This window comes from Nannobrachium achirus (genome assembly GCF_963921795.1).
Source record: "Nannobrachium achirus genome assembly, chromosome: 8".
Taxonomy (NCBI): Eukaryota; Metazoa; Chordata; class Actinopteri; order Myctophiformes; family Myctophidae; genus Nannobrachium; species Nannobrachium achirus.
Genome location: NC_137817.1, coordinates 28,323,997 through 28,384,944, shown reverse-complemented (window position 1 = coordinate 28,384,944; position 60,948 = coordinate 28,323,997). Strand labels below are relative to the sequence as shown.

The window sequence follows — 60,948 nt, the reverse complement described above, 5'->3', positions numbered from 1 at the left end:
AGGAGATATGAGTTGGGAAAAAGTTTGACGTGACGTGACTGAGACAGCCAGCCAGCCGGTGGAGGTTTTGATGGTAACTGTGACCTGACGGTCGCAACCAGTTAAACCCTCAATACTTTACGATTGACGCACAGAGACAAATCTCAGCGCATTGCAACACTGATGGTGTATCAATTAAGCATATAGGTGTAGGCGATATTTGAGCGCTAATCTGGTAAAGATGTTTATCTTCTGCATACAGTAGTCTGTGGAACAGATGATGGTACACTTTGTCTCATAGCTGCCTTCCATTTCTGCTTATGGTAAAAAAAAATGTTAAATTAAGCAAATAAAGTGTTACAGTAGCAAGCCATTTTGTTCTTTAATGCTCAGACCATCCTGTATACATTGCTGGGAACTAAAGCACATACAGCATATATTCTTTTTACAAATGAGTCAATATTATGAAGACAACTACCACTGGGTTTCCTACCGCTTGGAAAGAACAAAGAACAACAAGAAAAGTGAAGGCATCCGACATTCAACAGACCTTGTGTGGTGGACATGTACGAGCAGGTGAAACTTAAAGGTCATATTTATGTAAATTAATACATATTTCTTAATGTAAGTGAAAAAGAAAAGAAAAAAAACATCTGCAGGGTTTTTTAAAAAGGATTGGAACAAAACTATTGCTTCCCTTGTGAAATTGTCAGGTCCAGAATAATTTTGTTTACCTGCACAAGCTGACAGCCGCCATCATCCACGGCGTGCATCCAGTTTTTGTTGGTACGGTAAATTTCTTCTCTAAAAAGATGCTTTGAGGCAGCCACTGCATTAGAATGTTGCCAACTACATGATAACCAGTGAAATAGACAACCTTATGCAACAGAGGTGTTTTAAGTTCAACAACTAATAATAACGAATGTTGTCCATTTCACCTTTAAGCGATGCCAAACTGGCAATGAAAAATATCAATCATAACTGACTGATGATACATTTCTACATGTCTCTAAAGGAGCAGACAACATTCTAATTATCTTCATCGTCCTCATCATTATCGTCGTCAAAGTACGTATGACGTCCTCTAGGGCCACTGTTGCCTTTCCTGTCGTGCCCCGAGGTGTTGGCACCCGTACACTTGTCCTGGGTGGTGATGAGGTCAATGATCGCTGTGATGACGGCACAGTCCTTGGACTGACGGTTGTTCCAGTCCACAGGAGCAGGGTCACGGATCTTCACTTCAAGCAGGGAATCCAGCTCTCTCCGCAGACTCTGTAGAAAGGAAGAGATCCAATTAGCTCATTTCAGGCAGCTGAAGAAAAGTGTCAGGACTTAATATCACGACTGAACCATTTTATGGAACCCTCATATGTGCAAAACTTTTCAGGATTCAAATTCAAAAATAGACGATCTACAATCTCACAACGTGTCGTGTGACTGTGAGCTTGTAGTTAGGCTATTTTTTGGCAAAGAGATTTGGTAGAGAGTGACAAAAAGACGTATCAAGTACGTTATTTACAGGTCCGTTTTACCAATTATAGAGGGTTTAAGTGGTACCGGATATGCAGCTCAGCAAATAATAGGTGAATTGATCCCAATGCATGAGGGAGGATGATTTCACGATAAATTAAATCTTCGCGATATGATTATCGTGAGTGTTTTTTTCTAACCCTAACCCTAGCATGGAGGGGACCTACCTTGACGAGGTGGGCGATGCGCTCAGGAGACCTGAAGACGATCCACTGGTCCACGGAGATGGTGTCGTCCTGTCCGTCTCTCTGGATGCTGATGTCTCCTCCGAAGAACAGCAGCGAGAACGGGGACACCTCCGTGCAGTCATAAAGGAAGATCTGAGCACGCACAGACACATGGTAGTAACACACACATACACATCTGGGCATTAATATCCGGATTCAGGCACGCAAGCGCAAGGGCGTGGTTTACTGGTGCAACAACAAAAAAACTAAAATGTTTATTTCAATTATTTTAATCAAGCCATCCAGGATCCTGGTGAATCATGAGCATGAAACATTTGATTCTGTGAAAGAAAAATAATAATATTTAATTATATGTGTTACATTTAATAAATACCAATGTTGAATCAACGTTTTTATGGTCATGATTCACCAGGATGGCTTGATTCTAGGCTTAAAATAATTGATATAAATATTGTTTTGTAAATCTCTATGGGAAAAATGAATGGCAGATTTTTTTAGTGGCACCAGTAAATCACGCCCACTGCTATGACCCCTTTTTTTAACCATAAGACAACCAATGAGGACCAGGAAAACAGTCCTCACAATGTCCATTTCTCAAATTCTACTATACACACACACAAACACACCCACCCACCCACACCCCCACACCCACACACACACACAGTATGACAGGGAGAACTATAAACACAGTTCCCGTATCTGAGAGTAATTGTCTAGTGCAGAATGAATAGCGGCCCATTAGAGAGAGTGCTGTGTGAAAAGTGTTTCAATAACCGCTGTGTTCAGACAAAATGTCACGGTGACATATTTGTCTGTGATGCTATCTCACTCTCATTCAACACTCCCTCTTGATATTGCAGTGTGACAGGTGTTTATTTTCTGCCGATCCTTCCCACCTGCTAATGTGTCAACTAGCAGGTGCACGATCACTAAAATATGTTTTTCTTCAAAAACAATGGATAAAATACAAAATCTCTTCAGAAATCAATATCAAAACATGACAGAATATAAAAGAGATGTCAGGACGGACGGTGTAAATGTTAGATTGTCGGTCCAGTCATTGTACGTGAGAGATTATCATTCATGCTCTCTCCATCTCTCTCACAAGCCCACCTTTTTAGCTTCAGATCCAAAAGAGAAACGTATTGCCTCCCAAGAGACCCAAGCTTACAAAAACACATTGTGAATTTTCGTGGGCACTCACATGACGAAAACTTTTTGTCGACTGGGTTTTTTCACTGACAAAAACTAAATAAAAACAAAATAAAAACTAAGCTAAGCTGTGATAAATATATTGACAATTTCGTCAACAAAATAAAAACTAGACTAAAACTTTAGGGAGGGACTAGTGGAGAAAGAGAGTCATTTTATGTTTGGTTGCTCTCAGGTGTTGCATGCTGAAAATAGCAGATCTACAAGCTCACAATGCGTATTTTCAGCACGCAACCAAGTGTAAATGCAGTCATTACGATGCCATCAAGGCCTGCCAAAATACATTTCAGTTGACTACATAAACTGTAGATTTAGTCGCCTAAAAACGTATGATATTTAGTCAACTAAAATTAGACAAAAACTAAAACTTTTCAGGTGGCTAAATTATGACTAAAACTAAATTACATTTTATTCAAAAGACTATGACTAAGACTAAATCAAAATGTGCTGTCAAAAACAACATTGTTGTGAACAATACTTTGCAGTGCTACTGCATTATCTTTCGTAAATAAAATTCACTTTTACATTTACATTTTACTTGCAAACCATAAAACGGGTCGGTGACTGAAAAAATGGGTCAAAAACCTATGTCTGGGCAACAGCTATAACAGACAATCATCCAGCAGGACGTTAAGTAACTCCCACTCGAGACTCGGGGATGGCGCGAGACGAGGGGGAAGAGAAAGGAAGAAGGGATGATAACCTGCCACAGAGAGGCAGAAGGAGTGGGCAGGAGATGAGAGGAAAACAAAGGGAGGCAAGGAGAGAGCATCTGTTCCATCAGTGTGTTAGACACAAGGACCCAGGGGCAAATGTGTCATGAGAGATCAGCTCCAGCGTCATCCTTCGCTTTCTTTCCCATTCTCCCTGTAACACCACTGGCGTTGAATCTCTGAAGCTCAGTTTCTTTTGACAGATATTCTCTCATTCTCTCTCTCTTTCTCTCTTTCTCCCTCTCTCTCTCACTCTCACACATACACGGCAACGTACACATGATCATAAATACTGTGAGGAATATACCGTAACGGCGGTACAAATGAAGGTTATACCTATAGCAGAGCTTTCTTCATAGAGGCATAGGTCATAAATCGAAAGACAAAGACAGGCACATTAAGCGGCAATTAAATGTTCTGAGAGGACATGAAAGGTAACCTTCATCGAGACAGACAACAAAGCAGAGAACAAAGACGCATGGAAAGGAGGGGGATAGAGAGAAAGGACAAAAGGGAGGGGGTGTAGATAAAAAGTCAAAAGAAAAAGAAAGAAATATGCTCCATCGCATGATGGTGTCGCATGTTGGAAATAAAAGACTTAAGTGGCATGTTGAGCTCGCAGGTCTGCTATTTTCAGCGTGCAACTCCTCCATGAACTCAATGAAATATGAATTGGACTTCAGTGGACAGAGGTGAAATTGACGGGGATTACGGTATGTGTTGTAGACGGTTTTTCTTTTTGTGTCTGGGAGCTTTGAAGTACAAGAGCCTTTGAGAGGCAGTTTGAAAGGCAGCATCTTAATCAAATATTCATCCAGTCAAAGGCTGGTGCAGAATCACCGCCAACCTTTACTCACTGATGCTTGCTTCCACTCACAGCCACACACACACACGCACGCACGCACGCACACACACAGATGTACAGATATATTTGGCCATTAATGTGCCTCCTGTGTACCATTTCCCTGTGACAACTTACACTACTGGTCCTCATCTTGAGGTGGTAGACGAGCCAGGAATGGTTGAACTGAGTCTCCTCCACGTTGACAGACTTGGGGTGGATACACACCTTCCCATCGGACTGAGTGTACACCTTAACCCTAAGAAAGAAATTAAGATGTTACACTTCTTGTGCAGTCCGTGTACAGATTATGTAATGTTGACATTTCCCAAAAACAGAGTGCAGAAAGAGAAATGTTTGGAAGAAGTGTTGGAGTTTATTTTAAACAACCAGACACAGAGCTCCAGACTGTGGTGCCTTTGGTGAGAATTGCTATTGCTGATAAGATTCTGTCTGTGTTGCAAGGACTATCCCACATCGAATATTAATGCATCTCGCAAATGACTGGTTTCATCAAAGTGCTGCTGTGCAAAGTGTGCATGCAGCCTGATGGAAGCAAACAAGCCGCATTCCACTCTCAATTAACAGCGCAGACCATATGTAAACATATAACTACTAATTATGTGGCAGACTGCTTGAGAATGAAATGACAAATCCACATAAGGCATCTGCAATGCAGGTGAAGTTAGGGTCTAATTTATATTCGATCCCTGCGTCTCAAGTTTTTACGTTGAAAAATCATTTATTTTCCTTCGATAAAGTTTAGATTAGCCTTCAGGCTCAAAGAGGACAGACAACAAAAAAAAAACATGACAGCCCTGTTGTTGGAGTGTAGGCAGACTAACTGTGTTGATGACAACTGCCTGCGGGAGAGTTCTGTGATGATTGCATTGATCTGTGCGTGCAAAGGGGTCTCTCTATTCTTACACAAAATAATCTCTAACACGGCCCTGTGCACAGCCTCAGGCAACCGTCACAGGGCTGTCACACACACCACTACCTGGACACCACGTGATGAGCCCTCTCCCCCCTTCAAGAGATCAATAAATAGAATTACTTAATCTTCTCATATCCTGTCTGTCTGTCATCATACTTACCCTGGCCTTGTCTTGCTGTAGCGTGGCCTTATCATCGCCACCTTAGGATACAGACCAGCCACAATCACTGCCTTGATCAACTTCTCATTTTCTGAAAAAAGGAGAGAGGCAAGAAGATCAATTGGTACGTGCACAGGTCAAACATGTGACTTTTGAGTGCTCTGATTGGTCAATCAAGACATTCTTCACAATCAGTCTGTTATTTCTGAATAGAAGACCGCTGCTCTGTCTCCATTTATGTTGCTATGGAAGCAGAAGCTGGTAAGCCACATTTTATTTTGGGTGAGTTGCTGTGAAATAAGGGTGATAAAGTACAACGAGGCGCCGCGGCCATTACTCCATTACTGGCGCAAAAATGATCACCTCACTGTATTATCCTTCATTTGATTCACTGGACGATTCTCTAGTCAGTTTCATGTTGGATATGGTCATAGTTTTAATTAACCATTTGAAACAATATGATGCCTATTCTGGGGCCAAATAATAAAAGTGTATAGCCACATACTCGTAGCTGCCGATGCAAATTTTGGTGCCAACTTTTGGCGAAGACACACGATCTTCTATCTCAAAACGCCTCGCAATGTGAGCTTGTAGATCGGCTTTATTCTGCAAAGATATTTAAGTGTAGAGCGGAAAACAGGAGGGGGCCTAGAATAGAGCCCCTGGGAATCTGAAGTATAAGAGCCTTTACACCAGCTAGTTCAAACAACATGACCGTCTACCTGAGTTGACGTTGGACTTGTGGTCTTTTGGGTCTTTGCTGCTGATGAAGCCCACCGACATGAGGTGTTCAGCAAACTGACCCTTCATATTGTGTAGCATCTAGAGGAGAAACAAGGTCAAAACCATCAATGCCTGAGGATCAATGTATGCATCTCCTCAACACGTGACATTTGGCTGGGTCCCTATCACACTATTATTAAGTTATGTGGTTACATTTCCACAGTTTCACAAAGTAGGGCCCGGCAATGTTCACCCTTAAGGCTGCAGCATACTACAAATGATGCCAAACGTTTTTTACATGCTTGGGCAGTACATTCGAACCAAATACATGTTGGTATGGATGAAACGGTTTTGTACGTGATGAAGCTCTGCTCTGGGTTCTGAACGTTAGACCGATCCAATGTATATGCACTGCTGGAATCATGAGCTTATCCCGGATCTCCGCAGTGTGATTACACCAACCTCCAACGTGCTTTGATATAATTGGTAGGGCTGTCACGATATGACATTTTACATGACGATTAATTGTCATTCAAATAATTGGCGATTAACGATTTAATTGTGTTTTTGTCGTTGATAATTACATTTCTATTTGGCTTTTAGGCTTTGAAGTTATGATATGACAAGATATGACACATAACCTAAACACACAAATACATTACTGACATATTTGACGACTTACTACTTAAAAAATAACATTGATAGTGGAAATAGCCAATCTACAAGCTCACAACGCGTCGCGATGCGACGCGTTGTGAGCTTGTAGATCTGCTATTTCCACTATTTCTGAAATTTTTCAACATTCACGATTATGACAAAATAATTGCGATAATGTCAAATAATCACGATTAGACGATTATGTAATAATTGTGACAGCCCTAATAATTGGTCTCTGAGATTCTGCCATTTCTGGTGACAAAGTGGACAAAGTATGTGCGATCTCTCTGCATTTATTCATTGCCATCAGGTTGTGCTTGGCATCTATTAGAGATTTTTAACCATTAACCCAAGCAAGACAACCTTTCATCTATTATAAACCAATGGTTCTGAAAGTGGGGTCCGGGGACCCCCAGGGGTCCTTTGGGGGGTTCCAGGGGGTCCCTAGCCAAAGCAGTTAACAGCATCACAATCAACTAGTTTATCCATTTATATGTTCTTCTCATAAATCTTCTCTTCTGGGGGTCCCTGGCACAAAACCTTTTCAGATGGGGGTTTTCAGCCAAATACATATCAATTTGGGGGTCCTTGAGATGAAAAGGTTTAAGAACCACTGATCTAAAAACTGTCCATGGTGTTCCTGACAGATTGGGGAATTAAAACAATATAAATCACAAGCGCAATGAGTGTCTGACCAATAAAACACAATGTCCGGCTAGCAAAGGTGTTCAACTTCTTGGAGGTGCAAGAACTACCAAAGACAACGTCGCCAAGGTTCTGCTGACGTTTTTGAGACATTTCGTTCTTATTCGTTCTTAGTCAGACTGTTGCATAAGGTTGGACTCATGGTGTCACCTGGAGTGTATTGGCTGACAGGAAGTTTTCCCAACAGAAGTCCCTCTCATACCTGCCTCCACGCCGCTTAGCCTCCTCCCAGCCCTGAGAAATAAGGTATGATCAGTTCACACAGAATTATTCCTGGCTCATATCATAACACAAACGTATTAACTTTAAGAAATGTGGACTCTGCTTTACCTTTAAGGCATTGACAATAGTTAGATGGTCACTCTTAGAATCTCTGGACAGGATTTTTCTCTTCATGTCTGCCACCTTCTCCTTGCCCTGAGTAGAAGGGCAGAGAGTCATTATGAGAGGTCTGTCAGCAGTAGCCTATAGGTCTGCAAAGATCATTACATAGATTGGGCTGCGTTTCTACACAGAATACCATTTGAGAACATTTATCATGATATTTTCCAATGGAAAGGCTTCACTTTTGGCAAATTAGCGTGATGCACTCAAGAGTTTCAAGCTGAAGTTAAGTACACTTCAACTTTGAGTAAAACATTGCTCCCGTCCTCCGAGTAGTGCTTTTCAGTAATCACATAGCAACAGCAAGAGCCCCTGGTGACTAGCACATCCCACATGCTTCTGTTGCAGGCAAGAAAATAGGCGTGTGAGCAGCATATTGTTATTCTTCTCTATCTACTATATTGTACTTCTATCTATCTATCTATACATCTATCTATGGTATATATCTATGGTATATATACATACATACATGTATTAAGTAGTTATTCAGAGTAAGGTTGCATGGTTAGCAAACATTATTTAACCATTTCACTATATGTTGATCATGATTATTGTAAATTATGATTTCTTGTAGAAAAATGTTTCCTTAATGCCTTTCCTGCTCCTCTGTGCCACTGCCATATCCACAGCCTAGTGGTATTGGTTTAAACTATGTTCTTCCGTAATGGTGAGGAGAGGGCAAAGTGCAACAGCTGACATAAATTCCCATCCTTTATGATTACATAACTGTGAAACATAGTACGAAAATAGTATGAAAAGTGAATACGCCTCTCTCTCTGTGACCTACCAGAGGTATGAAGAAAGGGTCTTTGAAGCTCAGCGAGGCAGCGATGGTGAGGACAGGGTCAAGGCAGCCCAGAAGAGCTCCAAACAGTATCAGTTTGCCGATGTGAGGCTCCACAGGCAGACGTGCCAGGTGGTAGCCCAACGCTGTCAGATTCTCTGAGCGATCCAAGGCATTCTACCACAGTAGTGTCAGACAAAAAACACATGCTAAATCCTCGTAAAGTCAGCTTATTACACATTGAACACACTGAAGTTACAAATGGATAAATGAACTGAGTACTGTGTAGCCTGAAAATCAGTCACTCTCTCACTCACCAGGTCCATGAGGTGTTTGATGGCCAGGTTGACGGCTTTTTCAATGGGAGGATCAAGCGCTTTGGTCAGGAACTCGGCTATTGGCCCCAGCTTCAGGATCTGCAAAATACAGCCACAACAGTCAAAATCTACCACCTTACTGTCTGCGGTAGAGCTGCAGCAGGTAGAGGAGATAGCATCTTGCCTCCATTAGTGTAAGACATGCAATGTACTACATTTCTGGAGTAACATAACTGTAACCCAAAAAGCATGCAGACTTCATCCCTGGCAATACTATTTTGAAAGTGGTGGCTGCACAAACATGGATATGGCTGTCAAAGCCACCAGCAGAAAGTGACCACGGCAGAGTTAAAGAGGGAGCATGTTTTACTCAACTGAAGTGTCTGCTAAAGTGTTGGCCTTTCTACAGCTCTTAAGGGCTGATTCATGCATTAATCCGCCTCTCACCCTCACTATGTTCATGATTTATAGGCTACTGCACACACATGCATCATGCAAATACACGCACACACATGCATCATGCAAATACATGCACGCACGCACGCACACGCACGCACACGCACACACACACACACACACACACACACACACACACACACACACACACACACACACACAGCAGTTAAGCTCTATTTTATACTTTGTTTCATATTATGTTTGTCAAATTGACGATCTACAAGCTTACAATGCGAACTTCTGCTATATTTTATTTTATGTTGCCTTTCTTGTATTAACACTTTGCCGTCCGAAATAGAATGGTTGTTGGTAGATTAGCCGTGAAAGTTCTATTATTATATTATGATCTGAACCACATTCATTTTACCAGACATCCAGCGCTATATCACGTGGTCTTCATCCCCCATTACCATTCCGCGATCCCCCGTTGTTTTACTCACCCCAGTTCCCAGTGAAATTCTCAATCTGCTTTGGCTTAGAGTGGGAGATTCGGCTGACGCATCATGTCCCCGTGCGTTTCGCGTGCGCGATCCGTTCACGTAAATGTCCCCTCAAATAATCCACGTGTGACTCAAGAGTAGAACTGAAAAGTATCGCTAGCATAGCCACCAGCACGGCTGCAGTAGAAGCACTCGTGTACAGACAGTAACCGAATGGGGGAAGGTGCCTTGGAGAAGGAAAGGGCCATGACATCACTTCTGCTTCATGTCAGACCAGCCATGAGCTATCAATGCACGAGTGGTGACTAGGGAAGGTTAGACGATCGCCGATTTTCGGATGAAAATCATTTATTTCGGTAAATACGGGAAAGTACGGGAAAAGACGATTGGCTGCCCCTCCCCCCCTAGGAAGTCTGATATAGTACGGTTTTAATATTAAGGGGCTCCCCGTGGCTTGGAAAGGGTTAATATGCCAAAAATGGAGAATAGTGACCCTCAGTGTAAATACTAGTAGTCATTTGAGAGATTTTTGGCTTAATATTCCCTTAGAACAAATAATGAAACAGATCTCAGAATGAGTCAGAAGTGGGGAAACAAAAGACAGAAACTGTCTATAATTCAAGTACAGCACCGTCCTTAACTCATTCTGAGCCCAGGACATTAACGGATTAGGGGGTCCAGAGTGCCCCCTCCCGGCCCCATTAACGGCCGCTGTCTTATTTTGAAGGCCAGAAGTCTAGACCGGAAGTACTTCCGGTCTGACGTCATCGGATCGTGCGCCGGAACCGATGCGTGTCCACGTGGAGTTGTGTAATGGCCGACCGGGAGCTTTTATAACTGTGTAAAATAAGCGAGCATCTGCCTCCCTCTCGCTGCGAGGCGTTGTGAAACTATATGGAGTCTATGATAAGGTTGTGGGGGTCCCTGCTTCATCTCTCTCTCAACTAAGGGGTCCTTGGCCTGAAAACGTTGAAGACCCCTGTACTAGAGCATATCCATATCCATATGCACGCACGCGTGTCTACACACACAACCTTGATCTGCAAGCAGAGCTCCTCCAGTGGCGTTCGCATGATCTCTGGGAGTTGATAGGAATCCAGTAGGCTGGCCCTCAGATTGTTGTAGAGGTGATAGCACTTTCCTGGACACACCCTGGGTTCACAGGCAGAGAAGCAAAAACAAGGGGAGAGAACGAGAGTGAGTGAGAGATTATGCGAGGTCTTGTGACATTGGAGTAATTTAAAATCAATAGGATGAAACCGTGCGCAGTTAGCTGTGCCTGCTAATTAGGCTGTGCTGTGTATTGATGTATAGAGAAGGGGGGGGGGGGGGGGGGGGAGACTGTGGGACTGGCAGGGGTGTCACAGTGGGACTGCGTTACTAGGGCCCAAGGTGGAGGGGCCTTAATTATTTGATGCTTTAGCTATTGAAAAATAGCAGATATACAAGCTCACAGCGTGGCACCGAGTGCCACGCTGCAAGCTTGAAGATCTGCTATTTTTGAAAAGTTGTGAAAATATGTGCAAATCTTTGAATATAGTATTTTTTAAGCAAACTTTTGTAACTCAAATTTGGCTTCTGGGGGGTCCCTGGAACTAAATATTTTAAGATGGGGGGTCCATGGTGAAATACATATCATTTTGGGGGCCCTTCACATGAAAGACTTTGAGCACCACTGACATAGAAACATAGGTTTTTCAAAAAACCTTGCACAAATGTTCCTGATTTTTCAAAAATAGCAGATCTACAAGCTTGAGGTTGTAGATCTGTTATTCTTCAAGCGTTAAAGCATAAAATAATGGGTTCCCAGTCTAAATGGGTTTAACCCCTCCTGCTATGAAGAACATTCATGGGGGGCCCCGCAGTGAATCCTTGTACCCAGGGCACAGAATTTGGCGCGACACTCCTGGCTGTGGGACTGGACACAAGATAAAATGACAAAGGATGGACGGAAGGAGGAGTCTCGCTGCCACACACCTGCCAGCACGCCCTTTCCTCTGCTTGGCATTTGCCAGGCTGACCCACTCAGCTGCCATGGTGCTGATGTTGTTCTCTGTGTCATAGTTGGTCTCTTTGATCTTCCCTCCATCTATCACAAACACCACGTCATCGATGGTGATGCTAGAAGAGAGAGAGACAGAAAGAGACAGGCAGAAAGAGAGAGAGAGAGGAGAGAGAGAGAGAGAGAGAGAGAGAGAAAGATGAGAGAAGAAAGAGTTAATGGTATCCACCTGTTTCCGCCAGAATTTACGGTAGAATTATTTGTGGGACACATCCGATTAACAGCAGACATACAAGCTCACGTCGTGTCGCAAATGCAACCGCTGTGAGCTTGTAGATCACACTCAACACCGGAAATGCCGCACGGCTTCTGCGCAACGCACGATGGGATGTTGGAAAGTTGTGGATAGAGCAGTGGTTATCAAACTTGGGGTCGGGACCCCAAGTGGGGACCCCAAATTATTTTGTGGGGTCCCCAGATGATTAGCTTAATGTCATTTGTTTTCTCTCTCACAACGCCTCGCACTGCGAGGCGCTGTGAGCATGTAGATCTGCTATTTTCACATTATTTATCTGTGGAACCGAGTCACGTAATGTGTAATACCTACAATTCCAAGTGCTTGTCAGGGTGGGGGTCCCCAGTTCACGGCCTAAAATATTTTGAGAACCCCTGGTATAGAGGTAATCGTCACTGTGGGGCAGAAATCGCATCGCGAGGCACACACACACACACACACACACACACACACACACACACACACACACACACACACACACACACACACACACACACACACACACACACACACACACACACACACACACACACACACACACACACACACACACACACACACACACACACACACACACACACACACACACCTTGTCTCAGCTATATTGGTTGCAATCACGATCTTCCTTACTCCAGGAGGAGGCCTCTTAAACACCTGCAGAGAGAGAGGGAGATTACTTATTGTCTCCACCAGGCCCAAGGCATGGCTGAGACTATGTTTTGCACCCTGTCCGTCCGTCCGTGTGTGTCCGTCTATCCGTGTGTGAGCAGCTCCAGCACAGTTGGCCCAATGAACGTGAAACTGTGCACACACACTCCCTGGATGCCAGAGAAGAAACTCTCTTTTTCACATGGGCCTGTTATAGCGCCACCAGGAGGCAGTTTTATATTATATATATATATATATATATATATATATATATATATATATATATATATATATATATATATATATATATATATATATATATATATATATGACCTGGCGCCAACCAATAGGACAAGCGTTGTCGCCCCCTCGGCTGCCATTTCACACATCGTAAAACTGGCATTCATGCCCACGTGCATTTCAGAATGCATTGGCTGAAGTGCATGTGTGAATCCAGCCTCAGGGTATATGGGTATGGGAATATATAGGGAGGAGTGGTGGGAGAGTTCAAGCAGGGGACAGATAGAGGGTACGAGCAAGCAAGGGAGAAAAAAAGTACACATATGCTTTGTTGTGTGACTGTGGCACAAGAGATTTCTTCCGGAAAATGTGTTAGTTTCGTCAAGTGACATGGACGTAGCCTTAGATGGATATACGGTAGGCAGAGAAGAGGAATGCAGAGAGACAGAACGAGGCAGAGAGACGAAGTACATGAGGAGAGAGATATGGAAACAAATAAATAAATGCATAAAAGAGATACTGACCTGAGTCTGGTTAGCCGTAGGCATCAGAGAGTGCAGTGGAATGATAACAAACCGATCTGAAACAACATTAATAATGATGCCATTAAAATGCTCTGAAACATCATTTGCAACAATGAAAGACAATGCGTGGGTGCTGGTGTTTATATGAATAATGCTAACACTGAAATGATTTGACATTGTTAAAGTAGTTCCCCACTGCTGTTTGAAAGCGTCTGCTACCGAAAATTTGCTATTGAATAGGAAGTGGGTACACTGTCACGTCGGGTTGAAACGCCGAACAACAACACACGCACGTGTGTGGCTCGTCTAATTCAAACACCAGCAGACAGCTGTCAGATTTTCTCTGAAACTAAATTAAGCGTATATACCATATCTTTAACTTATCAATAACTTATCAATAGCACTTACTGCTGCTTTTCTTTAAGGTGAAAAAGTTCTGCTCATTCTCCAACAATTTCATGGTACAATGGATATACAAGGAGTATAGATTGTATTTTTATGATGATGAAACGTTGGATTACTTTGTGGAATATGCAAGGCTGGTGAGTATCATACAGTAGGTTACTCGAACAGAAAATTAGTTGAAACAAAATGATATGGCCGTGTGCGCATATAATAATTGAAAGACAAATTACATTAAATGTGAAAGATATGATCCACCAAAATAGTCTACTGTAAATACAGATAACCATGTGCCCATGCCCAAAGCACCCTGCACTGCAGTGCAGTAGTTATCTTTATAATTTCTCAAATGATTTAAGCATGCACGCACATGTTATGTGTTTGTTGTTGAAAAATGACATCAAGCAAGCTCTTTTTTTTACAACTTCCAACCGACTCTGTAGTAATCTATAGTAGTTGCTGTACTGTAGCTCCAAACAGACTAAGGCAGTGATGTGTATTTGCCTGTACCTGATCTGAACATCTGCTGAGCCATTAGTAGGTCATTGAGCTTGCTGATGTTGTCCCAACCAGGCAGGAACACCAAGATGGCTCCTTCCTGTCAAATGGCGACATGACACAGCGGTTACTTGGCAGGCACGCTCTCTGCGTTGGCACAGCGAGCGACAAACAGCAGGAACCAAACATCAAACATTAAACAGTCATTAGTCGCAATGAGGAAGTAAAGTCCCTGTGTTGTTCTAGGAGCGGAGCCAAGGTCGGACGCCGGCTGGGGACGGGGGGTTGACTTGTCCCCACTCCCCCGTCTCCACAGTATTATAACATAATCGTATGATCACACATTTTGTGAGAGTTAAGCTGGTTGCACGCTGCTGCGTTTTTTCGTTGCGAAATGCGTTTTTCAGGGCAAGGAGAGCGAGAGAGAGAGAGAGAGAGAGAGCAAGGGACTCAGTGGACCGAAAATAAATACGAAACCGGTGGCAGTGTGCAAACGTGATTGATCAAACGTGAGGTTGATTTATTTTTTCATGTGCTCCGAAATTCGCTCCTATATTCGGCCGAAAAAACGCAGCAGTACTGTGTGCAACGACCTTTACAATCGTCTCCATTTGTCCAGCTGGATTTAAGTAAAAACATAGCAGTAATGTAATGAACACTGAGGATTTCAGTTCACTGTGTTTTTTTTTGCCCTGTGTGTGAGTTAGCCTGTGTTTTTCATGTGTGTGAGTTAACCTGTGTTTTCTATGTGTGTGAGTTAGCCTGTGTTTTCTATGTGTGTGAGTTAACCTGTGTTTTCCATGTGTGTGAGTTAGCCTGTGTTTTCCATGTGTGTGAGTTAGCCTGTGTTTACTATGTGTGTGAGTTAACCTGTGTTTTCCATGTGTGTGAGTTAGCCTGTGTTTACTATGTGTGTGAGTTAACCTGTGTTTACTATGTGTGTGAGTTAACCTGTGTTTTCCATGTGTGTGAGTTAGCCTGTGTTTTCCAAGTGTGTGAGTGAAGCCCTTTGCACACAGGACAGTTGCGTTTCTTCCGTTTGCTGTATGAATAAAACGCATTGGATTTGGTGTGCAAGGCTGTGAGGAATCGGCGGTGCGGATCCCAAAAGGAGTCATAAAAGGAGTGATGAGTTTTTTACCGCATGCGACAAGACGCACAAATCGAACTGGGTTCGATCAAGAAAAAAACGCACGGCCGCAGCCAATCGTCGCACGACCAATTCGGATCCGGTGTGCATGAGGTCGTAGAGAATCATTGTTTTCTTTTTAAAAAGTGAAATTGTCCGTTTTATCCGTACGGATAAACGCGCCTGTGTGCAAAGGGCTTTAGCCTGTGTTTTTCATGTATGAAAGTTAACCTGTGTTTTCTATGTGTGTGAGTTAACCTGTGTTTTCCATGTTTGCTGGGGATTCTTTTCTTTCAGAGGAACAAAAAGCCAATTACTGCTGGAAGGCACCAAGTGAGGGAGCCCACAGGGCAGAGAACACATGTAATGCTGGCTAATAGGGCTGACGACATTGGATATATCACTGCACTGTAAACTGCTTAGTACTCATTAAACTGTGAGGGTGAAGCAAATGGACTTTCTCAGAGTTATACTCAGGATTTTACTGTGTGTCCATTTTGCTGGCTTGTCAGTCAAGTAAACAGGACAGGAGGCTGGCCGCCCAGCAGACATGACATCACAGGCTTCTTTCACTGTCTTAAGAACATTGCATCTAAAGAAAATACCATATGTAGCCTCATGACAACGTCTGCTTAAACTTCCATCTGTACTGTTTGCTTCAACCTTGATTAAACCCATTCAGGCCGGGAACACATTTTGCTGTTTGGGAGGGGCTTACAGTACATGTACAGTATGTAGCAACATATTTGTTTTGTAGGCTCATTTCTGATTTAGCCCTATTCTATAGGTTAGGCCTAAATGGGTTAATATATTTCATTATGGGTATTCTGTTTTACTTCATCGCAGAATTGAATTAGAAAGATAAATTGTTCTCATGGGCGGTATTACCGGTAGGCAGGTTTAAAATAGCTCACTCTTTACAAAATGTAAATAGATAAAAAAGGATGTGCCTTCATTTCCTGAGAGGAGAGGAATGGAAAGACTGAGATAAAAGAAAAGCTCCTGGGCTCTGTTCTCCCCTGCCTTTCAACGTGCCACACTGTTGTAGTCGAACAGAGTAAAAATGATGCATTACTCACACGTTTATGACATAGTTACCACAGCAACTAATGCGTTATAGTTTGATGATGTCTAAATAATACACATATCCAATCACTTGCAAATAACAGTGTGGAGAGTCAGTCTAACAGATCGTATCTTAAAAAACAATCAGATTTGACAAAACTGGGTTTTGTCAATACCAGTGCAAAACCAGTATTTTTAAAAGCGGTGCCAGAACTGAAACTTTTCAAAACAAAAATATTGTTTTTTTTTTTTTACCATTGGGGGACCCTTGGTTTAATTCTGAGAGCCTGCTGGTAGTGCTCCGCTACTTTGCGCTGATTGTAAATCACTCGTCATCACACAAGTTACACAGCACTACAATATGGCACCTATTGGGTACTATACTACGACACAGTATCTATAGTATCGGACGTGGTGGTAGCGTTTAGTATGCTACTGGTTCTAGGTACTCAATCCTAGATTTGACAGCAATCTGAACAACGCCTTAGCTATATCCCCACAGGTAACACACAGTCACACACCCACATACTGCCTGTGTTACAAAAACTCTCTTTTGATTAACAGCAATTCAAAAGCAACAGATGGTCAAATGAACGGGCAGGACACTACACTGCACATCCAGGCTGTCATGTACACACAAGACGCCGCTCACAATTACACAAACACACAGGAGTTGTGCCCAACAGACGTTAATTAAAGCCTGCCGTATCGTCGCCCAAGGTGTGTAATCACAGACCACTGCATCTTAATGAACCAATCATTATGGTGGCAGCGCTGGCAGATGGCCAGCGGCCGCGGATCAGAAAGCCATCACAGCCAATCTGCCAAGTTCTCCAGCTGTCTGACAAGCGCGACGCCCAAGTCAGTTGGCCGACCTCACAGGCTGATGAGAGGCACGGCTTATGGAGGGGATAATTATTCTGTCCATCTCTGTTAGTCACTCCTCATTTAGAGAAAACACTCTCTGTGTCTCAGACACTTTTACAAACAGACGCACGTTCTGCAAACCTTTGGGGGACATTGCATTGAATTACTTTGGTTCCATATCCCCTTACCTGACTTTAACCAATCTACTGTATCTAACCCTAACATTTACATGCATAACTGTCACCCTTACCCCAACGTGATTGAACTGTAGTAAAAACTTTTTCCTCACATAGGCTAGCTGAAGATGAAATGAACACTTACAATTATTAAGGATTGGAGATGAACTAGAGATGGAAAGAGATAACAAGGGTTCCCACAATTTTTTTTCCCAATGAATTTCCATAACTTTTCCAGAATATTTAACTACATTTCTAGGACTATATAACAATCATTCAGCGCAATAACGAGTCTTAATCCTACAGTATGTGCAATGCCCAAAGACAGGCAGTGTAGCAACAATAAACCGCGAACGGACCGTGGCCCGCATCAAAAGTTAGAAAATCGTGGCAGGTAAACCTCAAATCAATTTAACGTGGCAGTAAATGAGTCAACAAAATCAATAACCAAAAAGAATGCATAGACATTTCAATTCCAAAACTTTTCCAGTACTGGAAAAATATTTTTCTAATTTCAAAATATTTCCAGGAATTTCATAACCGTGTGAACCCTGGATAACAGAACGTAAAAAACGTTGCAAGCACATATGCTCCAGCACTGATTGATGCAGATCTCCTGCCTGTGTAATTTCCTGTAATCTTCCATCAAACCATCTCTCTCTGCCTCTCTTCCAGCTCTCCAGTCCCATCTGCTCTACCCTTCTTTTCCCTTCAATATGTATCGTCTCATCCGTTTTCATTTCACTCTGCCATACAGATTGTATATTTACTTGATCTCTTTCCGTTCTCTCGGTTTACAATACATTCCCATTCCCACCACATGGCGACACCTGGACTAAGCGGCAGCATTTGAAGAGATGGGAGTGGACAATTGATGCCATGTCGTGAGAATGCAACACCTTGGGCATAGTGGGGACCATGTAGACTCAACTACTATATCAATATGTTAAAAACATTGACACGGTAGGCTTGAGCATCATGAGGCATGCCTGAGCGAGACAGAAGCCGAGTGAGCGCCAGCGCTGACCAGACCAAAGTCTACTAATGCTGAATCAACGCCATTTGAGTGGGATACCGATAGGCAGACAATAGCAAATGGTAATTCCCTCTGCGTCAACATTGTACGCGAAAGGGCACCCACAACTAAAAAATAGAGGCAAAGCCAATACCGAACAAAGCCGATAGGCATTATCGGACAATCACGATCACTTACTTATCAATCGGCACATCTCTACCCACAACGGATGAGAAAGCTACGTTGAGCAAGCGGCAAAATATGACAAATGGGGTGAGAATGCGTTGCAAAAAATATGCATAATCTTAACCTCAATTCTCAAATTCTGTTAGTACCAGAGGTTTTGGCTCCAGCCCTGAAGAAAACTTCTACTTCATACAAATCTAAATGTCTCATGGCCTGTTGTATTTTAAGTAACTAAATCTATTCTATGTCACACTTGACAAATTCTGTTTTTTTGCAGACTTTTACAGTTGAAAATGTGCATTTGTGCTAAGTCGTGGAAAGTATAAACAAAGCCTTAAACCTACACTTACATGGTGAAACTCACTACCTCATTGTTTAAAATATGGATAATCTTATTGGGTGAAACTCATTTCCTCATTGGTTACAACATGGATAATCGTAATGGGTGAAACTCACTTCTTCTTTGGTTACAATATGGATAATCAGGGCCAGGATCAGTTCCAGGTCAATGTTGTCATCCTCGTCCAACATCTCAAGCACCTCAATGGTGTTGTCAGAGTACCTGCCAATGACAGTAGACCACGACCAGTCATTTCCTCACTTTACGTGAAAATGGATATTTTGTAAAAACACATCACATACCGCATGCATAATCTCAAATGTTTCAACCTGGCGTCCCTAATTTGGGCATGTCATTAAGTCATACTGTATAGGTTACCAGTAAGACTCCCTAATCGGGAGATAAGCGACCGTAGGTCACATGTATACACAAAGAGGGCAAAAATTTGTTTTTCCAAAATCTTCCTGAGCCATGTTGATGACATGAGTGTAGACATACTGTGTAGTGATTTTCGTGATTTTAGGGCAAAATCTGTAGGAGCAGTGTCCAAAAATGTGTTTTTAAAAATCGGCCTGAAGGTGGCGCTATATGGGACAGATTCATGTTGATGGGATGAGTGTAGACATACTGTGTAGCAATTTGCGTGATTTTAGGGCCAAAACTGTAGGAGCAGTGGCCAAAAATATGTTTTAAAAATCGGCCTGTAGGTGGCGCTAGAAGAGGGCCATGTGAGAAATGAGGGGTGGGGTCTCCGCGTTGCCTTGGCGGACGAATAGGTACCGGCCCCGGCTCTCCCGGACGCTCCTAGGCCGAGTTAGGGCATTTGGTATTTTTTTTTTACACCTGGGGGTCCCCCAGGGACCTGGGGGTCCCTGGAACTCCGGGGGTCCTTGGAGGTTGTAGTTTGTCAGGCAAGGAGTTTGTGTGCAAAATGTGGCATGGATCGGGGCAACGGTTGCGGAGATATGAGCAGGGCAAAAGTGTGACGTGTGAGGTGTGACGGACTGACGCACGGACACCTGGTGGAGCTTCCCCCAGGGACCTGGGGGTCCCTGGAACTCCGGGGGTCCTTGGAGGTTGTAGTTTGGCAGGCAAGGAGTTTGTGTGCAAAATGTGGCATGGATCGGGGCAACGGTTGCGGAGATATGAGCAGGGCAAAAGTGTGACGTGTGACGGACTGACGCACGGACACCTGGTGGAGCTTTCTGTAGTAAGTGCGACCTACGGTCGCAATAATAGTTTTTTTTAAATTAATCCTTCACTGGAATATTTTTCAGAATAACCATTCCATAATATAAATGTGTTCTCTAAACACTACACACTCACTTAAGTGTTTGACCCAGGCATCAGAAATGTATTACCTTTGAAAACAAAAATAACACGAACGTATCAAAAGTAATTCTACAAACAGAATTCCGGGAATCACAGATCCAGCACACAACATAGATACAGTGACAGCGAGTGCACAGAGGTGTCACAAAAAGATGGACTCCAATTGTCAAAATAGAAAATGAAAATAGAAAAAACGCAAGCTTGTAGTTTCGCTCATTATCTTCGTTAGTCATTGTATAACAAAATACTGTATGTGGGGGTGGGGCTTAAGTGGTCAAAAGACAGCAAACCCATCATCTGTGGCAGTGGTTCTCAACCAGGTTTCTGGATCAGGGCCCACTTGAACACCTTCGTGGCCCACCCATTTGACCACTTAACATGGCAGCAATTCGGCTGCAGAGTGAAGTGGGCAGATGGTCATGTGCATTTAAAGCCTGTTTATTTTAAATGATCAATCAATCGATTGTGTTCCACCTTGGCTCAATCGAACTAACGTAGTATACCTCAAGTTCTTACTTATTGGTATCATTTTGTAATATTATAGAATTTTGCCAATTGTTCGGGGCCCACTTGCGTTTCCCTCACACCCCACAAGTGGCCCTGGCCCACAGGTTGAGAACCAGTGATCTGCCACCTTTGTAACACAGCTGTTGTTCCCGTCTCCACCCACCTGTCCCTTAACGTGCGTACAAAGCAGGGCCAGCTCTCCTTATATTCTGCCTCTTTCTGCTCCTTCTCCTGGCGGGTCTGCCGCCCCTGCATGAACTTCTTCTTCCATGAGGGCCGTCTGTCCTGCCTCTGGGGACGGTACCTGGGAGACAAGAGTCACACCCTGATGGTAAACCTGAGTGAAGCATGGCCCATATTATCAGTCTGGCCCATACTGTATATCAACATCAGTAACTGCAATTATGCAGCCAGTTATGTGTCCCGATTTGAACCACTTCCAAACTGCTGTCCCTATTTTGGGCAACAACATTTTTCTTTTTTTTTTAAATAGCAGATCTGTCAGCATTCCCCCCACCCCCTTTGTTTCATCTGTTTATAGGATTTGTGTATGTTTGTTTGTCATGTCAAGTTATGTGTTGATTTTTATTATCAAATAACCTTTTCTTGGAAACATTGCACCATTCCTGTGAATTTAATAAAAGACCTTGTAAAGAAAGAATAGCTTACATTTTTAGACAAAATATCAGACAAAACATTTGAAATTGGTGGTCTAGGACTCTCCAAAATCGGAATCGGTGGATCAGTGGAGCTCTAAATGTGGTGCGGATAAGAGAAAGAGAGCTGCAGATAGTGGTGGGGGTACCTGGTCATCTCCAGCACATCCTCCAAGAGGTACTCCTTCACTGGGAAGGTCAACCCTGGGATGTGGATCATTGGACAATTGCCTGCGAGGGAGAAGAAGAACAGTGCTACTTAGGATGGCTTAAATGTTTCACCGTATATGCAAACATACAGTGACAAATAGCCCATATAGAGTGGGGACCAAATTATTTGATACTATTATTTGATCGCATGACATCGCTCAATCGCTTCATTTCCGAGCGTGACATTGTGCGTACCAAAGTACTTGGAGAACTTTTCGGCATTGAGAGTGGCGCTCATGAGGATGACCTTGAGGTCCTGTCGCATCGCCAGCAGGTCTTTCACGATGGTAATGAGAACGTCAGACTGGAGGTTCCTCTCATGTATCTCATCCAGAACAAGGTGGCTGATAGTAGACAACAATCTGACACAAGGAAGGAAGGGGTGAGTGTCCAAAGTCTATTCTAAATGTAGTGCAAGCAGTAGAGTTCTAAAATGCTGCACGAACCCGACCATACCCAAACCCGACCGACATTTAGGGTAGGGTAGGGCCTAAAATGTATGCTAATTAGCAGTGGTGTGATATGTATTTTAGAAGTGTGGGTCCTCTAAATTCATGACGTCATGTGCGCACGCTTTTTTTATTGTCAATTAGTGTTTTTATTGTTAATTAGTGTGTGCATATGAGGCGCGCGTGCCTGCAGCAAAATAAGTGTGGGCTCGCTGAGCCCACGCGAGGCCATGGCATCTCACCCCTGCTAATTAGTCGGGCCGGGTAGGGCCTCGGGCTCAATGAAAAAAGAAAATATATAATTTTACTATTTTATTACTATTACTCTGATAGACCCGACCATACCCATACCCGACCATCCTGAATTTTTAGTATGTTGTTTATCATACCCAATAGTAACAGAATCCATTGAGAAATCTCTTTCATCAATTATTTGGGGTTTGAACCATATACTGACATATCTAATATTTGATTCATTGCAAACGGACCACTAGGGGGCGAGCCCAACTTGTTTGCGATGGTATTTGAAAACCTTATACCCATACCTAACACCATACCAAAAATCAGAAACTCTTCACCAAGTGCACCAAATTGATGATTTTTGACCAGTTTGGCCTCAGCTACTAAGGTGCAGCCAAATCTTTCAGTCTTGAAGTATCAACTGTACATTCTAGTCTTGCAGTGTCCAGTGAATGCGAGGACTGAATGTGTAACGTGGCGTGGCTCCACGCGGCCCTGAGCGTCCGCGAGGAGCGAACTGTGACACGGGCCTTCATTTTCAGGCCTGTTGAGAACTCTAGCAAGCAGGCCTAGCATCATAACCGTATGTGTGTGTGTGTGTGTGTGTGTGACGTGTGTGTGCGCGCGCGCGTGCGCGCACGTGTGTGTGTGTGTGTGTGTGGAGAAATTCCTTCCTGAGAGAGGGCCCATACTGTTTAACATAGGAGTTAGTGACATACATGTGTTCTACATTATTTATGCCCTGCCATTTATGCAGCTGTGAGGCAACGATTGGGAATTACACAAGTTGCAGAGAATAGCCACTGTAATACTCTTGAGACATAGTGACGGGGGGTTGGGGGGGACTGGGAAAGAAGGTGGTAAAAAAAGAAAGAGTGTGTGTGTGTGTGTGTGTGTGTGTGTGTGTGTGTGTGTGTGTGTGTGTGTGTGTGTGTGTGTGTGTGTGTGTGTGTGTGTGTGTGTGTGTGTGTGTGTGCGCGCGCGCGCGCTTCTGGGACACACCAGTTCACTGGAATAGAATGTCAAAGAGGGGACAAAATTGATGTCCCTATTTTGATTTCTGTAGATTCATAAGTTATGGGTAAGATTGCCATTTGTTATGGTTAGGCTAGGGTATGGATTATGGAATGCAAACAATATGTGTGTCTGTGCGCGTGCTTGCGTGTTAACACCTTCCTAGGCTAGATAGGGATCTTATACAAATGGCTTCCTCAGTGACAGCAGTGAGCCCCAAATCAGTGGGCAAAGACATCTTCCCCGTAAATTAATGGTATACTTTGAGAAGAGGCCACTCACCGATCCGAGCGCAGCCACTGAAGAATAATGCCTGTTGTACAGTACAGCACTGAACCCTGTTTCCGTGGTAACCGGCTGAGAAAGACACAGAGAAATAGAGATACAGTGATATAAATGCTGGCTGAAGTTGAGCCGTTTATTCAGCTCATTTAAACAATATAAAAAGACATCTCAACAACAAATCAGATGGGGTGCTTGATCCAAAAATGTCTAGTCAAATCGAAACAATTTGCACATCAAGTAGCTCCCGTTATATTTCATCTGCAAAAAAAAAGTGACGTTTTGAGACTCTTCCTCAGGCTGTTTATGAGCTCGCCACACTAACTTTTCTTCAGTTGCACATTTGCGTTGGTTAGATGAATTTGTCAACTGTATTCATAGACCCTTTCTTCTAAATGACTCTCCTAGATTATGCAAATCTTTTTCATTACTCTGCTGTGGTATCATGTTTTTGCTCTTTTAATTATCCTCGACAGGCAGGAATAGCCAAAGGCGAGGCATTATGTTTTCACTCCTGTGAGTCCATCTTTCAACATCTACTGTACTTCTCTGTCTCTCTCTTTCCAAATGCACCAATCACTGATGTCTTCAATGTTTTAAGGCCAAGGACCCCTTAATTGAGAGGGAGATGAAGCAAGGACCCCCACAACCTTATCATAGATTCCATGTTTTCATCGTTTGACGGCACAATCATCAGTGTATTTTGCATTCATGTAAATTGGTGTTTTCAGATGTTTAACCACTTGAGCCGTCATTACCTAATAAACTTGATGTTTCACCATGTACTTAGTCTACTCTTTTTTCCCTACAGTCTACACCAAACCTCTTTGCCAAAAATAGACGTTCTACAAGCTCACAACGCCTTGCGCTGCGAGGCGTTGTGAGCTTGTAGATATGCTATTTTTGTCTAAAGTGGTTATTATAAAAAAGGAGAAAAAATGTTTCTATCACACAAAGATATGGAGGCCTCCCTGTAGTAACTCTGAGGACCCGCTAGGGGTCCCGGACCCCCTGTTGAAGACCACAGGTTTAGACATATCTTGTTTACCTAAACAACAACAAAATTAAACATGTGTATCATCAAGTTCTCCAGTTGTCTGTTTCTACTGAAAACTCTCTTTGCATGGACACACCTTGAGTCTTGAAGTTAATGAAGAAGTCTGTGTTTGTGCACAGATACATACAAATCCAAGGGTAAAATTAAACGAACATGCCAAATGAACATGCATACTCATGCGCTTATCCCCCAATATAATCCTCAGTGCTCAGTCGTGATCACTGGGCACAGAAAATCAATAGGACACCGAATCTAATTCGAAATTATGATGCGTGAAAAATTATCTTATTAAAGTTTACCCAGGACAGGTTATAAATAGATCAAATGTTTAGTGTCCAGAGAGTTGAGGATAGTAGTAGAAACTGAACGCAGCAATGATTACACTGCAAATGTCGGCAGGCTTATGCAAAGAAAATATATGGGCACTGGGAGAAATAAATGAAAGAGGACAAAGAACCAAGGTCTCTCTCATTTCCGCAGACCTCTCTCCGAATGAGCAGTCTTAGTAATGACAAATACCATTACCATAACTAAGCAAAATGTTCTCGTCTCTTAAAGGGATACTGCATTCAATAATTATAATTGGTTACTCAGTCACCTCATGTTTCCTGAATACCTAATGAAGGAAGTTTATTCTTGCATGCATTCAGGGAGAATGGATATTCCAAAATGGTACTCTAGCCATACAATGAAGTTGAACTGCAAGTTTAACAACAGCAAAACTATATAAACCTCTGTACCAAACTCCCAAAATAGTTGTAAGGTCAGGTATTTAATCGTGTGCTCATTACCAACATGTATTGTTGCTAAGACATTTCTAAATAAATAGTCACCCTCATTTGCTTTTTGTTTGTTGGTTGAATAGTCATTTTTTTTAATACTGTTTTCTTGACAAAGATAAAACCCAACCAGTCTATAGCCAAATAGCCAGTAGCCAATGGGACATCAGCATTAGAATGTTCCGTTCTCAACCTCGCCAACCTGAAAAGGCTTGTCTCTGCATGATTGTATGTGGTAAACACAATATTACAGATTTGTCAAAGTTTACATTATTCTGACTATTAGTCAACTAAGAACTCCTTTATTCGAGGATAGACCTTGACCAGAGACTTGGAAGAACTTACATTTTCTTTCATAGACACAAAATAACGCTGGCTTTCGTAAAATATTTCGAAACTCTTACCTCTGCAGGCGGATCTGATAACCGCAGGAGTTTCCATTGCCAACTGTTTCTGCCCTTTCTGCAGCTACACGCTCCGCTACCTAAAAGCATGTACACACACATACAACGCGTTGTCAGCTTGTAGATCTGATATTTTCAAACATTTTGTTTTTATTTGTAACCAAATTATTCTGTTCACATTTGTACATATTCTGTTACATTTGTACACACTCCGAGTTAAATTGCCACTCAGGGTTTATACAGTGTACAAACTGGGACAGGGGACGTAACGTACAGAGATGGCGCTTATCCGTCGGGGCTGAGTGCAGACCACCCTGCAGAGGGAGCCCATCCCACGGTTGATGTAGTCGTCGAGGATGAACTGGGTGACCTGCGTGGTCTTCCCGCAGCCTGTCTCCCCGCTCACCACCAGGACCCGGTTAGATTTGATCAGTTCCACCAGTTCCTACCCAGGGACGAGGAAGGGTGTGGGAACAGCGGAAGGGTTAACACAGACAAAGGGCATAAAAGGGAGGGACGGTAGGGGGGAAAATAGAAAATACGTTAGATAGGGACATGAATTACAAGTGAGAAACAATTCGAACTGTATAGGGATGTAACTGACAAGGCAGCTGTTTTACAAGTTCCTGATGAGAATAAACAATTAAGTAGTATATCCCAACTCAAATCTCACCTCTCTCTTGCTGTAGGACGGTAGTTTTTCCCTGAATTTCTGCAAACAAATTTACATTTTGATGAAATTAAGGGAAATAGTTGATTTGGCCAGAAACTCCACGCAATGTACTTGCAAATACATTGCTGAAGATATACAGTATATAGTAGTCTGTCAACATGTTGCCATGATCTGTATCCAAGTTGATGCTTATTGTTAGTCTTACCAGCATCTCCCTGTACCTGGGGTCTTCCGACTTGCTGTTTAGATCTTTCTTTAAATAGTCGTCCTGTGTACTGTTTCTGACCACCTCCTGAAACAGGTAGTCCATATCCTTCTCTCTGACTACTCTGACTTTCTCTTTCTCCTCCTGCTCTCCTTCATCATCATCCCATGTGTCTGGTGGTTCGTCTTTGACTGCCGTCTGAGTGGAGTAACTGAAAGAAAAAAGGGGAAAATGACCTTACAAATGGATTAAACTGCTATAATGTTGCCTCCAATGGTGTTAGCTTGTCAGTTGCCACCGTTGGTGTGTGAATGTGGGAAGTGAGGACGCTGGCGTTGACTGTTCGCCGCTTCACCTCCCAATGTATGAATGAATGGAACATTGTAAGCGCTTTGAGTTCGCAACTTGCTTAGAAAAGCGCTATAAAAATGCAATCCATTATTATTATTATTATTATTAATGCAGGCTGATTTTGGTCTAGAGGGGCAGATTCATTCACCGCTGAAAACAGCCGGTGGATCCTATTGGTTGCTGATCTGTGCACTAGAGCTGGGATACCCGACCGAAAACCTGCGGGGCCCATCGGTACCCGAGGGTTCGGGCTCGGGGCGCATTTTTATAATTAATTGTCGGACATCGATTTGGGTCGGACATATTGTTGATATAGCCTACTCTAAGGTAAACTCTAAGGTAAACTCTAAAGTAAACGTGTTGTTGTGATGAAGGGAGCTCGCAGCTTATAGACCTACTTCGTTGTCACGGCATGTTCCGTGCCAAAAGTGGATGATCTACAAGCTCTCAATGACCATCATGTTTCAGGACTAAATGCCTCGCATCTGCGATGCATTGTGAGCTTGAAGATCGGCTATTTTTCAGACGGAGAAACTTGCAGAATGAGTGTGATGTGCAGCGAGTCACTGTAGTCAGACCAGACGTGCAGCGCGGTCATGTGCATGCGTTCGCACGCTCGTGAGCGATCCCCAATTGAAATAACCTCTTTAATACAGTATGTAGGCCTATTTATTAACCCACAATACTGTATATACTGTATATCAAATTGTATTATATATTTACTTGCATGATGGGGAATCCATGCGGGAGTCACCTGTATCTATAGGGCTGGGGCTGGGCTAGATATGATATACTGTATTTAATCATGTTAAAAATAACAATATGATGTTGCAGTGACTTCACAAAATTATTCTGTCATCATCAATGCAGATTTCATTCGAGTGACATGCCATTGCTCCCATATAGTGACTAGTACGTTACCCTTGTGCATCTGGTTCATCTTTTATCTTCTGTTCCTCTTCTGGTGCCTCACCATCAAAGTAACTGCACACATAAACCAGAGACATGTTAATCAGAGTAGAATGAAACTATCACTCAAAAAATTGATTAGCCAATCGACAGAAAACATTAGTGATCTATCCATAGAGTGTAAAAATAAATGATGTGCTATTTACACTTTAACCAAAGGTAAATGCTTGTCTTTGTTCAACAAATTAAAATATTATTTCTTTCACCACCCTTATACCACCCACAATATCGTCCATATATTGTACATAAACATAGATCGGTTACCTGAATACGTTTAGTTTTACCAAACTTACAAGAATAATTACGTCAATCTTGCCTAAACATAATTGCGCAGTTAAGAAGTCATGGATGACCAAGGATTATTTTAGACTAGACTTTCCAAGTCAATTCATGCTTAATTAATAACTAGTAACTTTTACAAGAAATAACACTGTACTGACATTTGGTGTTGTTGGATTAATTACCTATCACAAGTTTCAAGTCACTGCAAGTTGATTTGATATGAAATGAATGGAAACCAATAGTTTCCTTTTGTCTGTCTCACCACTCTCATATTCACAACTCATCATTCATTCAATAATCACAGCAGAGCACAATGCCTTGCATTGCTCATGTCAAAATCCATGAATCTTTTATGCTGTGTGCAAACTATTTTATTCTTAATCAGCGTGGTATACCTCAGACATGACAGATTTTAACCGTGTTATTTTTATTTTAATCTTAGGAATGCATAATACCAGACAATTCATACAAAACGCAGGAGCACACATGGTGATTCCAGTGACTCAAATTTCACTATTAAAACACATGTTTTAACAGAGGTGAATCCAAGTGAAATAATAATAACTGTTTTTGTCAAGGCATTGTATAATAAGCCTGAAATGACTAAGTGACACAAAATTCCCTCACCAATGACCAGTTTTTTGAGGAGTTGCACGCCTGTTGGCAGATGTAGAAGGCCTGTCATCTCTGCGGTGTGTGTCTGGAGTAGGGGAATCATTCTGGACAGCGTTGAGTAGATTGGTGATGTGCTGTTCTCTGGCCTCATCCATCTGAACCACAGCACGCTACAGGGACATTATGGAGTTAAGTATTTGGTGGCTGTCTGTTCCTAGCTCTGTACAAGACATTTAACAAACACTAGGAGTGTCACTAACCTAAGTTGTGCCTAAATGGTTTTGAATCTAGTGTGTTTAACTGCAATTCATCATATTCTAACTGGGGACCCCACCAACCTGACAAGCACTGAGAGTTGAGGAGGAACATACCATATGTTGATGATGATGAGGCATTACATTTTCTATAAAAAGGTTCTATTGTGAAAATATCAGATCTACATGCTCACAACGCCTCGCAACAATTTCTGCCTCCAATATTTGATATGATGATTCATGATGATGTCATTTACAGGTATTAAGTGGTCCTTAAATTGTCACTTTAGAAATGTGCAGATAGCCAGATACCCTCTATACACTTAAACTTTGTGTTGGTTGCCACACTAACCAACACTTAAACTTTGTGTTGGTTACCTTAATGTGCCCATTGCACATTAAGGTAATCATCAGGGGACCCCCCAAAATAATTTGGTCCCGACCCACAGGTTGAGAACCACTGCTTTTTAGTCAGAGCCTCCTAAGAAGCTGTACCCACCGATCTCCGATCAGCCTGCTTCCTCCTGACGGCTCCATAGCGCGCGTACCACATACCAATCTCGCGTCCCTTCAGGTGCGGTGGAGGACGGTCAGCCCTGTCCTGGTGGTCATCACGAGAGCCAGAGTCGGAGCTTCTGGCGTGTCCTCCTCTTCCACCGCCCCCCTTGTCCCACCTTTCTCTGCTTCCATCCCGGCCGTAGCCTCGACCTCCTCCTCCTCTTCTGCCTCTTCTCCCACCCCCACCGTATCCATAACTCATACCGCCTTCAGAACCTAGCGGTGACGACGACACAGGGACATGTCAAACACCAGAAATGTATTCTATTAACGGACGGTTACCCAGGATGGGACAGTGACAGTGACAGTTCAGTGTGCCGTTTGCTTCGTACCAACGGTTAGCAACAATCTGTGGATGGCTCTTTGCAACGTTCGCATCCAAGACCGTTGGATTGCACTGAAGCGGAACGAGCTGCGTTCACGTGCGCACCGAGAAGCGAGAAAGCGACCATAGAAAAATAATTCGGCTTCAAGAACAGAACCCTGAAATGGCAACAAATCAGATGCTACAGAATGCTACTGCTGTCTTCTTGCTGCTAGCCGGTATGTCGCACACTCACAGACGCACACTGTTGAATGTCGCCGTGAAATGACGTAGACGCACACAGCCCCACACAGAGGGAGGGGGGAGAGAGAGGTATGTGTGTGTGTGTGTGTGTGTGTGTGTGTGTGTGTGTGTGTGTGTGTGTGTGTGTGTGTGTGTGTGAGAGAGAGTCTGTCTAGCTATACTTATGGGGACTAAACGCATGTTCACACAGTCACCTGCAGGGGACCTCTGACAGTGTGGGGACAAAATAGTAGGTCCCCAACCCCACAACGGTTAGGGGTTAGGTTTAGGGGTAGTTAGGGTAAGGCCACAGGACTTGCATAAAAATGAATGGAAGTCTATGTAATCTCCCCACAAGTGATGTAAATATATATATATATATATATATATATATATATATATATATATATATATATATATATATATATATATATATATATACATACTGTGTATATATATATATATATAGCGTGTGTGTGTGTGTGTGTGTGTGTGTGTGTGTGTGTGTGTGTGTGTGTGTGTGTGTGTGTACATACATTGTATTTTATTGTATGCTTACAATAGGTTTTGTGCACAGCATAAACATCGATTAAAAAACATTTCTATAATGTCTTTAATGTTTTCCCCATTGATTCAATGATCGATATATGGTTTAATATGAGCTCATGTTCACTGGCTTACATTCAATAACAGTACCCAGGGCCCATAGTGTAATCAAATGTGACATGTTTTTTCCCCCTCTCATTGTCACACAAGCGGCTGAGCGCGCATGCACACACACACACACACACACACACACACACACACACACACACACACACACACACACACACACACACACACACACACACACACACACTGAGGAGCCTGTATAGTGTGATGTTCTTGAGATTGCTGGGAAGAATCATGCCTATGCCTATAAGCTCTATGTCGCTGTTATGAATTTTGCATTAGTATTTCACCACCAGTACGCGCTTCAATATTAGCCTATATTCTTCTCATCAAGTACTCTCTTGTCCTCAATAGAACAATGTGTTCCTCCATACTTCTTAAAATGACACTTGAATTTGACTCTGTGCTTGTGGTGCCATAACATTGTTCAGTATATAATCAAAGGAATAACTGTCATAGAAAAAAAAAGATGTAATTTCTGGTCTGAAAATATGTATTCATGTGGGTAGATAATTGTTAGTTCACGAAAAAGATCATTCATTCCACTCAGTATTTTATTTTGTTATCTTGTAATCTTGTAGAGTTAGCTTTCATCAGTGGTCTCACATTCTCTGGGTTTTAAATCTGCGTTCAAAAACATAATTTATCATCAGCCAGATTTAACATGAATCAATCTTTTCAGAATGACATGTCAATTGTGTGTTAACAAGTGTTGTGTAGCATTGATTTGGAAGAGAAAAGACCCAGACATGTCTCTTGCTGCTGGTGCGTTTTGTCATTAATTAAAATGTGTTAAGTCCTGATAATGTACTAGCCTGTAGCTTTCAGCTCCAAGGGGAAAGGTGAGAATCGTGAGATATTGATAATCAGGTGGGATGACAGACAGAGTGAGAAATAGAGATAAAGCATAGAAGGTGGGAGGCAGTCAGTTGCTAGCTGAGGGCTGAGTGCAGGGCATTAGAAAATATAGAGATTGAGGTACACTATTTGGGGATTAACTACTTTCAGGCAGCCTGGAATCCCTATTTTAAGCATGTCATTAAAAGCAAGAATAAAATAAATTCAAAAATGACCCCACATTTTCCAAGGTTTTTTTTTTCTTCACATTTTCAAAAATAGCAAATCTACAAACTCACAGTGTGTTGCTCTATTTTAGCTATTTGTCACACTACACAATAAGATGTAATTAAATTAATTTTAGCATTTTGCTGTTGAGTCATATCACATCACTGATGACACTAATCAGATCCTAATCAATTATTTAAGTTGAGCTCATCTGTTAATTTGAGAAATTCAACATAGTTCTGGAAGTCTGTTCTCACCCAACATTTTGAGATCCTATCACACTTCTGTTGAGTGACTGATCCTTCTGTTACTGTGCGATAAAAAAACACAATCTATTTGTTTGATATATTTGTTATTAATTGTTGATGTAATGTGCAAACATCTCAGCAGCCATAACCCACAGCGACCCTCTTTAAGTATTTTTAAGCATCCTGCGCGATAGAATCACATTTACACACTGCATCTAAAGACTCCACCTTTTGCACAAAAATCGCGCATTTTTACCCCAATGTTCCTAGCAGCTTCTCCTGAAGCTATTGTATTCGCACGATGTACACTTTGTAGAAAAGTAATGTGTGGGTTTGCTATGCAAATCTTTCCCCAGAGTGTCTCCTACGCAATTTTCGTCACCAAAGTATCAGGTTACAGTTTGCTTCAGCAGTGACGGCCGCGCAGCAGCGAGAGCCTAGCTAGCCGAGAGCCTGTATCTTACAAGAAGTTGGCGGCCCTTCGGGCCACTCACCTCTAGAGTTCGGCCCACTCACCTCTTCACAGCAACATACTGTCTGTCTGTGTGTGTGTGTGTGTGTGTGTGTGTGTGTGTGTGTGTGTGTGTGTGTGTGTGTGTGTGTGTGTGTGTAGGGGTGTGTGTGTGTGTGTGTGTTGCTAAAATGCAAACATTGAAATAATGAAAATAAAACATTGGCAGGCCTATTATAGTAATAATAATAACACAATTAGGCAAAAACCTTTTTTTTTTTCAAAAAACTTTTTTTTTCAAAAAACTTTTTTTTCAAAAAACTCATTTTTTTCTCAAAAATTTGTTTTTTTCTCAAAAATTTGTTTTTTTCTCAAAAAAATATTTTTCCTCAAAAAAATATTTTTTCTCAAAAAAAGAACTACCCATATTTGCCCATTACAAATCCATTTGATTGCTGGTATACCGTGAGGGCCCCCGGAGGGGGCCCGAGCTCTAGATTTGAGGGCCCCCGAAGGGGGCCCGAAATTCTAGTTATTCTTACTGATGTGCCATTAGGACCAAAATTGTTTGAATTACAGTTTCTTTATACAGCATGCTTAACTGTGAATAAGCAAACAAGCCAATTGCTTGGCTGAGGCTGAAGAGATAAAGCTAAGCTGTGATATGGCACTGATTACATCAAACAGTCTTGTTGTTGTTGGACACAATTGTCTGATACAAATCTTTAATGAGCACATTGAAGGATACAAAATTTCACAGCTGATGAAGCATGACTTTGATGACAGACGATTCAGAAGCATGTGATTTATGTTGATCATGTGTCAATCATCAGGTCAAGCTCCCAAATAACCAACATATTCTATAAAGACATTCATAATACCAAATCAAATGCAAATGAAAGTATAGCCTTACGTGATGAATCTATTTGGCAAAGTATGTTTTTGTGTGGGTCCACACAAATGTGTAGTTGAGTGTACAGTATATGGTTATTATAGAACGTGATTAGAAGTTCGGGCGCAATGTCACCATGTCTGCAAGCAATACTGAACACAGTGTGTCAATAAATATTTCATCACAGTCCTCAGTAGCTCCAAGGAAGAGATGATCCCTAAAGTGGCTCTGAAATACACATTCATTTGCTGCCTGCTTCTGTGGTAACATTTATGCACAATGTCATTAATTAGAAATGCATTCCGTGTACTTCTGGGCATTTCCCTGCGCTCCACTCTACTTGTGTGCTCTGCTCCTCTCTACCTCACACATTTTATAACCCTCTTCATTTGCTGTGATGCACCGTCTGTTTTACAGATGTGGGCGAAACATGAAGTCTTTCTCATAGTACAGTAGAAATTATTATAACAATGAGAAAATCAACAAAGCTGCTATACGAAACAGTAAATGTACAGTTCTAAGAACAAACAAAAACACACATCACAAACGGCGTCTATTCATATTAGCAAAATTCACGTACACGCTTCTATGTTGGCATCACAAATGCATAACCATGTGCATGGTTTTTATATGGCTTGTGCGCTCGCTCTCATAGATGCTGCTGCTTTTGCAAGCTAAGCACACAGACACACTAGTACACAGACGCGGGCACGTGGCAGGATGACTCAGACACTTAACCCTGGCGGTCTCCTTTTTACGAATCACGAATGACGTAGATTGCAATCCGTGCCTGTGATGAATGAGACCCTGGCTCCCCCCTCCTACATCTCGGAGTGAATTTCTCTCTCCCTTCATGGTGATGGTTACAAAATGGTACAAATCTAAATTATCAGGAATACTAATAGTCATCATGGATACTCACCTTCTATTCTATTTCTCTCAGTTTCTTTCTCTTTCTCCACAATTTGTCGCTCTCTCTTCAATTGTAAAAGTACGATATGAACAAGTCATGTTTTTACACTTTAGTTATTTGGGGGAGGAGTATAAAAATACCTCAGTATCCTGTCAGTTCCACTGGAATGTCGATGTGAGTGAGTTAAAGTGTAATCGTGTGTAGTAATACTTGGTGGTTTTATTAGTATTCTTTCTCAAAATAGCTTAAATTATGACTCCCTCCTAACGTGTGTGTGTGAGTGCGTGTGCATATATGTGTGTGTGTGTGTGTGTGTGTGTGTGTGTGTGTGTGTGTGTGTGTGTGTGTGTGTGTGTGTGTGTGTGTGTGTGTGTGTGTGTGTGTGTGTGTGTGTGTGTGTGTGTGAGTGAGTGTCACATTTCACTTCCTTCTTGTATGAGTGTCATTCCTCCCCGTCTCCAGCCTGCTTCCTGTAGGCCTCGTTGAGCAACTGTATCTCCTCTCGATACCCGGAAGACTCCTGGTTCTGACGTCGGCTGTTCTGCCGGTGGGCCTCCACCGTGTCGGGAATGCTGATGTTGATGCTGTCCGTGTCGGGGTTGCCGCCGCTGGGAATGAGAAGCGAGTAGGAGGCTGTCTCGCCCAGGTCACAGGAGACGAAGCGGTTCTCCCTGCGTGAGTAGCGCAGGGACGGGGAGCGGGCGTGGGTGGACGACTGGCTGATGTTGGAGATGATGGAGACGCTGTCCATGGCCTCCTCGTTGTCACAGATTTCCAGAACCTCCAGGTGGATCTTCACGTTGGTGTCCTCCACCCTGCCGCCTACCCCGATCGTCATCTCCATGTCTACCTCTCCAGTGCTCACATTCACTGTCTGGGATCCTGATGCAGGGTCGTCTGCACTGGGCTCATGGCCCACTGACTTGGATCGGTACACTTCCACCTTCAGAGAGGAGGACAGGACATTTATGAAATAAAACTAATGTTGTGACAATAAATTCAATTTGAACCACTTAAATCCTAGTCTCGCGTAGCCAGACAACTATTCCACAATCTCTGAATGCTATATAGAGTATGGAACAGCAGCTCCCTAACGGCGAGTAATGGAAACGGGCATTACCGTTCAAGAAAATATATTTTAAAATGTCATTTCTGCTAAGCAGCAAGCTAAACATGCTTATATGATTTTTATTTATATAATGATAAATGTGTGCGATATGAGACTGAAACGGAAGTGACGAGGGGGCTTCACTTCCGCTTCATCTCGCACTCATCGTTTCTATTTCCCTTTACCAGACTGTATGCCGGGAGCATTTGACCAAATCGCGGAGGCAACAGTCTGGCCACGCGAGACTACTTAAATCCTGCCAACAGTATACAGTATACAGTACTTCTTTGACCAGCATCCCACAGCCAGGGGTCTATACTAGGATCCCTCTCTTTTTTCCACAAATATTCGCCAAATATCTTGGCTGACATAAAGCTAGCTCACACCGCATCGCAACCCAACTCATTTTGAGCTTGTAGATTGGCTATTTTTGCAGAATGTTCGCTCCCGAATAGGGACGCTAGGTCACAGCATTCATTTTCACAGCAAGAATTATGAACACAGTGTTTTGTTTCATTCACATACTGTATGTTATGTGCTTCTGTTTGCTAGCATGCAGTTAACCGTTAATGAGCTGTCCATGCTGGCACTAAATGAAACACACTAATGCCTTCAGCTGTAATTACCTGTCAAAGTGTCTGCTATTTCTTTTGTCTATTCAAAATAAATTCTCCAAATTTTATTAAACAGTGTTTTTGTTTCAATTGAAAGTGCATTGAAATCAGCTCAGTCAGAGCTATACAACTTTTGTCCCAGAAGAGGAAGTTTGCTCTTACCTTCTTGGCATTGTTGGGGGAGATCTTGAGTCCATCACTGCTGACCTCATAGGTGGAGAGAGAGAGTGTCTTCCCGGTGGGCGCGTGCAGAGACACTGTGCCCTGGAAGGCACACAGGGGGATGGACAGACCACCTGTTGACCGCTGCAGGGCATATAAAACAACCATTGTGACAAACGTCATGATATGGAGATAGCAAAAAAGGTGTATTTATGTGGACACACCCAACAACAGCTCAATATGAAGGTTGGGACCTTAGCCTTAGGACTAGTACCCACTTGTAGTCTTACCAAAGTATACTCTGACTACAAATCTGTCTGTGTGATGATGGGGAGTCTTCAGGAACATGCTGGTTTGGGTTAGACAACTATGGAGAAATGATTCGGCCCAGAGAATGGTTTCAGTGAGGACATTTTAATCTCCGGTGCACAGAGGTTATAACAGAGACTGAATAATCAATCAATCTAATATTATCTATCCGTGCGCTCAGGTGGTGGTATAGTATTCTGAAATCAATGATGACACACTTGCGCGATCGGCATTCTATCACTCGTTTGCAAGTCACACTGTGTGCATGGGTGAATTAACCTTGTGATACTACTGCCTGTCTGTCTGTCTGCTGCCTGGAACTGGGAGCCTATGCAGCTTGGCTGTGCTGCGACGGGGCCGACAAGGACGACGTCGCAGCACCCTATGCACAGTACACCTCTACCACATTGTTGAACAGTTAATGCATTTGTGTTAAAGAAAACCTTTTACAAGAAAATCTCTAAAAGAGAATACCAGCACTCACGGAACTGTCATTTAAGGCACTTTTATTTAAATCTACAAGTTGGCATGCATACAACGCTGATGAAGGATTGATGCCGAAACGCGTACGTTGTGCTGTTTGCTCTGCAGTGTACCATGCCAATTTGTAGATTTAAATAAAAGTTCTGTGAGTGCTGGTATTCTCTTTTAGATATTTTGTTGTAAAAGTTACTTTCCCAACTGTGCACCTGGTAAGAATGCTGATGTATTGGAGTCGTGCTTGCTTCCCTGATGTTAAGATGTTAAAGAAAACCTGCCTAGGGTCCAAATTGGGCTAGATCTGGGCCTGCATGCGCTCCCAAATTGCTCACCAGTTGAGTACCTGAGAAGAATAACAGTCTAATGCCTCATTCACATACAGAAAAGCCAAGCTAATGGGTTGCTTGGTAATTCAATGTATTCTCTATGCAAACCAGCTTTTAAAATTTCCAAGCATGAAAAAAAGCTTGGAAATTTTAAAAGCTGGTTTACATAGAGAATACATTGAATTACCAAGCAAACCATTAGCTTGGCTTCTCTCATAAGTCTGTATTTTAAAATGTTGGATAAAGATTTTTTTTTTATTTACCTGTAAACCACAAACTAGAAGTTTTTCATTTCTTAAAGTCTTAATGTACTCACCCCTCATTTTGTTAAGTTAGATTTTTTTACTTAACTCATATATATTAGGAATTATAAGACATAATACTTATGGAAAGTGGAAAAACAGTCTCCAATCTCCAACAGTTTGCGGAACAACAGTCTAAAAGTCTGTACAAGCAATATTCAGCAGACAAAGGGAGCAGATAACATTAAAACAGAGAACTGAACAAAATGAGGGGGGGGGGGGTTGCATTAACTATTTAACGTTTTAAAAATGACTAGTTTGTGGTTTACAGTCTGGTAAATCCAAAAATATATATATTCAAAGAAATTCAAATATGGACTTATACTGTTATTCGTCTCAGGTACTCAATTATCGAGGTGCACCCCTGTGTTCCAGCTAAAAGACCAGAAAGTGCACATATCACTATGACATACAGTAATCATCTTTCTATTTATTTATTTGAATCAATCATTGCACTTGTGTTTTATCTGTGTGCACAGATTAGAGTAGACACAGCAATGTTGTCTACGTGTCATTACCAATAATGTGCACTTACAAAACACTTTGGTCTTTTATAAGATTACAGTTCAACCTCATTGGACAGTGCACTTGCTTCACCACCTAAATGGTGTGAAACGTATTTCTACTGCCTTATGACTGTTTGTACTTCAAGTTGTTTTTTGGTCTATAATGTGATTGTTAGTTATGTTTTATTCTGTGTATGTTTGCAAGTTGAGGCAAAGTTGCCAGCACACAAGGAAATCCTTTTCACATGATTTATTTACCTCTCTGGACAGAGACAACGTTGTTGGACAGAGACAACGTTGTTGTCTCTGTCCAGAGGGGTAAATAAAAATGGACAGAGAGAACGTTGTTGTCTCTGTCCAGAGGGGTATATAAATCATGTGAAAAGGATTTCCTTGTGTGCTGGCGACTTCTTCTTTACCTCATGTTACTATTGAGCCGTGCACCAACAAGACTTTATTGAATATGTAGTGTTGCAGTCTCTTTCTCTACCGTATGTTTGCAAGTTGTCCTGCTGCTTGTCCTGAACAGGGCTCCCTTGTAAAACGGTTCTCAATGGTATTTTACCTGTATATATAAAGGTTACCGGTAAATACACTAGATAATATTAGATCTATGCATAGTCCTTTCTATTTTCTTTCCATTCCTATGTACAGTATGGTAGTCTGTTGTCTATTACTAGTATAATAATTGTGGGGTGCACTGCAGACTTACTTGTTACTGGTTATTTTAAGGCTTACTTATGTCAGAATACTTCTACTCGCTCCTGACTGACATTACGTCACCAGTGCCACGCTTCTGGTTAAAAGTGAGATGGGCTGTGGGGCCCGCCTTGACCATCCTGCATTGTGGCCTTGTGCTGGCTTGCTGCCACTGCTGAGATCTAATAAATTATACATTGCATAGTATACACTAATGTACACAACATGTTGGAAGACAGGGGTAATCTCTGCTAATGCTAATGGATAGAAGTCCAAATTAGACTGGTATAGCTTTAACAATGTGTGGTTCCGTCTTTGGAAGCCTACTATAGGCTATAGAACAGTATCAAGCAAATCTAAAGCACATTTCAAAAAGGTTTTCAATGTTATGTTAAAAACATAATTTCTCCTGGGCTCAATCTTGGCCAGCCATTTTTCATTTACAAGATCCATTTATATCCATTTTTAATCTCATACTGATAAGCTGGTATATTTGTCATCTAGAAGATGTATGTCAGTAAACTTATATTGAAACCATCAGGGGATGTTAGAAGCACCATCATATGGGAAGATGGTGAATGCCTCATTGCACCGTAAAATATTTAGCCATATTTGTAATCTCACAATGACATTGGGTGCCAATTCATCAGTAGCCTAACATGGTGAAATGGGATATAATCATGTTATTTCTCTCTCAGACTCTCAATTTACACTGCATCATTTTCTGTACTCTTTTGGTAGCCTGGTAAACAACCACCCGGTAGCGGAATTCAATTTCATTTTCATTCGGGCTGCTGAATGAAAATTAAATTGAATTCTGTGACCATGTGGTTTACCAGGCTACTCTTTTGGGGGAGACAGAGAAAACTTGTATGTCCAACCTGTGACTTTTCAGGAAATGGAAAAATAAAATGTTCCTCCACAAGCTCTTGCTAATATTAAATATTAATATGTATAAAACCTACAGATAGACGTAATCACTTTCAAAATGGCATCCCTATTTTGAACATGTTCTAAACTTCTAAACCGGCTATATTCAAAAACATAAAAAGATGAAAGATGGAGATACAAGGTTTCTGTCCGACAGTGACGATATGTCAGCATGCCTAGTTATTTAGTCATGGAGGAACACGCGCGTGAATGTGAATGACAGATCAGATTAATTCCCAGATCTTATAAATATGATAGCAGGAAGTGCAAATGGAGAAAGGGCGCCTGTAAAATAGGTGAACCAAAAATGGTCTATAATATAAAGATTGTGAGTGGTTTAAAGTGAGATGAGAGAGAAATATAGTAAGAGAAATGCGTATATACTCGTAGATGTTTTAACATCCCTCATTACACACTTACTTGGCTCTCGATTATTAGAAATAACCTACTTAGAAAGAAGAAATTATTTTTACCCGAGTAAATCACATGATGCACCATTAAATAACTGTTTTAAGCAAAGTATATACTATGGTTTGTTTAATTTTCAAGGAAGCCACCATTCATTTAAATATGTCATGTGAATCAACTTGCTAGATTGAGATCGGGGCGTTTGTCTCCGGACCCTCCCCGATCGGGCGTTTGGCCCCGAGTCAGGGGTCTCCGGTTGGAACCAAAGCTACGAGGCCCGCACCGACGGCGCAGACGGGCCGCCCCACGGGCACCCAGACTAAGCAGTTTTTACTAAATTATTCAGATGTGTTCTGTAACATTTGAATGACTATGGAGGATTGTAGACATGTAAGACTAGGCGTTAATGGGGAAATGGTGAGATACGTTATACTTAAAGGAGTAGTTCACCACTTTTCAACCTGTCTTCATATAATAGGTCCTCACTAATGTTCATGATAAAATTACCCAATTTTTTTTCTACTCAGTCCAAGTCTCCTAGGAGAGCTGTGGGAAGTTCAGAATCCATCGTCTTGTGACATCATCATTTTCCAAAAATAAATTTTAATCCATATTTTTGAAAAAAATATTTAGATTTTTATTATCGCGAGAACAATGGCTTCCACTTTAAAATTGCAACTTCTCAGGAATAGAAAGCCTGCAGTTTCTATAAGCTGGATTGGCAATCGATGATGTCACAAGACGATGGGTTTCTGACCTGCCCACAGCCCTCCTCTGAAAAGAAAAAAAAAAAGAAAAAAAGCAATTTTTGAGTGAGGACCAATTATATGAACATAGGTTGAAAAGTGGTGGAGTGCCCCTTTAAGTACAAAATTGCAGGACCTTTTCCACCACTGATTTTGAAATGCACTGCAAAATGCCAGGGGGTTCATGTGGTCAAGATAGAGTGTATAAGTCACACAGAGGCTAAAGATGTCTTAAGGCCTAACTCCACCTGTCCTTGTGCATGCTGAGGGACAGATGTGCTGGCAGCACGCAGGGAGGATGCTGGGTAATGACATCTAGCCTGTTAATCAGGAACACAACACTGGCAGGAAGGACCATAAATCCCACACAAGCTAGGCTTGGATTTGTATCTGCTGTCTAGTGTGTGTGTGTGTGTGTGTGTGTGTGTGTGTGTGTGTGTGTGTGTGTGTGTGTGTGTGTGTGTGTTTGTGTGTGTGTGTGTGTGTGTGTGTGTGTGTGTGTGTGTGTTTGTGCGTGTGTGTGCGCGTGCGTGCATGCGTGTGTGCGTGCGTGCGTTTGCATGTGCGTGCGTATATCAAAATGGACTAATCATAGCGTAGCACTCTATAAATTCCATTCAATCACTAAACTGATGCATATTAACTTGGACACACACACACACACGTGCGCACGCGAGAGAGTGCACGAATGCATCACATGCAAACAACACAAGCAGTCAGCATCTCTGACTTATTCATGAAGCAAAGTGAGTACTAAAGCCTACTTGCAAATGCACGCTTCATGGATTTTATATCCTCCAGCCATTTTCAAACTAACACATTTCAGTACAACACATGTTTTGTATCCAGGTGTGTGTGTCCTTGAGCCATACTGTGATTAATTTGTAAGTGTGGGCACTTGATGTGTGTGTGCGTGCATGTGTGAGGTGTTGTGTGTGTGTGTGTGTGTGTGTGTGTGTGTGTGTGTGTGTGTGTGTCCATGGCCTGTGTGCACTTGGCATGTGTGACAGTTCTGTACATGCTATATGCTTGAACGTGTTTGTGTTCATACAGCTGCCACTGCTTGTGACCCAGTTTGTTTTGAGTTCACCACAATCTCACAGTGTTATTGTTCTCTGGTGTCTGGTTCACAGGTGATGCCTGTGGCAGGAAATGCTCTGCTGTGGAGCTCAGCGAGTCTGTTCCTTCCACTACATCTGTAATCCTCCCTCAAAGGATCTGTCATTCCAATGTTGTCAATTCAGTTGGAGCACGATGCCCAACATTCAACAAAGACTAAAATACATTTCTAACATTAAGATTTAGCAGTAGAATGAGCTTAAGCACAAAACGGACATAAAAGTTACAGTAGTAGTAGTATTGTTACGGTGTGGTAGAGTTTGTAGCCAGAGGCATGAATAATTAACGTGCAACATGGATCAACAAACTGACTTGAATTGTATTGGTGACCCGTGTTGACCTTTGAATCGGCAGCTATTGAAGACCTTTACAAATCAATGGCAGAACCTGTGGACCTTCATAGACCTACACATGGTATGACAACATTAGCAGGTATATTGCCCAGTAAAATGCTGCATGCTAATTTAACTAGAGTTTACATAATGTAACCAGGTGACGAGATATAAATGGTTTACTGTGTGGCGTGTGCCCCAGCCCTGTATATAGATTTTTCTCCATTTTTGTGCTTATTATGTATTTAGATGTTTGGGTGTACAAAGACTAATTTATACTTTGTTAAACAACATATTTTCAACTGATGTTGACATTTATTTCAGGTGAAAATACATATTTTCTGTTTAAATAATATTGCCAGGGTATCAGGGTCTTCAACAGGGGGTCCGGGACCCCTAGGGGGTCCCCAGAGTTACTACAGGGGGTCCTCCAAATCTTTGAGTGATAGAAACCTTTTTTCTCTTTTTTTATATTAACCACTTGAACCCTAGTGTCCATATTCTGAGAACTTTAGCCAAAAATAGCTGATCTACAAGCTCGTGTAGAGGGGGAAAAAGAGCAGACTAAGTACAGAGTGAAATGTCAAATGTATTACGTTTCGACGGTTCAAGTGGTTAAATATCTGAAAACACAAATTGTCATCAATCCAAAATACACCGATGATTGTGCTGTCAAACAATGAAACTATTTGGAATCTATGAAAAGGTTGTGGGGGTTCCAACTTCATCTCTTTCTCAACTAAGGGGTCCTTGGCCTGAAAACAGAATTCTTGTTTACTTTTAATTCCATATTTCCTAAACAACTAAAAGCCTTTGCCTTCACACCATAATATAAAGACACTTTTCAAAAACGTATTCATCATTGCCAGACAGACAGACCTTGAAACAGCACAAACACTGTGACGAAAGAAGACAAGATTCAATCAAATAGAGAGAGAGCCCTATCATAGAGAATCCCGGGGTTCCGAGAATTACAGTATTACACCTCAATAAACTGTCTTGGACTGTGATAACTAACATGATAAATAAAATAAATCCAACAAGGCTTTATGAATGCTGCTGTAATTGGTCTGCAGAGAGGTGATAGCCTATAAGGCTAAGGCAGAGGAAATGTAACTATGATCAAATCAATAGGCCAACAATCATAAACAAGGAAAGGTACTATGATGCGAACACATACACAAACACACACACGCACAAACACACACACACACACACACACACACACACGCACAAACGCACACGCGCGCACACACACATGCACGCACACACACACACACACACACACACAGTATACGGATTATGACAATGTACACTACAGTAAGCGGTTGCCATATAGATTGTGCTATCAATGCACAAACTATCATTTGCACAATGATTTGACATCTGTGTAGTTTCCTGCTCCAATTTGCCAGCTGTGTATTTCTTTGCCCTGTGGCTAATGAGAGAGACAACATCTCATTTCCGTTTGAACTGAAAGTAAACACAGAGATAGAACAATGGAAAATTCATTAGTTAGCTCAGAATGACATGATGAGTAAATCTCCTTTGTAATTATATGATCCAAAAGATTAGTTTTAAGCCATTTATAGTAGTGTAGAATATAGTAGTATAGTGTAGACCAGAGGTCTTCAACAGGGGGTCCGGGACCCCTAGGGGGTCCTCAGTGTTACTACAGGGGGTCTGCCAAATCTTTGTATGATCATGTTTGATCACTTGAACCCTAGCATCCCTATTCTTAGTGGAACATTAGCCAAAAAATAGCAGATCTACAAGCTCACACCGCCTCGCACTGCGTTGTGAGCTTGTAGATCGGCTATTTTTTGGCACAGAGGTTTGGTGTAGACTAGAGGGAAAAGAAGAGCAAACTAGTAGGTATTGACAGTTCAAGTGGTTAAATAAATGAAAATACAAGTTAATCCAACCTATACAATATGTAGTGGGGGTCCCTGCTTCGTCTCTCTCAGAGATAAGGGGTCCTTGGCCTGAAAACGTTGAAGACCCCTGGAGTAGAATAAGCATTAGGCTGTGAGTATTGGTAACTGGAATGTATTGAGTGGCTAAAGATCCAACTGAGACCATGCAGCATTAAACTCCATAAAGACTAATATCATTTGGTTGAGGAGGCTGCTCGGTATCGGAGTAATAGACTAACTGATGTCACGGCTGAAAGGTTAATGCGTCTGCTGTGGTCTACCTGTCTAGTCGTTCTCTCTGATTTACTTCTGCACCACTCCCAGTCCGTCAGCTCAATTTTCCGACACTCCTCGTGCGACAGCCTCCTCTCCGGCCCGTCGAATACTGATGACGCGTCGTTGATGTCGTGGTCCTGGTCACACGGGTGACCGGAGAAGGACGGCAGCAAAGGGACACAGTGGAAACCGTCATCGTCCTCCTCGTGGCTCTCGTGGGGAAGAGGATCACAGTCTGCGAGGGCCTCCCCTCCGCCAGCCACTGCCTCCAGCAGGTCTACGTGTGAGGAGCTGTCCACCGGGTGTGTGGTGCTGAATTCAAAATCAGCCTGTAAGCTGGAGAGGCCACCGCTGTCCAGCGTGTGGAGGCGGCTTTCAGAGAAGTCACAGTTGAAGAGGTTGTGGTAGGAGGCCTTTTCAGCAGATGGGCTCTGATGAGATTTGGTGACGTGGGATAACTTGTACACCCCATAGCCTTGCTGGAAGGACAGTGTGAACTCAAATCTTCTTTTTAGCTCTGTGGAAGAAAAAGAAATGTGAATACCTTCAATTCTTGCTCCTACAAAAAACAACAAAAGTTTACATACGGGTATGTTTCGTATTGGCAGTGGTTCTCAATGTGGGTCTGGGGACCCCCAGGGGTTTTTGAGGGGGTCCACAGCAAAATTAGTTAACTACATTAACCTTATATTCTATTTGAAAATAAAACATCTACAAGCTCACAACACGCTGTGTTCAAGATATCTTGAAATAATTAAATGTAAAATAAATAAATCTTGTGGCGGACCCTGGCACAAAATATTTTCAAATGGGGGTCCGCAGGCAAATACATAATGAATGTATGGGTCCGTCCTTGACATGAAAAAGTTTGAGAGATGTTAAAGAAGATGATCTTAAGCTCAATAGCTTTGTATTGGCCATAATTATAGGCTAGTGTAGTGTATAGACTCTACCTGAAGGTTCCTGCGCCGGATCCCTTTTGCAGTTGATAAAGCAGCCACAAGGCATATGGATCCAGCGCTCAGAGAGGACAAACAGAGGAGTGGTGGCAGGTCCAAGCAAGGTGAGAAAGAAGCTTAGTGTCTCTACGGTTGAGCTGCGTGCATTCACTGCCAAACGCACCAGCACGGAAGTCTGGGGGGTTTGAAAGGCAAGGAAATAGAAATATAACTCTAATAATCTTTCTGATCATGTCCATTGTTAAAACGTGTTAAAAAACGTGTGAAACAATAAATACATTTACTGATTTACAGATTATGTCCAGCTCCAACCTAAATTGCACTGGTTAAAATATTGGCCTAAATCAGACCAAAATAAAGAGCCAAGGAAAAACATAAACTAGGTTACTACTGAGTCAGCTGAGCAATTAAATCCATCACACAGCTGGCATTAAGGGGGTTCTCCAAGTGTTCAGATGCTGTTCATGTTCTGGGACATAGACTATTTGGTTGTAGACAAACCATATCCCTATAATTCATGTTACTTTTGAAATTCATTGTTGGTGAGATAAGTCAGTGATAACACTGCAAATGGGTCAGATAGGCCTATTATATGTCAACACCTGAAATGTTTTGGAACTTATTGGACATAGACTTGGGCTATAGAGTCTACTATAAACAATATAGGCTATTACTTTTGGCTGTATTTTACATTGGATTTGCCTTGCCACGCTGCATGCTTATGCTTACCATCATTGGCATCCAAAGAACAACTCGAAGAACAGCCAAGATCATGGAGAAGCGCTTTTGCGCAAAGGCCACTGGGATGTCCCCAATAGCGGTGTCCACAAGACCTTTGTCAGAGGCCGGGGTCTGACAGGGATCCACTTTGTCCCTAGTGCGCTCCCGGCCGGTCCCTAAAGAGCTGGGGCTCAGCTCGTTATAGGAACAGAACGTTTTGTTTAGGCTGTCCGGAGAAAGAGACGGGAGGTCACAGAGCGTCGCAGAGCCACTGAGCGCCCTTATTGCTGCTATCTCCACATAGCTTGGGAACAACGTTTTTTGAGGCTCCCTGGAGCACAACAGCTGATGTGTGAGAGGAATGAAGAAGAACAGCAGACCACAGACACACAGGGAGTACAAAGCCAAAAGCAGGAGGTTGTAAAAACTGTCGCTTTGGGGGAAACAGCCGAGAGAGGCCGGCGTAAAACTGCCCCAACCGCACACCGGCAACACACTGACGGCCAGGCTGACAGCCCACACGGCGCCTATTGCCCACATCACGTTCCATGGCCTTCGGACAGACCGGAGCACTCCAAATCTTTTCGTGACATAAAACGTGTAAGCTGCTATAAGACATGATTTCATGTTGCAAGAGACGCCCAGAAACACGTAAAGAAGTCCCGACAAAGTGCACAGCGACTCGGACACTCTCTCATCTCCTCCTTCCCACTGCAGTAGCGTGAATATGGAGAGAGGGACCACACCGAGTATGTCGTCCACTGACATGGAAACCACGATGAGACACAACGAGGTCTTTCTCCTCATCCGTAAAAGAGAGAGCAGGGAACATACACCTCCGGCAAACGTAGCGGCGGCTGTGATTACGCACAAGCCGAACAGCACCAGCCGGTATCGGATCTGCGTTTCCATCTCCAGTCGGTCTGTCTTCTCGTACGACGATGATGCCGTGGAAAGGGAGCTCCTGTTGGGCGGCGGAGAGCTTATGTGCGCTGACATTGTTCATAGAATGGTAATGTATCGCCGCCTGTACGCCTCTTGATCGCTACTTAAAAATGAGTAAGCCGGTGGTATAACGCATATTTGCATGCATCTAAAGTTTACTACCCGGCGAAGATACGATAACTGTATCAAATGGGATCACCAGCGAGAGACGCATTACAAACATCTGCCTCGGATTCCGTGTTAAAGTCATGGTGATGTGGGGAGCAGAGCACACAGGACGCTCTCTGCCGCTGCTTACGTGCGCTCATGTCCAAAGAGGACAGCTCTCGTCTCCGTGCAGCAGCCGCATCAGTTTGTCTTGTTCAACATGCGAACGTTTCTGCCTGGGACTCACTGGGTCGGCCAAACACATCGTGCGCTGCTGTCGTCACCGCCCCCGTAAATCATTTCTCTCAATGGCAGCGAGTGACTGGGGTTGGACTTGGATGGCCTATGTAAAGTGAAAGCTCCGTAGTAGGCCTAGCCTAAACTATATGCAGAAGATGTTACTTGGATTAATCGGAATGCCTTCTGAGGGCAGCATTTATGTCATTGGTTCCCCTGCCTGTCCAATTAACACAGTCTCTCTCTCTCTCTCTCTCTCTCTCTCTCTCTCTCTCTCTCTCTCTCTCAGTGAGTGCCAATAAAGCTATTTGAATTGAATTGAATTGAATTGAATTGAATTGAATTGAATTGAATTGAATCGAATCGAATTGAATTGAATTGAGTGGTATCAATATGGTTATATGAGTTTTGCATTTAGGCGTTCTGGCATTATTTGTTTTATCTTGAAGTTGTGGCCATCATTGGTGAACTGCATGTATAAATGTGTGTGTGTGTGTGTGTGTGTGTGTGTGTGTGTGTGTGTGTGTGTGTGTGTGTGTGTGTGTGTGCGTGCGTGCGTGCGTGTGTGCGTGTGATGATGTCACTGGTAGATAGATGTGAACTGTCCACAGCCCTCCTCTGAGATACAGTAGACTATATGGTCCCATATTATGAAGATAGGTTGAAAATCGGTGAAGTGGTCCTTTGAGCCAATTGCACTGTCCACTAAAGCCCTTTAACCCTATATAGGGCTCACTCAGGGCTCTATACCAGTGACTTTTATGTTTTTGCCTCTACATTAAATACATTTGCTATAGGATATTTGCTAAGATATTGCTAAATATTTGCTATTTTCTTTCAAAGTTCTCTCCACAACAGAGATGCTGAGTGATTGATAGAGTGCAGGGAGGCCAAATTTGTCCAGAGCCACTTCATGGGTTGCATTTGTAGTCCAACACCAACCATATTGAGGACCAACACAGGTGTTCAATTTGTCTGATTGGCATAGAACCAATGTTCTGCGTTAATCAAAACACCTGTGTTGGTCCTCAAAATGGCTGGTGTAGGACTAAAAATGCAACCCATGAATACAACTTAATTAAGCATGCAGTCTTTCTTTTTCTCTTTAGACCAATTAATTGATATTCACATCAAATACGAATCAGCAAGTAAGTTTGGCATCGAGCCATTTTTATTTTTTTTAAGTCATTAGATGATGGGTCAGAACACAACCAAAGGCAATAAGATCTGGAACTTTAACAGACTGTCTTATACAATAATCAATATATGAATTGCTAAAGAAAGTTGTGTGTGTCTTAACTGCATAATGATAGAACGGTGTAATCAAACACCCATTTCAAATGCTATCAATCCATTCAAAGGGAATTTGTCATGTGTAATAAGAGCCTTGAATGGTGAGAGTAGCTGGCATACTGTCTACCCGGTAGGTGTTTGTCATTATTCTGTGGGTTGATAATGGCTTTTGCTATTTTATCCCAGCTACTGCTATTGAAAACGAAACTTAAGCTTAGTAGGTGTTTTGTCATCATTCTGTGGCCGAAAATGTCACGTTGTTTTAGCGCTGGTTCAAATCTGGGGAGGGGAGAAAAATTATAATAATGACATTATTTAAATGTACTTTTCTCCATGGCAAATAAATATATGATAAGGTTATATGAATATGGGCATTGTATGGCTCAACAGTTTAAAGTTTGTTACAGTTGCTATGGCAACCATAACAACGTGATTTTTTTTTTGTTTATGTTTCTTTAAGTTAATTCCCCTCCAATCCACAAAATGCAGCTTCTGGGTGATTCCCCCACGGGATAAATAAAGGAATCTATCTATCTATCAATCAATCAATCAATCAATCAATCAATCAATCAAGTTTATACAACACAGCTTTTTTTTTTTTTGTAATCTTTTTCGAACTTGTTAGAGTCTCTTTAGACACTTCTCTTAATACATGAAGGAGCATGGTAGTCTACTGGTTGAGACGCTTGACCTGCAATCCTTCTACTTTTCCGCAGGGCAGAGGTTCAATTCCCAGAAGGGGTTGTGAATGGAACATAATTATTTGAGCACATAGTTTCCACATCCGCTTTTTTTTGCTCAAAGGGGCTTTTCTAAATATATGTTATATAAATATTGGTCCATAATACGGTTTTATATAGGTTTTACACTAAACAACCACTCGGATATTCATGATTATTCTGTCTAAAGAAATCACAATTTACAATATTATCGCGATAATCCTATCCTAACATCCATTATCCTGGGGAGGAACATTAAACATGCTAATTTAATTGTTTTATTGGCTATATAGACTATTCTATATCATCCCTAGCCCATTGGTTCTCAAAGTGGGGTCCGGGGACCCCCAGGGGTCCTTCAGGGAGTTCCAGGGCATCCCCAGCTAAATGATAGTTAGGAACCAAATGGACCCTTATGGGTCTGTAACTCAGAGAGTGTAACTCAGCTAGCCTACACTCTCCGAGTTCAATTAATATTGATTTTACAATAATAAATGGGGTCAGAGATTAAATGGGGGGTCCGTACCCTAATGGAAAGGCAAACTGGGGGTCCTTGAAATTAAAATGGTTGGGAAAATCGGCTGAAAAATCTTCTCTTGTGTGTGTCTCCGGCATATCTTTTCAAATGAGGGACGACGGGCCAATAAGTGTCAATTTGGGGGTTCTTGACATGAAATGGTTTGAGAACCACTGATGTACTGTACAGGTACATAAGATTAAAACCTATTTTGGTTTGGCTTCCTTCAAACAATGCAACAGCACCAGATTTGAACCAGCTTCCACATAGGGTCTCATTGCAGAAGGCCCCCCCTCAAATCCTGACCTAGAGTTTCATTTGCTTTTTTAAGATCGAAGGGGTCAAATCACGATTTCGGGGTCTAAAAAAATACCCTATTTCAACTGCGTAAGCTGAATTAAACATTTTCCCAGATAAAAGACACTTATTCTGACACGCTTTTTGACGCTGAATCCAATGAACCCAGTCTTGTCTCTCTACAACACTCCTAACTCTAAAGGTCAAGGAAAAAGGTCGCTTATGGCTCCAAAATGGGCCTTTTGGCCTTAAAATCAATAAAATATTCAAATAAAATCTGGCTGTTTCAGGCAGGACACGCCTTTCATATTTGAAGTATGGCCGATCCAATGGAATGGGTTTCGGGAATCTCCGACAATTTTAACCCTTTCCTATTGCGAAAAAGACACGAAATTTGCACGCCATGAACACGATTACACATTTTTTCGGATAAAGGACACTTATTCCGACTTACTTTTTGACGCCAAGTCCGTTGGTGCTGGTGCCGTTGTTTGAAAATATTTCGGTCCGTTTCTAACACTTCTAGAAGGGCTAGCTCGGGTTCTAGGGGTCGTAGAGACAAAAGGGTAACAGATTCTTGATCTGCTCACCGAGACGGACGCATTGATGTGTGTGTCATTTCTGAGCGACCCCTAGGGGGCTAACCCTAATTCCAACTAGGGGTACGTTTTACTCCGTACACGAATGTCGTAGAGAGATGATAGACACATCAGCGTGTTCGTATCGCAGAGACGAACAAGCCTATATAACTCTCCTCGCACACAAACACTCCTGTGAGTTGATTGGTAACTTTGGTTTGCTGGCCAAAGGGCTCTAAGGGGTATACACTCTATGACCCTTGTGAAATTGGAGATCCCAGGGATAAGAATGTCGTAGAGGGACATATGAGATATCAAAATGTTCGTCTCGGAAAGCACTACAACATATCTCAAAACGGAGTTCTGATATCTTATCGTCTCTGAGTTATTAAGGCTAAAAGGCTAACCCTAGGCTAACTAGGGTTGGCTTTTATTCACGAACCAATGCATTTCATGGGCTCATCTTTTAGTATGTTTTAGAGCGCATTGAGACGCACGCTTTGATATGTGTTTCGTTTCGTTGCGACATTCGCTGTGCGACGCTAGGGTTAGCATTCTTTTAATTACTATAAAATCACAATAGGATATTCGCCTTACTAATTTCAAGCTTAGGGCTAAAATTACGTGTAGTTTTGGATAAAAAATATATCGGAACACCTACTGACCTGGAACTGCCTGAAACACACCAGGAAGTGGCTATTTGAGGCACTTCCGGTTGTTATAAAGACATAAGACTGGTACCATTCAACTCTGCGTCCCAAAATTAGTCTAGGGAAGTGGTAAAATTCCAGGGTTACTTCCGGGAACTGCCTGAAACACACCAGGAAGTGGCTATTTGAGGCACTTCTGGTTGTCGTACAGACGATGGTGCATCGAAATAAAACCTGCATATTCGGACTTCGCACATGTGATTTGGGGGGGGTAGCCAGAATCCTGGAGCAGAATAATAAAATGGCGTCTCAAAAATGGCAATGCCTTTGCAAGCAAGCTTGTAGATCTGCTGTTTTCACAACATGTAGCCTATCTGTGGAGTCAATGTAATGCCGGGGACCCCCATAAGAGAAGATTTTTTCAGCCGATTTTCCCAACCATTTTAATTTCAAGGACCCCTAGTTTGCTTTTCCATTAGGCTACGGACCCCCCATTTAATCTCTATGACCCCATTTATTATTGTAAAATCAATATTAATTGAACTCGGAGAGTGTAGGCTAGCTGAGTTACACTCTCTGAGTTACAGACCCATAAGGGTCCATTTGGTTCCTAACTATCATTTAGCTGGGGATCCCCTGGAACTCCCTGAAGGACCCCTGGGGGTCCCCGGACCCCACTTTGAGAACCAATGGGCTAGGGATGATATAGAATAGTCTATATAGCCAATAAAACAATTAAATTAGCATGTTTAATGTTCCTCCCCAGGATAATGGATGTTAGGATAGGATTATCGCGATAATATTGTAAATTGTGATTTCTTTGGACAGAATAATCATGAATATCCGAGTGGTTGTTTAGTGTAAAACCTATATAAAACCGTATTATGGACCAATATTTATATAACATATATTTAGAAAAGCCCCTTTGAGCAAAAAAAAGCGAATGTGGAAACTATGTGCTCAAATAATTATGTTCCATTCACAACCCCTTCTGGGAATTGAACCTCTGCCCTGCGGAAAAGTAGAAGGATTGCAGGTCAAGCGTCTCAACCAGTAGACTACCATACTCCTTCGTGTATTAAGAAAAGTGTCTAAACAGACTCTAACAAGTTCGAAAAAGATTACAAAAAAAAAAAAAAGCTGTGTTGTATAAACTTGTTTGATTGATTGATTGATTGATTGATTGATTGATTGATTGATTGATAGATAGATTCCTTTATTTATCCCGTGGGGGAATCACCCAGAAGCTGCATTTTGTGGATTGGAGGGGAATTAACTTAAAGAAACATAAACAAAAAGAAATCACGTTGTTATGGTTGCCATAGCAACTGTAACAAACTTTAAACTGTTGAGCCATACAATGCCCATATTCATATAACCTTATCATATATTTGCCACGGAGAAAAGTACATTTAAATAATGTCATTATTATAATTTTTCTCCCCTCCCCAGATTTGAACCAGCGCTAAAACAACGTGACATTTTCGGCCACAGAATGATGACAAAACACCTACTGAGCTTAAGTTTCGTTTTCAATAGCAGTAGCTGGGATAAAATAGCAAAAGCCATTATCAACCCACAGAATAATGACAAACACCTACCGGGTAGACAGTATGCCAGCTACTCTCACCATTCAAGGCTCTTATTACACATGACAAATTCCCTTTGAATGGATTGATAGCATTTGAAGCCGGTGAATCAAACGTCACAGGTGCAGATAGAAATAGGGGTAATCATTTTGTGAAGGCCATGTCCTTGAATGAGGATATTTAACTAATTAAGTGTCAAAAAGAGAGAGAAATAAACAAGCTTTTTCTTTGAATAGGAGCTCAAGGTCTCTATTTAGATATGGAGAGAGACTTTATGAAACACATGCCAGTGAAGCACTCCCAACATGGATAAAAACATTCTTAAGGTGGGGGTAGATTCTCAATTTTGACAATTATAATAGAGTGCTTCTCAAACCTTTTAATTAAAAGTTTGGTATATAGTGTAGTTCAGCCCAAGCTTGTGAAGACTGCCTTAGATTAACATTGTTGTAATAAGCGACATGCCATCCTCTTCAAGTGTGAGCACAGTTTGTAACATAACTATTAACATAATTAATGTTATTCTTCATGATTTCATCACAGTTGTCATGAAAAAGGGACCACACCCAAAGGGTGTGAATAAAGGGGTCCCGTGGTGCAATGGTTAGCACTTTGGACTTTGAATCCAGAGATCTAAGTTCAAGTTTCGGCAGGACGTTACATTGAGGAACATGTACATTGTTACAGTTGAACTATGCTGTCTGGCTTTACGGGACAGTCAGATTTTGTAAATTACTTTGCCGGGAAGGCGGGCCACCTGCTGTCTAACTGTGTGTGTGTGTGTATGCAGGGGCGTCATAAGGGGGGGGGGGGGGGGGGGGAGACAAGTGGGACTGAGTTTCTAGGGTTCAAGGTGGGCGGGCCTTGAACCCCCCCTATGAAGAACATTCATAGGGGAGCCCACAGTGAATCGTTGTACCCAGGGCCCAGAATTTGGTGTGAGCATGCGACACCCCTGAGTGTGTGTGTGCATGTGTGAGAGAGAGAAAAGCATTTCATAAACCAAAACTATCCTTGTCTTACCCATGCAAGAGTGCAGTTATAGAAGCAGCTGTGACATAACTACAACTGAAGTGTGTGTGTGTGTGTGTGTGTGTGTGTGTGTGTGTGTGTGTGTGTGTGTGTGTGTGTGTGTGTGTGTGTGTGTGTGTGTGTGCTTGTGCATGCGTGGGTGTGTCTGTGCCTCTGTGGCCTTGCCTTGTTATTCCCTATATGGCAGTCAAGGATTTTCTCTGGAACATACCCATGTTTGTTGTCTCCGGAAGGCTGAAGGCGTTGGCGAGACTATGTTTTGCCCCCTGTCCGTCCGTGTGTGTGCCTGTCCGTCCGTCCTTCCGTCTGTGCGAGGAGAGTTTCTTTGCACAACAACAAAATGCCTACTGATTATTTTTAATCTCAAAACACTTGACCAATTCTATTTTTATAAAACACAGCAAATCCACAAAAAAGCAGTGGTTCTCCACCTTTTCTGAATCAGGGCCCACTTGACAACCTCAACATGTTCGCGGCCCACCCATCTGACCACTGAACACGGCTACCATGTTAAACGATCAGATGTTTATTTAATGATCAATTAATTGATTGTCCTATTCAATATCACAATGAAAATAAAAGTGTCAAGGTTTCAAAGAAACACAAAGTAGGCTACATTATTTTAAATGTTAGACTATGTTACAGTATCATAAAAATCTTATAGTGTTTTGTAAATTATTTGGGGGCCAACTTGGTGGGCCATGGCCACCAGGTTATAAAGACATTACTCAATAGCTGCCTTGTGTTTGTTTTCCATCCCTAGCTTGTAATAAGTAACTGTCAAGTCAAAATGTGCTTTTTATAAACACAACACTGTGTGCAGCACAACCATGTGCAGCACACATTGATCTGAAAGTGACTTGGCACGCAGTGCGTGCACACGCACACGCGCACGCACGCACACACACACACACACACACACACACACACACACACACACACACACACACACACACACACACACACACACACACACACACACACACACACGTGAATTTGCTCACAGTGAATGTGCCAATTTGATGTGTAGCCCTGAGTGGGGTTTATGTGTATGGATGGGTGAGACATATAGTGGATGGACCTGTTAAAATACATGAAGTCATGTCAGATCACATCACATCATCTGATGATGGCTAAAAGACCTTGTGAACTCAGTCAGTCAGTCAGACCCAGTGCTCCACGGAGCCTATACTGTAGGTTGAACATGCGAGTTGATTCGAAGTTGCGTTCATGATATATGGTATGTGTGTGTGTGTGTGTGAGTGTGTGTGTGTGTGTGTGTGTGTGTGTGTGTGTGTGTGTGTGTGTGTGTGTGTGTGTGTGTGTGTGTGTGTGTGTGTGTGTGTCAGTCTGTCCGTCACGTCACACTTTTGCCCTACTCATATCTCAGCCACCATTGCCCCTATCCATGCCAAACTTTGCACACACACTCCTTGGCTGCCAAACCACAACCCCTCATTTCTCACATGGCCCTCTTCTAGCGCCACCATGAGGCCAATTCTTGCAAAACACATTTTTTTGACACTGCTCCAACAGATTTTGCCCTGAAATCACGCAAAGCGGTACACAGTATCTCTAAAGTCATGTCATCAACATGGATCTGTTCCATTTCCCATATTCCCTCCTCATTGGCTACCATTGCCTTCTAAAGTTTGTGTATGCGACCTGACAGTCGCTTGTCTTACTGGTATCAAAACCCTGTATTATGCTTATGGTCACATTATGTGACAATGAGCGTCATTGTCCCCCCACTAACTTAGGGATGGAGATCTCTCTATCTGTCAGTCCTTCAAGGTTCAAGGAGTTTTTCTTGTCATTCCATACAAGTAATTATTGTTGTTGATACAAGGAACCAAAATCATTTTTTTTTTTACTCTTGTGTATATTCATACCGGTAATATAAGATTTAACAATACAAATTTGTTTGTCAGTCAGCCAGTCAGCTGAAAGTCAGACAGACAGACAGACAGACAGACAGACAGACAGACAGACAGACAGACAGACAGACAGACAGACAGACAGACAGACAGACAGACAGACAGACTTCTTTTTTATTCCATGGTCCAAGTCTTGTCCTCCAAGATATAGTGTGGACTAACAGATGTTCAATATTTATCAGTCCAAGATTTGAAAAGCTCAGACAACTTCCAATATTAAATTCATCACTGAGAGCGGAGGAACACAACTGAATACCAAGAGCACTAAATGAGAGAGAGATAGAGAGAGAGGGAGAGAGAGAAAGAGAAGGAGAGAGCGAGATGGTGAGAGAGAAAGAGAGAGAGAGAGCGAGATGGTGAGAGAGAAGAGAGAGAGAGAGAGAGAGAGAGAGAGAGAGAGAGAGAGAGAGAGAGAGAGAGAATGTGAGAGAGAGGTGGTGAGAGAAAGAGAGAGAAAGAGAGAGAGAGAAAGATAAAAGTGGAAAGGGCAAGACATTAGACAACACAGGTTTAAGAATGTGTTGAAGAAATTGTATAGTGAAACCTGAGACTGATGAAGCAAGGGAAAAGGAAAATATTTGTGGAAGGAGAGCATATTGAGTGAGGACGACAAGGCAACATTACATAAGAATGACAATGATCACATTGTTGTAGGATATCGTTTTTCAGCAGCTTAATATGGCTTATATGACATTGGAACAACAAAACAATATGTGACGGTTAGACTCAGACTTTATGTCAGACTGGCACACACACACACACACACACACACACACACACACACACACACACACACACACACACACACACACACACACACACACACACACACACACACACACACACACACCCCTTTCATATCTTATCTAAGGTACCAAGTAATTATGTAGATATTTTATATTTAGTTTTTTCTTGTTTGATCTCCTTTACCCCCTTGCCTCCCTTCTTCTTCCCTTTCTTTCTATGGAAAATAACAATATCATGGGAACGATGCACAAAAACGAATTTCACCCTCTTCTTTACTTCTGTAAATCTGTGATGTGACAATAAAGCTGGCTCCACAGGCGGGAACCATTCAGCCATGGCCGCCCATAGCCTGTTGCTATTAAGGTGGAAGTTTTCTATGCAGGTCAGGCTTCCAGACAAAGATTCTGATCTACTGCGTTTCCTTGGTGGGCAGATGGATGGTAACCTTAGTCAACCCATAGAAGAATACAAATGTCGGTGCAACTGAACTTGACACAAGCTGCGTTTACATGAACACCTTTCTTCCAATCTGATTAAAATAAACCTGATTGAAGGTTTTGGATCAAGTGTTTAGATGTGGTGAGATCAATTCGATCTGGTGTTTGATCAGGTTGTAAAAAGGTGTAGACCACCCCTCTGCACCTGATTAGAATTTAAATCGAGTTGGGCTTGATCAGGTTTATTTATATACATGGCGAATTTGAATCAAGTTTATTTTAAATCTTGTATTAACCAGATTAAAAGTGTCCATGTAAACTCAGCTATCAACAAGTGGAGAAACAGAGAGTAGCGCTGATTGGTCCCTGAGACTCTCTGACTGGCCAACCAGAAAAAATCATTCACTTTTGCTACCCGGGGGTGGAGTTATGCAGTGGGACGAAGTCCTTTCGTTCTTTCACCGTGGTGCGGTGATGCGGAGCACGGCCGGGGCGCAGTGCGGGCCGCGCTGCGTGGTCATAGCGATTTCGATAATTATAATGAATAAGCTTCAACAGACTGGTTCACATGAACCAGTCTGATGTAACTAATTGATTCGATTGGGTAATATATTTTAAATGGGCAGAATTACAATTAAAATACATGTTATGTTGACAGCCAGACTATAATTCCACAACTTCCTACCCAAGATGCACTGCGCTTTCTCTCTATCTCTCGGTCGTCTGCCTGTTTCAGAGGATTAAACTAATTAAAACATACATTTTCCGGGGAAAACCCCTGTTTTGCAATGTAAGTACTGTACTTTTTTGTTCCCTCTTTATTTATATCACGTAGATGTGTTTCTTTTGGTACTTTAAATAGCAATAATGAGGCTAGGAAAAATCTTTTTTGCCCATTTATTTCCAATATAAAAACAATCTGCCCTGGTTTTTCTCTCCCAATGGTATTAAACTAATTAAAACATGTATTTTCGGGGGAAAACCACTGTTTTGCAATGTAACTATTGTACTTTTGTGTTCCCTTTTTATTAATATCACATAGATGTTTTTCTTTTGGTACTTTAAATAGCAATAATGAGGCTATGAAAAATATCCCCCCCCCCCCCCCCCCCCCCCCATCCACTTCCATTGTAAAAACAATCTGCCCTGGCCCTTTCGTCCCACTTAGTAACAAGAGCAAAATGGGGCGGGATTGGACAAAAAGTGGATTAAAGGGAACTATGGCACGATCTGCTAGAGCTGTTGCTCCTGTGACCCAGTAACATAAATTGAATGCCTGCAGATGGAGAGTGAGAGGAGGAGAAAGTAGCAGTCTGAGCTGAACGCGAACGAAGATGAAGGCTTGGGTACCGAGGCTAATCCAAGGCTAGTCTGAGCCAGCCCAGCTATGAGCTTTATCTGACTCTAAGGCCGGTCCACACCAATGAGACTCCTTCCAACTGCAACTCCTTGAAACTACTTGCATCCCCAAATGTTTCTAAAACGGTTTTGTTGCAAGGAGTTTGATTGGTATGGACTGGCCTTACATTTGGGGATAATGGTTGCAAGGAGTTGCAGTTGCAAGGAATCGCAAGGATTTGCATGGGTGTGGGCTGTGAAATTAGAGATTAGATTTTGGTCAAATAAATACGAGTAAACACACAATATAACTTTAACGCTACTCAGGATATACAGATAAAAGTATAATAAAAAATTCCAATGTGGTCTTCCTGGAAGATTGTTTCACAGTAGAGGAGCCTAGTTGAAAGTTCTGCCTCGCATTCTAATTTAGGAGATTCTAGAAACCACTAGTAGAGTAGGCCTGCATTGTGGGAGCACAGTGTTCTAGTGGGGTAATAATGTTTAATGAGCTCTTTGATATATGATAGTGCCTGACGATTATGGGCTTTATGTTGTGGTTGAGGAGGAGGATTTTTAAATTATACTCTGGGTTTTACAGGGAGCCTGTGCAGAGAAGCTACAGTATGAGAGAAATATTAGCGACTTTAAGCTAGATGATTTTCAGGACGGCAACGCCAGGCGGACTACGGCTGCTATGACGTAATCGCAGTAGCGATCAAAATGGTTAAGCAAAGCCTCGGCGGCGACAGGTTCCCACCCCTTTCACTGAACGCTTTGGTTCTCATGGCGACGCGTACACGCAGCAGACGGAGTAGAGCGCGGATCATTTCCGGTTACCGTTGTCATCTGCCGTTGCCGTAGCGTTGCTTAAGGTCGCTATTGTCTGTCGGGTGGAAACCTCATATATCCAAAGCAGTTACTTTTCAGGATTCAAATTAAAAAATTGTAGTAGATCTACAAGCTCAAAACATGTCGCTTCATGCTGTGTTTTGAGCTTGCAGATCTGCTACTTTTGATACTTTTGTGTGATAGTTGTATGACAAAGTAGGGCATCAATTAGCTCCTTTCGGAACCACTCACTCCACGGCTATGCCGCTCCGAGATGTGGTTCCTAGTCACTCATGCCCAAATGAGGCATCGCCGGGGGTAGTTCGCCAGGTTTTCAACCGCTCTTACCGTCACCAAGCGTTGTATCCAAAAAGCAATGGTCCTGTACCCATCTCTTGCATCTCTACGTTGTGTTGAAACAATACTTTAAAAACGCTCACTTTGTCAGCCCGGTCTGTGTTTTCCCAGTGAAATGTTACGGAAGCAACCACGTGACTTGCATTAAATCTCAAGCGAGAAATGGGAGCGTGTCGTGAGATTTCCCCATGAGAAATGGCAACAGGTTGACAAAAAACACAGACCGGGCTGACAAAGTCAGCGTTTTTAAAGTATTGTTTCAACACAACGCTTGGATTACCCTTTCCGCTAAAAAAGTAGAGATGCAAGAGACGGGTACAGGACCATTTCTTTTTGGATACAATGCT

The 60,948-nt window shown here is 42.3% G+C and overlaps 2 protein-coding genes across 2 annotated transcripts; both read right to left on the bottom strand.

Annotated features, from left to right (window-relative positions):
* Window positions 1–379: 379 nt before the first annotated feature.
* On the bottom strand, window positions 380–30,796 carry dhx36 (DEAH (Asp-Glu-Ala-His) box polypeptide 36). Its single transcript, XM_080731528.1, has 26 exons — window positions 30,192–30,796; window positions 29,451–29,608; window positions 28,494–28,556; window positions 27,222–27,432; window positions 27,017–27,055; window positions 26,618–26,788; window positions 26,344–26,423; window positions 24,104–24,178; window positions 22,314–22,480; window positions 22,058–22,139; window positions 21,416–21,556; window positions 19,530–19,635; window positions 14,648–14,735; window positions 13,736–13,791; window positions 12,913–12,977; window positions 12,004–12,147; window positions 11,061–11,178; window positions 9,131–9,229; window positions 8,817–8,990; window positions 7,976–8,062; window positions 7,796–7,879; window positions 6,283–6,382; window positions 5,561–5,651; window positions 4,602–4,722; window positions 1,677–1,829; window positions 380–1,251 (listed from the first exon to the last, which is right to left on the bottom strand). The coding sequence occupies exons 1-26, from the start codon at window positions 30,450–30,452 to the stop codon at window positions 1,009–1,011; spliced, it is 3,177 nt and encodes a 1,058-aa protein (XP_080587654.1). The 5' UTR covers window positions 30,453–30,796; the 3' UTR covers window positions 380–1,008.
* Window positions 30,797–35,480: 4,684 nt separating this feature from the next.
* LOC308290501 (putative G-protein coupled receptor 149) lies at window positions 35,481–47,862 on the bottom strand (the record flags this gene model as incomplete). Its single annotated transcript, XM_080732360.1, has 5 exons — window positions 35,481–35,981; window positions 36,923–37,066; window positions 45,277–45,788; window positions 46,225–46,405; window positions 46,960–47,862. The coding sequence occupies 5 exons, from the start codon at window positions 47,860–47,862 to the stop codon at window positions 35,481–35,483; spliced, it is 2,241 nt and encodes a 746-aa protein (XP_080588486.1).
* Between the last annotated feature and the right edge of the window lie 13,086 nt (window positions 47,863–60,948).

Bases quoted from the DNA above. Each gene is read 5' to 3' on its own strand.
- dhx36 (XM_080731528.1), bottom strand. From the start codon at position 30,452: ATGAGTTATGGATACGGTGGGGGTGGGAGAAGAGGCAGAAGAGGAGGA. The intron at 29,609-30,191 runs GTGGGTACAGCT...ATGTCCCTGTAG, and splicing joins AGCAGGCTGATCGGAGATCG to CGTGCTGTGGTTCAGATGGA. The intron at 12,148-12,912 runs GTGTGTGTGTGT...TCTCTCTTCTAG, and splicing joins ACCAATATAGCTGAGACAAG to CATCACCATCGATGACGTGG.